Consider the following 60,948-nt stretch of genomic DNA (forward strand, 5'->3'; position numbering starts at 1 on the left):
GTTCCTTCACTTTTGAGGAATTTTCTCTTATTTCTTGTTTTGGCTCTGAGACAAGACATAAAGGGAAATCTCCACAATGCTACACAGATGGCAAAAAAAAAAATGACGGGTTATAACCCTCCCTTACTTTTAGATAAGTAATTACTTATCTAAAATGAAAAACAAACAACTTTTGCCTTTGGTTCTACCTTTAAGCTAAATTCCAGGAATTCTGCCACTCTCTAAAATGTGCTGGCTTACAATATAAGCCCACAAGGTGTATGCCACCTCATGAACTTATCTCTTTCATTTACAGTTGACAGTTTTACTGAGCATTGGGAGTACAGATATCACTACATTCCCGGTGCTCTGACAGCAGCTATACGGCTTTCTCATTCAGCAACAGTTCTGCCCGCCCATCCCCTCCACTGTTCATTCATAGGTTTGTATTTTTTGAATGGGTTCACATAATGCAAAGCACTCTATGATTGGACAGGAGGAAGGAAAGGGAAGGGGCGGGCAGAACAGCTACTTACGACACTGCACCTGTGGGAGCTGAGACCAGAATGTCCAATGTTGGAGGTGCAGAACTACAAAGATGAATGTAAATTGTTAAACAGATGGGTCCAGGAGGTGGCATGTTCCTCATTAGACTTAACACACAATGAGCCAGCACATTCTGGAAATTCTTGGAGTTTAACTACATATTGCATACCACCCGATTCCCATACTTTTATTGTATAAACATTTTTTTTAATTGCTGGGACATGGAAAGTTTTAGAAGATATTAGACTATATTATATATATATATTAGATATATCCTTTAAAGAAGTCCTGATTGGATGTAACATATAATGAGGAAAGACTGTGACATCACCACAGTGGGCAGTACTCCCAGGAGAGCTTGTGAGAGACAGGAGAGGGAGATGTGACATCACCACAGTGGGCGGTACTCCCGGGAGAGCTTGTGAGATACAGGAGAGGGAACTGTGACATCACCACAGTGGGCGGTACTCCCAAGAGAGATTGTGAGAGACAGGAGATGGAGATGCGAGAAGCTGCTATCATATCATTTGCCAATAAGGTGATATATACTTTCTGTAAAGTGAGTGTAAAGCTGGCCATAGACGGTTCAAATCTTGGCCCATTCAGCAGGAACTGGCCCAGATTCGAACCATGTATGAGCAGGTGGAATGTACCCAAGTTGGTTGATAAATCAACTTGGGTGCAACCAGCTTGCCAGATTTCACATGCGATTATTGCTAATGGCTGTTATAACCGCTAGCAATAATTACTGTCTTCTCCCGGCAGGAGCAGCTTCCCCGTCCACCCCACCGGGAGAACACAATAGATCAGCGGAAGGGATTCCCCTGTCAACACTGTCTGTGGCTACAGGAAAGAAATTTGCACCGTCTACGGCCAGCCTAACCCTTTATGTGCTGCCAATAAATGCTTATATATTACACTATTGGGCATTTGCATTTATTTCTTTCATGAGCAAATATTACTTAGGAGAAGTGGAAGGGAAGATCGAGTGTTTGAGGAAGAATCCAGGAGCTACAAAGATCATTTAAAGGGTCATAAACCACACACACACGTAGAAGGTGAGGGCACACTTAAATAACACTTGATGCATAGAGAGTGAGGAGGACACTGTGGTTTAAAGTTTTAAGTGGTTGCAGACCCTTACATATACCCAGTGAAGTGACTGGTCTCAGGTGTTACAGAGATTAAACAAATTCTCCTACATAAGTTGTATCTGTTTATCTGCACTATTCTCTTCTCTGCATCCATTCAAAGTGCTGAATTTATAAAGCTGGTAGATCTGTAAAGCTCAGTGAATTCAAGTGTGGTACCATGATAGTCCATTCATGAAATTTTCTTGCTACTAAATATTCCACAGTCAACTGTTAGTGGTATTATAACAAAGTGGAAGCAACTGGGAACAACAGCAACTCAGCCACCAAGTGGTAGGCCATATAAAATCGCAGAGCGGGGTCAGCGCATGCTGAAGCGCACAGTGCACAGATGTCACCAACTGTCTGCAGAGTCAATAGCTAAAGAACTCCAAACATCCTGTGGCCTTCAGATTAGCACAACAGTGTGTGTAAAGGCAGATGTCCCAATACTTTTAGCAATATGGTGTTTTTTTATGAACTTTTACACTGGGAAATTTTCCTTTGGACATGGGACTTTATGTAAACATTTTTGCATGATTTTTATATGAAATTCACTTAGAACATACTTTTTTAGGTATTTGGAGTTATGTACAATATTATCGTGTTTGCATAAAGTATGTTCATTTTGTGGTAGCATTAGAATAAGTAACTTTATTTGAAAAAGCGTTTTGCTATATTGATTCATTGAAGACCCTGGTGTTACCAAGGTTAGTACCACTGCTTTAGTATATCAGCCACAATGATGGCATACATAGATTTGTTACAGACTATTTACAAACAGATGTCACAATTTTGTTACAAACTATTTGGTTTTCCATTGCTCCTCTAATACATTTCTGGAACACTAGACAATTGTATTTCATCTTTGCTACAATTTAGTAAAAGTAAACTGGCTTGTGATGTTTGTTTCATTTCTTGATGGGCTCAGATCTTTGAAATAAGATAAAGAAGTAATAAGTTGTTAGAGGATGGCTGTATGCTCACAAGATCTTTAATTTCTTTCTGCTGATCAATCAGCTGAAGTCAGGATGCCAGGACTTTCTTATTGCTGGGATGACTTCCACAGCTAGATGGAAAGAATGACATGGACATAGTTACATAGTCTGGCTGAAAAAAGACAAAAGTCCATTCAGTTCAACCATTAAAAAAAAAGTTATAATCCTATACCCACAGTTGATCCAGAGGAAGGCAAAAAGCCCAACAAAGCGTGATCCAATTTGCTCCTGCAGGGGAAAAAATTCCTTCTTGATCCCCTGACAATTGGATTTTCCCTAGTACATGAAGGTATTATATGTGCATCCATGTAAAGTGACATGCAGAGAGCCCTGATATCTTTCAAATCAGCGCAAGACAGCATGCATGATGCAAGATTCAGTGCATGCACAGACTTACCCCAGTTGCGGATTGTACACATGTGCACGGATGTACCTCTGGGCTCTGCCAGCTCTCAAATACTTGGTACAGACTGGCAGTGCATTTGTGCACCCATGAGAGATCTCTGAAGATGGCTGTGTGTAAGAGGGGCAGAGGAAGGAGATCGATGTGGCTGTGAAATTCCACTTTAAAGGCTAAGTAGGTAAAATATTAAAAAATATACATTTATTATTTTTTCCTTTAGGAGCCTGTAAAGCATTGCACCCGTGATCAACAGATTGTGGGTGCAATGCCAGACTCCTGCAGACCGTCAGTGTAGTTGTCTGCCCGTACTTTGTACGGGCAAGCCGTTACACAGGGGTTTATTTACTAAAGCTGGTTCACTTAGTATTGTACATTTCTGCATAAAAACCAATCAGCTTCCAGGTTTTATTGCTAAAGCTTAATTGAACAAGCTGAGGTTAGAAGCTGATTGGCTACCACGCGCACAAAATTCTGGGTGAACTAGCTTTAGTAAATAAACCCCACTATGACAGGAAGCATCAATGAACTACTGTACTAGAGTGCTCACCTGCGTCCTGGTAGTTCATTGAGGACTACAAGCAGAGTAATGGATAAGGAGGTACCACCAGTCATCCTGTATGGGACCAAGGCCAGTTGGGGGGCCCAAGCAGCTGGGTGAATCAGATGTGGACAGGGAAGTTGATCGGCATGGTGGGGGGAAATTACTGGAACCAATCTCTAGTATGGCATTCTCAGCAGCTGGAAAGCTAGCTTCTTCTCCTCTGGCTCCCGTTGGCTTTCAGCTGCTGCAGAGAAAGCCTTTCAGGGGATCAATTCCAGTACTTGCCCTCCACTGCACCCTCTCTATGTCAATACATCTCCCCCTGCTGCCCAGGACCCCCAGTGTGCCCCCACTTACAAAGTGCTGCCGGCTTCCCTCCTCTTCTTTCCACCGGCAGCTGCATGCACACAATAGGATCCTTCAGGATGGAGAGTGGGAGAAGGGTCCAGTAAATGTCACATTTACAAGCCCTTTCCTTTCTTCAATGAACACTTACTGTGTTCATTCGTACCTGAAGCATAGCAAACTCTGTTTTTTTTTTGGGGGGGGGGTTGGAGGAGGAGGGTTGCAATATGGGGCCCCATAGTTTTTAACAGCAGCCCTGACTATAAGCCATCAGCCACAATTGCAGACAGTAGTCGTAGTTCTCTCATTCACAGAACAAATATTTAAATTGTTACAGTGGGTGCTGGGAGAAGATCCCCAGCGCCCTGTAACAACGGGGGCTCAGAGGGAGGGTTTGAGAGCTGCCTATTTATTAACACATTATATGTTATACCCTGAATTTCGGTGTAATATGTTATGAAAGGTAAACTTATCCTTTAAGGTTTTGTTCAAACCTCTGCATGTACAATGGCGCCCTTTTGGAACATTTTGTGCATCATGTTTAGAGCACACCGTTAATTCTTTATTTATAATTTTTTAAATCACACCACACCAAAATGCACAATACTTTGATACTACGGGTTTTGGTGCACAATAGCAAGCTGTGTTGGGGTGCCATTAAGCCACATGCCTGCAAAAAGGATGTGTGTTTTGTGTGCATCAAACAAATGTGAGCCTGGCTTAAAGTTTTACTAAACCCAGGACCCTGCATTCACTATATCTGGTCTCCTACAGTACACACAACATGGAAATGCAATTATTTTAGTAAATCTAAACTGCTAAATACCTTTTCTCATCAGCAGTTAGAGCAGTCTTGTGACTTCTATTAGTGTCCAGCAAAGCATTGGTTAAAGCTTGTAGGAGGAGTTTTCTTTCTGCTCTAGGAGGATGCAGGATCACCAAACTGAGCCTGTGCAGAGTGACTCCACACGATATGTCTTATCAGGAGAGAAGAATGGGACACTGGAAGAAGGGAAGTATCAGAGAAGATAGGATCAAACAGCGTTTTTATACAAGGCAGAGGATTAACCCCTTAGATTCCACAGTGAGTATAACAAGCATGCTTTACTGCATATTATTATTATACAGGATTTATATAGTGGCAACAGTTTGCGCAACGCTTTACAAAATGAAGGTAGACATTACAGTTACAATACAATTTGGTGCAAGAGGAAACGGAGGGCCCTGCTCGTTAGAGCTTACAATCTATGAGATCCAGACTGATTTTAGGGCTTGTTCACACTTGACTAATTTCTAACTCTTGCCAAACGCCGCTATAGCATTTGACAGGCGTTAGGTGTTTGGGAAGTGTTTTTAACGCTCCTCAAATGCTCCCCATATGCCCTATGCACTTTTTTTAGGCATTTGATAGGCATTTGCCAAGCATTAAAACCGCACCACAAACGCCCATAATGAAGTTTAATGGTATTAACGCTCCACAAACACCAGGCGTTTGAGGAGCAGCACCATAGACTTGAATAGGAGGCTTCAACTCCTCCTGACTCAACATGAGGCATCAATTTTACCACGATGCGATGCTAACGCTTCAGTGTGAACAGCACTGTGTGCTGCCATGTGTTAAAAATGCTTTCCAAACTCTTGTCTAATACCTGCTAACAAAGCTAGTGTGAACTTAGCCTTACTGTGGTGGGTTTAATAACACTTTAAGGGCTGGATCACACTTGTGTGGCGCACTTTAGATTCATTGCATTTTAGGTGCGTTACCATTGAAATCTAGTTGTATATAATGTGTTTTGATGAAAGTGAATCAAAGACGTTTCACCTAAAATACACAGTTGTGAAGAGGGCCTGATATTTATTTTGGGTTGGTAATTCTGTGCGCGGCGCTGACGCTCCTTGGATAAATACAGACCCAGCGCTGACAATATATGCTGGCACGATCTGATTGCTGAGCCTTCATATAGCGCCGTATAGGAATTAGAAAGCCCGTTTATGGAGAGGAGTGCTGTGAGCCCAGGGGTGGGATTGTGTACTGTTTATTATTACGGCTTTAATAAAAGTTCCAGCAAGAAGAGAGGAGACTGTGAACAGGCTGATTGATACCTAGGAGCCCCTGCAGAGAGAAGCACAATATTATTATCACCATGCATGGAGCGCCAGACATAACAGCCCAATGACTTACAGATGAGGGGCTCTCTACATGGGCCAGATCTGTGCTGCCCACTAACCGTGCGAAGAATGCGAAGTCCTGCTGGCCCCCAGTCCGAATAATGCAGCCCCTTGTGCACACAGAGCAAGGGAGGGGACCGGCACACATACCTTACATAGCTGCACACCAAATGTCTCCAGCATCAAGAATGACTAAGGACAGAGCTTACAGGAACACTATAGTCAGGCTTTACATATCCTTCTCCAAAACCAATACATTTTATATCTACTGTAGGTTCTGTGGGATGTCAGATTGCAAAGCTCACCACACACATTACAATCTGATTGTACAGTCAGCTATAGCGCTTTGATAAATGATCCTTTTTTTTTTTCCAATCACTCAGCCTTGACAGGAATAATGGATCTATAGAGGACAACTCATTTGTTCAATGGAGAAGCGGGTTTGAATCAATAGTTGCAAGATATGATCATAAGTTATCGATTGCATCTCTGTTTTCAAATGTAGTCACAAATTCCGATCCATCAGAATACAATCAAATCCATTAACAAAGCATCTCAGTGGTGGCAATTGATATTAATCGATCATTTCTACACTGGCTGATTGGCACAGTTTGATCAGATATGATCTACAATGAAATTTAAATGGATTGGAAAGGAAGCCATGGCTATTCAAGTGTTTGCCAATTTGATTGTTTTGGTTAAATCGTTCAGATAATAAAACCGAAGCATGTATGGCCACCATAAGGCCTCTTTCACATGGGCGTTCTGTATTTACGTTTTTCATCTGTCTGTTTATGGATGAAAAATGAACACCCATGTATTTCTGTGGACTAACGGATGTAAACAGATGATCATCCGTTTTACATCCGTTAATGTCTGTATCTGTTAACATCCGTTTTTTTTTACGGAAGAAACCCCTATTTTTCTACCATAAAAAAAAACAAAATGGATGTAAACGGATGTAAAACTAATGTAAACGGATGTAAAAGATGAAAAACGGATGAAAAAACGGATGTAAACTGATGAAAAACAGATGTAAACTGATCAGTTTTTTCTTGAAAAAAACGACTGAACTGATAAAAAAAAAAGAAACGCCTGTGTGAAAGGGCCCTAAGATCTACTAAAAAGTATGTTGTGCAGGGGCCTGCCTATGTGCATAAAGATTGGATTTAGGTAGATCCTTACATAACATATTTTGGGTAGATCTAAAGTTGAATGTATGCTCATTGAGCCCCATTACAGCCTATTTAAGCTCAGCACACATCTTACAATCTGATTGGACAATCTCTTTTAGGTTTATCAATAACGTTGTAGTATCAGGGCCCTATTGGATAGATTGGGTAGGTCCTCATTTACGTTTTTGTAAATCTAAATCTCCACAGATTGTATGTCAAATTGTAACGTGTATGGCGACCCTTAGGGCTCGTTTACACTTGCGATAGCCTAAGCTGCCCTTCTGAAAAGCGACCCACTAGGGTATTTGACAGGTGATATGTCACCACCTGTTTTAAACCTGTCAGCTCCCACATCACTGCACCACAACCGTATGCATTACAAATGTTTGCAGGGTCCTTCAAGCTTGGCCCCATTCACTTGAATGGGACATGTTCTATAGAGGTACTACCCAGTGAACATGACAGGGGGTATCATTTTTTCAGCAGCATCTGTACAACCTCCTCCAGCCTCTGTGTTGGGTTAGGTGGGGGCAGTAGAACCACAGCTCAACTGCCTATTATTACCACCCCTCCATTCACCCCTTCCCCCCAACCACATATGAAAACTAGGTTTTAGTGCTGTGTACAGTATATATAATCCTATTGGGGTACCAATGTCAGCCAAAGGCATAAAAGAAGCCCTAAGAACTCCTTATGGATGTGACTTCATTCCAGCAGAATAGGGCAGCATTTCCACCTAACATCTCCATCGTAAAGTACAACTAGCATTCATCACTTTCCATTTTTGATGAAGGTTTATTATTGTGTGTGTGTGTATATGTGTGTATGTGTATATATATATATATATATATATATATATATATATATATACACACCAATCAGCCATAACTTTATGACCACTGACAGGTTAAGTGAGTATCCTGTTACAATGGTATCTGAAAGTCAATGAGATATATTTGGCAGCAAATAAACATGTTGTCCCTGAAGTTGATTTGTTGAATTCAGAAAAAAAACGGGCATCACAGTTTGTTATGTATCGGGCTGTGTAGTCGCAGACCGGTCAGGGTGTCCACGCTGACCCAAGTCCACAGCAAAAGTGTCTACAATGGACATGTGAGCATCTGAACTGGACCATGGAGCAATGGAAGGTGGTGGCCTGGTCTGATGAATCACGTTTTATCATGTGGGTGGCCTGTGTGTGCGTCGCTTGGCACTAGGATGCAGTATGGGAAGAAGGCAAGGCGGTAGAGGCTATGTCATGCTTTGGGCAAAGTTCTGCTGGGAATCCTTAAATATAGATCATTATATGGCGGTTTCAGTGTGAGGGTTCGTGGGCTGGGTGCACACATCAGTTTGTGATCACTGTGGGCATCAGTAAGCGATGACAGACTTTTTAATGCTGATAAGGCTACAATTGATCCAAATGTATGTATAATGGAGGACTTTATCCCTCTTCATATTAACTATCATGTGTATATTAGTTATTGCCAATGTTCATTCTTTCCTTGATGTTATGTTATAGAATATACTATCCTCCTCTACAACTTACCCCTGAGGAAAGAAAGTAATCTGAAACGTGTTGGCTATTCCATTGACAACGGAAGACATCTTACTGTATAAGTCAACCACATTGGATCCTATATTATGTTGTAGCCATCAGGTTATACATATGTGCTATTGTTTTATATATTACACTTATATGTGGTTTTAATGCATTGTAATAAAAGTTTGTTACTTCTTTTTGAAGTCCCTTTTTTTTGGGGGGGGGGTTGTCTCTGACTTCTTGCTGAGGAACCTTGGTTCTGCCATTCATTGGATGTTACTTTGACAAGCACTGACTACCTAAAAAAAACTGTTGCTGATCAAGTACACCCCTTCATGGTATTCCCTGATGGTAATGGTCTCTTTCAAGATAATAATGCTTCCTGCCACACTGCAAAATGGTTCAAACATGGTTTGAAGTACACAACAAGCTGTAAGTGTTGACTTGGCCTTCAAATTCTCCAGCTCTGAATCCATCCAGCATCTGTGGGATGTGCTGGAGAAATAGGTCCGATCCTTGGAGGCTCCACCTCACAACTTACAGGACCTAAAGGATCTGCTACTGATGGCTTGGTGCCAGATATCACAGCATACCCATGCCCATGCTCGACGGATCAGGGCACTTTTGGTGGCAAAAGGGGGACCTACTTAGTATTAGGTGGGACCTACTCAATATTAGGTGGGACCTACTAAAGGAGGACCTACTCAATATTATATGGGACCTACTAAAGAAGGACCTACTCAATATTAGGTGGGACCTACTAAAGTGGGACCTACTCAATATTAGGTGGGACCTACTAAAGGGGTACCTACTCAATATTAGGTGGGACCTAATAAAGGAGGACCTACTCAATATTAGGTGGGACCTACTAAAGGAGGACCTACTCAATATTAGGTGGGACCTACTAAAGTGGGACCTACTCAATATTAGTTGAGACCTACTAAAGGGGCACCTACTCAATATTAGGTGGGACCTACTAAAGGGGAACCTACTCAATATTTGGTTAGACCTACTAAAGGAGGACCTACTCAATATTAGGTGGGACCTACTAAAGGGGAACCTACTCAATATTAGGTGGGACCTACTAAAGGGGCACCTACTCCATATTAGGTGGGACCTACTCACTATTAGGTGGGACCTACTAATGGGGAACCTACTCAGTATTAGGTGGGACCTACTAAAGGAGGACCTACCCAATATTAGGTGGGACCTACTAAAAGAGGGCCTACTCAATATTAGGTGGGACCTACTAAAGGAGGACCTACTTAATATTAGGTGGGACCTACTAAAGGGGAACCTACTCAATATTAGGTGGGACCTACTAAAGGGGGACCTACTCAATATTAGGTGGGACCTACTAAAGGGGAACCTACTCATTATTAGGTGGGACCTACTAAAGGGGGACCTACTCAGTATTAGGCAGGTGTAAACATAGGGTTGATTTATTAAAGGCAAATAGGCTGCTTACTATGCAGGGAAATTTTCCCTTATCTTAGTGATTGCAGTAAAAGTTCACTTTAGAATACCCAGTCACATGCATATGGAGAATTGGAAAATTCCCTTGAAAAGTGAACAGCTTATTTGCTTTTAGTAAATCAGCCCCATTGGTTGAAACACCAACTAACAAAATTGTAAAGTGCACTGGTGCACCACGGTTGTACATTTATCTTTTTGTGCGCCATTGTGCCATGTCAATCATGTTGGCACAGCTATGTACAAAGCTAGGCAGGGATAGGGATAGTTCCTGTGGCTGGTACCAATTCATGAATAGAGCTAGATGAGGACACATTTTTGTTTGTGCTTGTGGAAGCTTTTAAAGCCATGTCTATTTAGCTGATTTCCTCCTTTTAATTAGCCATTTCTTGGACTTACTTTGTTTTAAGAGAAACCATATTATAGCACTGCGTCACTATCAATTTATGTATATCAAAGGCTGGCTTCAGGGGAAATTCAACAAAGTAAACTGCATTTTGCCAATTTGATTTGTAGATCTCATCATTATTAGCTTATGTTTTGCTGTATAGTTCTCTAGTATATTTGGAATATTTCTGTACTGAAATAGTTTGTGAAACTTTCTTTATATGTTTTAATATATATATATGTGTTATATCATTATTTATATATATATTATGTAATTATTTATATTAATTATACCATTTTAAATATATATATTTAATTTTTATTATTTATATTTTTAATATATAGATTATTTATATTTTTATATTAATATATATATATATATATATATATATATACATATAATTTTTTTTACATTTCTTTTATTTTTCTCTTAATAGATTTTACAAAGCTGTATAGAGAAAACACAGAGGCCATCAAGTGTACCTGTATGTACAATGACCAGTCCAGTATGTGTGTATGTATGTGCCCCCCCCCCCCCCTTTTCCTTCCTGGTACCTCTGGGCATGAAAGATGAGCTTCAGACTATTATCCCTAATCAGCAGAAAGCATTTCTGGTGCCTTTGAAGATTCCATATTTATCTGTAAAACATGATCCCTTTCTTCCAGCTGGGTATTTCTGCCATGGAATCCTCCCTGTTGCCCTAAGACAACTTTCTCTCTACACCCCCAAAAATGCATATCTCTTCATTCTTACTAGTATAAGAATGGACTATTTATTTAATTGAATTTCCTTGAGTTTTGCTGAGCGCTTCTAATAAACTCAGCCTAGATCTGGTTTTTATTTCAAGATGTAATTAGGGGAAACAAGAACTCACAATCTAGATGGGAGAGCGGGACAGACGAGCCACCAGCTACAAACCGAGCTGCCAATTCCTGCAAGAAAAGAGGGCATCACTGATCACGGGCCTTGTAAAGACTAAACAAATATTAGAACATGCATGTACAATGTGCAAGGCATACATCAGAAATAAATACACATAGACGGTCTATTTATGAATATTTTCACCCAAGATTCACACAGTTCCTTACTTGGATTCAATAGAAATTGTGCGAATCATGTGTGGAAAAAGTTATAAATAGACCTCCTATTTACCAGGACCACAAATGTGATATATTGCAGCTTTCCAGTCCTTAAAGGGTAACTCCAGTTTCATAGGAAGAAAATAGAAAATAAAAAAGCAAATAGTAAAGTGTATACAATTGCGACACAAGTCCTATTGTAATTGCTGGTTGTCAAAAATGATCTTAACTTTTCAATCTGCAGCTCTGTACTACAATATGGCTACCTGGAGATGTACAGAACGCCCCCCAGAAATGTAATTTCCTGCTTGTGTGATTGTCTCACTGATTTTCCCAGAAGTCTGCATGTAGATACAAGTCAGACTATGAGCATCCCCTGCAACAAAAATATCCTTTTTAGTAAGATACTCCCAAACAGAAATCACATCTAAAGGGATGCAGACTCTGCAATTTTCCTCATTGGAGCCCAGCAGGTGCAGCAGCTGATAATTATAAAACCACTCCCATACAGATTCACTCTGCACATGGACACAGACAAACAGCCAGCTACTACCTCACAAAAACAAAAGGCTGGAATCTGTAATTAAGTTTGTTAAAATCCTTACAACGTTCATTGATCACCCAGAGGGAAAGGTTTTTTTTCTCAAAAAATGTTGTTTAAATAGTTACTCTTTAAATGTGGGGCTGCATCAGCATTCTTTTTTAGGCTTTTTTCTTTTATACTTACCTTGTGGTCCTGCTAACACACTTCATTTTCTAGTATGAGAACAATTACTTGCCATGTTGTATTTATGAAGGGGCAGCATTGTCACGCTAGGGCAGAACCCCTACCCCTCTCCTCATGTCAACACCACCAATGTAAGAGGTCACATCTTCACTGACCACCAATGTAAGAGATCACACCTACACTGTTCACCAATGTAAGAGGTCATATCTACACTGAACACCCATGTAAGAGGTCACATCTTCACTGACCACCAATGTAAGAGGTCACATCTTCACTGACCACCAATGTAAGAGATCACACTTACACTGTCCACAGATGTAACAGATCACACCTACAGTGTCCACATATGTAACAGATCACACCTGCACTGTCCACAGATGTAAGAGATCACACCTACACAGTCCACAGATGTAAGAGATCACACCTGCACTGTCCACAGATGTAAGAGGTCATATCTACACTGACCACCAATGTAAGGGGTCACATCTGCACTGATCACCAGTGTAAGGGGTCTCGTCTACACTGACCACCTATGTAAGGGGTCATGTCTACACTGACCACCAATGTAAGAAGTCACGTCTACACTGACCACCAATGTAAGGGGTCACGTCTACACTGACAACCAATGTAAGATGTCCCATCTACAATGAGCACCAATATAAGAGGTCACGTCTACACTGACCACCAATGTAGGGGGTCACATCTGTACTGACCACCACTGTAAGAGGTCTCATTTAAACTGATCACCAATGTAAAGGGTTACTTCTATACTGATAACCAATGTAAGAGATCACGTCTACACTGACCACCACTGTAAGAGGTCACATCTACACTGACCATCAATGTAAGGGATCACATCTGCACTGACCACCAATGTAAGGGGTCACGTCTACACTGACCACCAATGTAAGGGGTCACATCTACACTGACCACCAATGTAAGGGGTCCCATCTAGACTGATCACTGATGTAAGGAGTCATGTCTACACTAACCACCAATGTAGGGGGTCACGTCTACACTGATCACCAATGTCAGGGGTCATGTCTACACTGACTACCAATGTAAAAGGTCACATCATCTACACTGACAACCAATGTAAGAGGTCACGTGTACACTGACCACCAATGTAAGAAATCACGTCTACACTGACCAACAATGTAAGGGGCGACTTCTACACTGGCTACCAATGTAAGGTGCGACTTCTACACTGGCCACCAATGTAAGGGGTCACGTCTACACTGACCACCAATGCAAGAGTCACGTCTACACTGACCACCAATGTAAGAGATCACGTCTACACTGACCACCAATGTAAGAGGTCATATCTACACTGATCACCAATGTAAGGGGTGACTTCTACATTGATCACCAATGTAAGGGGTCACATCTACACTGGCCACAAATGTAAGGGGTCACATCTGCACTGACCACCAATGTAAGGGGTCACATCTACACTGGCCACAAATGTACGGGGTGACTTCTACACTGGCCACCAATGTAAGGAGTGGCTTCTACACTAACCACCAATGTTAACAGGCCACATCTACACTAACAACGAATGTAAGAAGTTACGTCTACACTGACCACCAATGTAAGGGGTCACGTCTACACTGACAAACGATGTAAGATGTGCCATCTACAATGACCACCAATGTAAGAGGTCACATCTACACTGACCACCAATGTAGGGGGTCACATCTATACTGACCACCAATGTAGAGGGTTACTTCTATATTGATAACCAATGTAAGAGGTCACATCTACACTGACCACCAATGTAAGGGGTCACATCTGCACTGACCACCAATGTAAGGGGTCACGTCTACACTAACCACCAATGTAAGGGGTCCTATCTAGACTGATCACTGATGTAAGGGGTCATGTCTACACTGATCACTGATGTAAGGGGTCATGTCTACACTGACCACCAATGTAGGGGGTCACATCTACACTGATTACCAATGTCAGGGGTCACGTCTACACTGACCACCAATGTAAGAGGTCACATCATCTACACTGACAACCAATGTAACGGGCGACGTCTACACTGACCACCAATGTAAGGGGCGACGTCTACACTGACCACCAATGTAAGGGGTGACTTCTACACTGATCACCAATGTAAGGGGTCACATCTACATTGGCCACAAATGTAAGGGGTGACTTCTACACTTGCCACCAATGTAAGGAGTGACTTCTACACTGGCCACCAATGTAAGGTGTGAGTTCTACACTGGCCACCAATGTAAGGAGTGACTTCTACACTGGCCACCAATGTAAGGGGTGACTTCTACACTGGCCACCAATGTAAGGTGTGACTTCTACACTGGCCACCAATGTAAGGAGTGGCTTCTACACTAACCACCAATGTTAACAGGCCACATCTAGACTAACAACTAATGTAAGAAGTCACATCTACAGTGACCACCAATGTAGGGGATCCCTTCTATGCTGATCACTAATGTTTGGAAACACTACAATTCACACTGTCTGCTTTTCGGTTAATATTATTCCTTCTTCATTACATGTTGAGACTATCACTGAAAATGATTTTGTCATATGCAGCAGATGGGTGTGCCCTGGGTGTCTAATGCTCGAAGTACACCCCAATTTTAATTAATCATGCTTTGAGCTGAAGGTATAAAGCTTGCATTTCTGGAGACCTGAAAATTAAATTCAAGGCTTCCTGTGGGGTAAAAAGTTTGAATAAGGCTTCTCTAGAGGTTATATACAGTTGTGACCAAAATTATTCAACCCCCAATGCTGTAAAGGGGTTTAGGGACTATAGTGTACATTTGGAATTGTATTCAGAATCAAATCCTACAAGGACGTTGTAACTACCCAAATGCAACTAAAATGACATCAATTGTTTATGTAATACAGTAGTAAATGGTTCTTATGTGGTTTCTTCATTGCCACAATTATTCAACCCCTTAAAGACTACCACTCTGAAGAACAGAGGTTCATACAGGTGCTTTCCATCAGGTATTGAAAACACCTGTGGATGTCACCGAGCAGCAATCAAGCATAATAAGCACCAATTAGGCAGCTTTAAAATGACTGTGATACTCAGCTCCTTCTAGACATTTACTGGTGTGGTTACAAACATGGTGAAGGCAAGAGAATGGTCCAGGAAGACAAGAGAAGAGGTGATTTCTCTTCACAGGAAGGGCAATGGCTATAAGAAGATTGCAAAGATGTTAAACATACCAAGAGACACCTTAGGAAGCATCATTCGCAAATTCAAGGCAAAGGGCACTGTTGAAACGCTACCTGGTCGTGGCAGAAAGAAGATGCTGACTTCGACTGCTGTGCGCTACCTGAAGCGTAGAGTGGAGAGAAGTCCCCGTGTGACTGCTGAGGAACTGAGAAAAGATTTGTCAGATGTGGGTACAGAAGTTTCAGCCCAGACAATAAGACGCACACTGCGTAATGAAGGCCTCCGTGCCAGAACTCCCAGGCGTACCCCCTTGCTGTCTCCAAAGAATAAGAAGAGTCGACTGCAGTATGCCAAAAGCCATGTGGACAAACCACAAAAGTTGTGGGATAGTGTTCTGTGGACTGATGAAACAAAATTAGAACTGTTTGGGCCCATGGATCAACGCTATGTTTGGAGGAGGAAGAACAAGGCCTATGATGAAAAGAACACCTTGCCTACTGTGAAGCATGGTGGAGGGTCAATCATGCTTTGGGGCTGTTTTGCTTCTGCAGGTACAGGGAAGCTTCAGCGTGTGCAAGGTACCATGAATTCTCTTCAGTACCAGGAGATATTGGATGGAAACGTGATGCAGTCCGTCACACACCTGAGGCTTGGGAGACGTTGGACCTTTCAACAGGACAATGATCCCAAGCATACCTCCAAGTCCACTAGAGCATGGTTGCAGAGGAAAGGCTGGAACATTTTGGAGTGGCCATCGCAGTCACCAGACTTAAATCCGATTGAGAACCTCTGGTGGGACTTAAAGAAAGCAGTTGCAGTGCGCAAGCCTAAGAATGTGACTGAACTGGAGGCCTTTGCCCATGAAGAATGGGCGAAGATACCCGTAGATCGCTGCAAGACACTTGTGTCAAGCTATGCTTCACGTTTAAAAGCTGTTATAACTGTAAAAGGATGCTGTACTAAGTACTAAGATTGAATGTCACTTGGGGGTTGAATAAAACTGATAATGCTGTGAGCACAGAAAAGACATTTGTGGTTATTTCATTATAACTGTTATGTTATATTTGTCTGACCTACAAGTGCCTCTTTAATGTAAATGTAAGCAAGATGACTGAATGATCAAAAGCAATGTCAAACTGGCCAAAACACTCAATTTCAGTGGGGGTTGAATAATTTTGGTCACAACTGTATGAATAAAAAAATGTAATACACAATTCCTGTCAAAAGTACAATAAAATTCCAAAATGAATGACATTTAGTTTCCTAAAGCACTGTATATCAGAAACAACTGATATTTTTTTAATAGAAAATACTTTTCAGCTTTTGTTAATTTTCAGTGCTGCTGATCTCCGGCAGCCTGTTTGCGGTCACTTTTTGTTTACATGCACGTTAGCAATTGAGTTTATATGGGGGACTCTACTGCATGCTGGACAGACTGCAAGGAAACATCTTTTACATACCTGAGTCCCACTTCATGTACCTTTTATATAATACACCCCTCTTCTCCTCTTCATATTACTATCCTCTGTTCCCAAATCTCATTTCTTTACCCCTCTGCTCCACCCCAAAACTTGTACATCTCCCCCTCATTGCTGTCATCTCCCTACTATTGCTTTCATCACCTCCCCAAAATGCCTCTTCCACTCCTTCTCATTTTCCTCTCCTCTGTTCCCAAAATCCATTCACTATATCCCTCTGCTCCTCCCAAACATTTGTATATTGTGTCCTCACTGCTTCCCTCACCCCTCTATGGCACCCACCACCTCCTCCTATTACTCCACTCTCCCACTGACCCCAACACCTCCACTAGTAGTTTCTCACGCTCCTGCACATCCCGCTCCCATGCCACCTTTCTCACCCTTCTCCTCCTCATAACCGCGGGGGACATCTCCACGAATCCTGGCCCTCCACCACCTCCCTCACCCGCACAAAACCCTCCCGCCTCCACGTCCTGCCGCAACCCCCGCAACTTAGTATCTGTCCCCCTGATCCCTAAAATCTCCCCCTCGTTTTCATGTGCACTCCTGAACGCCCGATCGGTGTGCAACAAGCTTACCGCCATCCACAACCTCTTTGTTTCCCGCTCCCTCAACCTCCTGGCGATTACGGAAACCTGGATCCAGCCCACTGACTCTACCTCCCCTGCTGCACTCTCCTACGGAGGTCTCACCTGGACCCACTCACCCAGGGCCAACGGTCGTAAAGGTGGTGGGGTTGGCCTGCTCCTGTCACCGCTGAGCACCTTCCGAGTCCTCCCAAACCCCCCCTCCCTATCCTTCTCCTCCTTCGAGGCCCACTGCATCCGACTATTCTCCCCAACCCCCCTGAAGATTGCTGTGATATACCGGCCCCCTGGATCCATACCCCGCTTCCTGGAAGACTTCTCCTCCTGGCTACCCTTCTTCCTCTCCTCTGAGCTACCCACTATCATCCTTGGGGATTTCAACATCCCTGTCAACCTCGACAACTAGGACACAGCCCGTCTCCTCCACTTAACCTCCTCCTTTGCACTTGCACAGTGCATACAATCCACCACCCACTCCGATGGTAATATCCTTGATCTTGTCTTCTCCAACCGCTGCGCTCCCCACAACCTCACTAACACCCCCTTCCCTCTCTCTGACCACAACCTGATTACCTTCTCTATCTCCTCATCCTCCAATGCCTACCCCTCCAAATGTCACACTTCTACCAGCCGTAACCTCCACAACCTTAACCCTGCCTCCCTCCACTCCGCAGCTGATCAACTCCATGACCGCATCCTCCCCCTGTCCTGCCCGACTTGGCTATGACCGCCTACAACAATGCGCTGTCAACAGCCCTTGACTCACTAGCGCCTTTAACCACACGCAACATCAGACCCCGACCGCTCCAGCCCTGGCAGACTGATCACACCAAAACCCTCAAACGACACAGTCGTGCCCTGGAGCGACTATGGCGCAAAACCAAATCCCAACAAGCCTTCACCCGCTACAAATCTGCCTTCCACACCTACACCTCCTCCCTCCATACTGCCAAACAAGCCTACTTCCTGACCCTCATCAAGGCCCTCTCCTCCAATCCTCGCTGACTCTTCTCCACCTTCAACTCTCTACTCTCGCCACCCCCACCTCCACCCAGCACCTCACTCACTGCCCTTGAGATTGCCAATCACTTCAAAAACAAAATTGACGCAATTCGCAAGGACATTGCCGCAACTCACACGCCTTCTCAACCCGTCCCCTCTCACACAGCTACCCCCTCATCCCCCCTCCCCCTCGACATAACCCACAGGGACTTCGTTGCTGCTCAAACTCCCTCCAACCCCCTTCCCCCTCACTCAGCTACCCCCTCTTCACCCCTCTCCCACGGCCCCACCACTGCTCTGACCTCCTCTCCCACCCCACCCTACATTCCTCATACTGAAGCTCCCCCAACACTCCACACCTTTGACCTTACTACCATCGAAGAAGTCTCCAAGATCCTCTCTGATTCCCGCCTCACCACCTGCCCCCTCGACCCTATCCCCTCACAACTCCTACAACCTCCCTCCCCCTCCATCCTACGCTCCCTCACCCACATCTTCAATCTCTCCCTCTCCTCCGGCACTTTCCCTTCCCCTCTGAAACATGCACACATCACCCCCATACTTAAAAAGCCCTCCCTGGACCCCAATGACCCGAACAACCTCAGACCCATCTCCCTGCTCCCATTTACATCTAAACTCCTCGAGCGCCTAGTCTATGCCCGCCTATGCTCTCACCTCAACGACAACAACCTCCTCGATCCCCTACAGTCCGGCTTCCGTCCCCTACACTCCACCGAAACTGCCTTACTCAAACTCTCCAATGACCTGCTAACCGCCAAAGCTAATGGCCACTATTCAGTGCTCCTACTCCTTGACCTCTCTGCGGCCTTTGACACAGTCGACCACCCCCTCCTCCTCAAAAAACTACACTCCCTCGGCCTCAGAGATTCTGCTCTCTCCTGGCTCTCATCCTACCTGTCACAACGCTCTTTCAGCGTTACCTATAATGCCACCACCTCCCTCTCACTCCCCCTCTCTGTTGGGGTCCCTCAAGGCTCTGTCCTCGGGCCCCTTCTCTTGTCCATCTACACCTCCTCCCTTGGCCAACTCATACACTCTCACGGCTCCAACTACCACCTCTATTATGCCGACGACACACAAATCTATCTCTCAACCCCCCACCTCACCCCCTCGGTCTCTGCCCGAATCACACACCTGTTGAACAACATATCAGACTGGATGTCGCTCCACTTCCTTAAACTGAACCTCTCCAAAACCGAGTTTCTTGTCTTCCCTCCAGCCCGGACACCACCCCCCATTGACTTCTCCATCATGTCCAACAGCGCCACCATCAAACCCGCCCCGCAGGCCAGAGTACTTGGTGTCATTTTGGACTCCAACCTATCCTTCCAGCCCCAAGTCCAAGTTTAACAAACTCGTGCAGACTCCACCTCCGCAACATCGCCAAAATCCGCACATTCCTAACTCCAGAAACCACTAAACAGCTCATCCACTCCCTCATCATATCACGACTCGACTACTGCAACTCCCTACTCACTGGCCTGCCTCGCCGCTGGCTATCCCCGCTTCAGTCCATCCTGAATACGGCTGCCAGACTCACTCACCTTTCCAACCCCCCTCTGCCAATCCCTCCACTGGCTTCCGATTGCGCAACGGATCAAATTCAAAATCCTAACGCTGACGTACAAAGCTGTCCACCATACTGCCCCGAACTACATCACTGACCTAATATCCAAGTACCACCCAGCACGCACACTCCGCTCCTCACAAGACCTCCTTCTCTCTAGTTCCCTGGTCTCCTCCTCCCATGCCCGCCTCCAGGACTTCTCCAGGGTGTCACCCATCCTCTGGAACTCCCTGCCCCAACCCATCAGATTATCACCTACTCTCCTCTCCTTTAGGCGCACCCTGAAAACCCATCTCTTCAGGGAAGCCTACCCCGCCCCCTGCTAACTTGCCGACCTCCTCCACTCTTCCTACCACCCCATCCCCCACAGCTATCTCCTTCTGTGCCACCATCCCCTCCCTCCTAGATTGTAAACTCGAAAGAGCAGGGCCCTCGATCCCCTCATGTCTTGCATTGTATTGGTATTGTTCTGTCACATGTTCTGTTCCCCTCTGTAATCTACAGCGCTGAGCGAACTATTGGCGCTTTATAAATACTGTATAATAATAATAATATGGATGAGTGTGCGCATAGTCCAAGGTTCCAAAAAATGCATTAATCCATTCAAAGGCATACGGTCAAATGCCTTTGTCTAATAATGTGTTTCAACTATGATCCCTGGCTGACACCAATGTGGTGCGGAAAACGCTGTAAATCCTGTGCATTTCTCGCACCACATTACAATTGCATCACGTTCATGCAAAGTGGTGCAGGTGTCAATGATAAATTAACGAAAAAAGGGTCCTGCACCTTTTTGTTACGGATACAATGCAATTTGAGCCATACAAAATATATGGCTCAAATCGCACCGCACAGACATTTGCATGTAATTCGCACAGGAATGCGATGCAATTCCTGTGCAAGTTACATGTGGTGTCCTGCACCGCATAGTGTGAACCCGGGCTCAGGGTCTTAATCATAGCAAGATAAACTTCTTGTATATCCACTCCAGCAGAGTCTGCATATCATTGCTCAGGACAGGATTCTTGATGCAGACAGTAGTGGACCATATCAGCATAATGAATGCTGAAATGGCCACTTGTAGTCTCCATTAGAGGCTGGTGTGACAGGGTGACAATGTAGGAGCACAGCTGGAAGACAGGTAGACAGAGTGGTCATCCTATAATAGGAAATACCTAAACAAGAACCTTAATGGCAGAACTACCGGGTATTTATTTATTGCAAGTTTTTATAAAGTGCTGGCAATTTAATCAGCTCTTTAAATTGTTTTGTATGCTCACACCAGTCCCTGACCCCAAGGAGCTTACAATCTAAGGTCCTTAACTCACATTCATATATACACATACTAGGGCCAATGTAGACAGGAGCCAATTAACCTACCAGCATGTCTTTGGACATATTATTCTAATCAAAGCTGTAGACTGAAAATGTTTGAAAATGACTTTTGAAATCAAAGCTTATACTTACAGTAAAGGACTGTGAAGTAGATCTAAAGCTGATATATTGCTTTCCATCAATTCAGACCTGACCCTGGAATTTAGAATAGCCATAAATGGCCAAAAAGAAAGAAGTGGTGCTTCCAATTTCAAGCCTCATTTGCAATGATCAGGTCATTTCTGATCTCATAGGGGAGTATAATGAGGAACTTTGACATTTAGGATTGCCTTTGTGGCACAGTAAGATTTTGCAGCTTGTTAAAGTTCTATGTCCCGATATTACTGCAGGTCCTGTTGGTAGGTTGCCTTATTATAGGAAGATCAGATCCTTCCCTATCAAGCCTTGTTGGAGACCTATCTGCACATCTAAGGGTAACCCTATTAAAGTGGGATTAAACCCAAATACTAAAATGTATTAAAATGCAGCTTACCAATTCTTAGACATAGTGGCTGCATTAGGTTTCATTTTTAGACTTTTTTCCTGTATTATCACTTGGTGATCCAGCCTAAACCCACAACAGTAAAATCAGTCTGTATATGCAGTAAAGCATGCTTGTTATACTCACTGTGGAACCTAAGGGGTTAATCCTCTGCATTGTGTAAAAAGGATGTTTTATCCTGACTTCTCTGATCCTCCCCTTCAAACAGTGTCCCCCTCTTATCTCCTGATAATACATATCATGTGGAGTCACTCTGCACATGCTCAGTTTGGTGTGCATTGCTAGAGAGCTTTTTTTTTTCTTGGGAGAGTGCATGTGATCAACACAGGGCCAAACAGCACTGTCAAGATGGAGGTCAGGGGTTCTGCATCATCCTACAGCAGAAAGAAAACTTCTCCTGAAAACTTTAACCAGTGCTCTGCTGGACACCGATAGAAGTCACAAGACTGCTCTAACTGCTGATGAGAAAAGGTATTTAGCAGTATATATTTACTAAAATAATTGCATTTCCATGTTGTGTGTACTGTGGAAGACCAGATATAGTGAATGCAGAGTCCTGGGTTTAGTAACACGTTAATACTGGATGGTCATAGTTTGCCTCATAAAGCTATTGGTTCTCTGTGATTCCCCCAGCAAAGTTTGATTGTCCAACACAGTTCTTTTTGGAATTAGTATTTTGTCTTCTGAATATTACAACTAACTTTTTTAATTAAGAGTAAACATGATTTGTGAGTTAGTGACCTTAGGATTGGATTGTAAGCTCTTTGGGCAGAAAATAATGTGAATGTACAATATATATGTAAAGTGCTGAGTAAATTGTCAGCGGTAAATAATTCAAATTAAGAAACTTTTAGCTAAATTTGTTTTCCTTGGGAAGTAATTTATTTAGCACCTCTATTAGAACTTTTTTTTTTTTAGTAACTTCTACAATAGAGTAAAAGGGTTAATTTCAGTCTCATTCCTAATTCGACATATTACATGGGATCCCATCCCTTCTTTGACAAGATTACACGGCATGAAAATGTCATTTGTACCTCAAAGTACAGGCAGAATGCAAACATTAGACGAAATGTTCCAGCTTAATCCGACCAGAAGAAATGATACTCCCAGAATAAGGGCTTTGTGATATCAATGTTATCCAGTAATGAGATGCAGACTGCCAATTGATGGCCCCTGCCAGACACCCCTTATCTCCCCTATCTATAATAGACGTCAGTGTGTCTCACATTAGACATGTCTACAGCTGGACCTCTCTGCGGCTTCTGGGCTAAAGCTGCCTATTCTTTCTGTACACACACTGTTCAATATTCAACGATCTGCCTTCTACTCATCACCAATGTCCTCATCGTACGATGCCTTCCTTTAAATAGGTTTGAGTTCTCTAAAATGCTACAAAACTCAGTTATTGTGGTCTACTGGCATACAGGTGTCTGAGCTGCACTGAACGCATCATAAACTTCATTTCACAGAAAAACTGCATCAGATCCAAATGTATAGAACATAATAACACTTCATCATGTGATAAAACATAAAAACACACTGAGCTTGATAATATATATATCATAAATACTTCATAAACAGAAGAACAATACAATATCCCATAACTTAAAAATACAATTTATCAGGTAATACCTCAGTTTAGAGGAAAAAAAAATAAAGCATCTGATAATACATACATACATATATACTATATAATACATATATTATATACTATATAATACTTCTTATTAAAAATAATGCACCATAGAAAACTTCCTACAAAAGACAAAATGCACCACAATGGAAAAAACAGTGCGTCATATAATACCTCTCCTACAACACAGAAGAACAGAGTACATCATATAGTACCTCATATAACAGAAAAAAAGCATGTACCACTAATAAAATAAATACGTATCACAGCAAAACGAAGTTTATCATATAATACCTGCATGGTGGAACACAAACATGAATGCATCATATAATACTCAATGTAACAGAAGACACGGTGTATCGAGTGATAAAGGATTTAAAAGGAAACAGAAAACGCAAAGCATCATATATTAACTAAATAAGACAAACCACAGTGTATCATAAAATAACGAATAATACAGAAAAACACAGGGCATCATACAACAACTAAAATGACACAAAACAACACATCGTATAATAAGTTATAGTACCAAAAAACACAGAGCATCATATAATAATTAAAATGGCACAAAACAGCACATTATATAACAAGTTATATTACAGAAAAACACACAGCATCATACAACAGCTAAAATGACACAAGACATCACATCATATAATAAGTTAGATTACAGAAAAACACAGAACATCATATAATAACTAAAAAAAACACAAACAGCACATCATATAATAAGTTATATTACAGAAAAACAGAGAGCATCATACAATTAAAATGACACAAAACAGTACATTATATAGTAACACATTACAGAAAAACACAGAGCAACATATATCAACTAATGACACAAAACAGTACATCATATAATAACTTATTTTACAGAAAAACAGAACATCATATAATAACTAAAATAACACAAAACATCACATCATATAATAACATATTACAGAAAAACACAGAGCAACATATAACATATAATAACTTATTTTACAGAAAAACACAGAACATCATATAACTAAAATAACAGAGAGCATCATACAATTAAAATGACACAAAACTGCAAATCATATAATAACATATTACAGAAAACACAGAACAACATACAACTAATGACACAAAACAGCACATCATATAATAACTTATTTTACAGAAAAACACAGATCATATAATAACTAAAATAACACAAACAGCACACCATATAATATATTACAGAAAAACACAGAACAACATACAACTGAAATGACACAAAACAGCACATCATATAATAACTTATTTTACAGAAAAACACAGAGCATCATATAAAAACTAAAAAAAAAAAACTAAAAAACAAAACAGCACATCATATAATAAGTTATATTACAGAAAAACAGAACATCATCATATAATAATTTATTACAGAAAAACACAGTGCATCATAGAAAACATTCACAGAAACCCACAGAACATCATGTGATACTTCAAGTAATACAAAATATGGTGTATCATATAATAATATATTGCAGAAAAACACAGTGTATCATGTAACTATTTTTTTTTTACATAAAAACACAGTGAATGATATCATATCTCATATAAAACTGAATTCCTGATATAAAAGCTAATAAAACAGAAAAACACAGTGCATAATATCATAACTAAACCAACACAAAACACAATGAATACGTGCTGCAGCAAAAAAACACCGAGCCGCCCCAATCATGATAAGAATTTAGAAGTTCTACAACGTTCACATGTATCGTTTGTGAACGGTTCAGCATGCCATGTACTAGGTAGGTACACCAGCCGGACCTGGATTCTGCTGGGCTGTCCTCCATCAACCTCTGTCACCTCCCTGATCAGAACAAATAGGCCCAATTCTTTTTATCCCAGCCGGGGTATTTACTGCAACCCCCAATCAGGATCAGAGGCAGTTCAGGAATCATAATCCAATCTTCCTTTCTGAATTGGCAGTAGAGTGACAGTTCTGATGCAGATCCGGTATTAGCTGGAGGTGATGGGTCCATCGTCCTAATTCCTATTCATTCAAAGAATGAACCCAATGATGGCTAGCCTGGTAGGTAGGGAAGTGTGTGATGATAGCAGAGAAACTGGGACAGGAGATCTATAGGATTCACATTTACTATAAAAATGTATATTCACACACAAAAACCTGAGATATGTAAAGTAGTGAACTGTAAAAATAATATACTGTATAATATCGAGAGTTTTCTCGGTGATTTACAATATACAGGGAGACAATACAGCAAGGACACAGTTCAAAACAATAGGGTTAGGAGGGCTCTGTTCCTTGGAGCTTACAATCGAAGAGCATAATGAGATTCCATTCTTCAGGACAGCCTATATTTTGATCAATCCTTGAGTGCCTTTAGATCTCAGCTGACATGAATGACATTCACAGCAGTGGATCAGACGCCCCCGACCAGTGCAGGATTCCACTCTCATAAGACCATAGGAACTGGCAGCAGGAGAGGAGAGAGGCGTTCAAGGGGTCCTGTCCTGTCAATAATCGGTATATTAATATCTCCGATGAGAAAATAAAGTGTGCCTCAACTCTTAACAATACAGTTCTCTGCCAGTTTCCTCTGGTTTGTTACATATATCATTAAAAACGTTTTATTCCACCTGGTATTAGTGCAAAGAAAAAGCTGTCCATCCGGCCAGAAATCTCCCGTGCTCTCTACCGCTGGATTGTTATCAGTTATCATTGTTATTTCTGTGAACTACAAAACACCTCCCCCCTGCTACAGAGTAGAAACTAGAGGTTTCCTCCCACACTCCAAAGACATTAGGGGGGAGATTTACTAAAACCAGAGCATCTGTGCATAGGAACCAATCAACTTCCAGGTTTTATTGTCAAAGCCGAACTGAGCAAGCTGAACCTAGAAGCTGATTGTTTCCTATGCACAGTGCTCCAGTTTTAGTACCACCCCCATCCAGGTAGGTTAGGTAGTAGATAATAGGTGAATTGGCTCCTGTCAGTTGGCCCTAGTATGTGAATGTGAGTTACACCCCGGTCACACCGATTCCGACTTTGAAATTGTGCAAATTATAGTGAAGCCGCAGAATTTCAAAGTCGGGTGACATGCCGATTTCAGGTGCTGACACAGATGTCTATGCAAATTGCACCAAAAGTAGTGCATGTACTACTTTTGAAATCAGTGAGGCTCCGACCAAGTTGGAACGTGTTGATATGACCACTGTAATTCCGGGCAATAGGGTGTGACTTGTCATGTGATTTGCAAGACCAAATGGCATGTAAATCGCATGCCAAGTTGCACCCAGTGTGATCGGGGACTTAAGGACCTTAGATTGTAAGCTCCTTGAGGGCAGGGACAGATGCGACTGTGCAATATATAGGTATTGTATTGTGCTATATATACCAAAAATGAATAAATAATAAGTAAATCAATCAAAATATGTAATATGAGGGCCTACCTTAATTATCCAATCAGTTTGTATCGAATTCGGCAGGCTCTGGCACTACATAGTTGATGGTAGATCTAAAGAAAATTGTATGATCAGATTATAACTGTGTGTTGAGCTCGCACAATGGAGTTGATTTACTAAAACTGGAGAGTGCAAAATCTGGTGCGGCTGTGCATACTAGCCAATCAGTTTCTAACTTCAGCTTGTTCAGTGTCACTCCGGTCATATTGGGTGCAACATTGAATGTGATTTGCATGCTCTGTGACTTGCAAATCATATGCCAAGTCGCACCCTACTGTCCGCGGTCATATCAGTGCGGTTCTGACTTGGTCGGAGCCGCACCGATTTCTAAAGTAGTGCATGTACTACTTTTATTGCGATTTGCATAGACGTCCGTATCAAATGTCTTGCAAATCGCAACTGAAATCAGCAGGTCACCCGATTTTGAAATCGTGCGACTTCAGTGTAAGTCGCACAATTTCAAAATTGGCTTTGATGTGACCAGGGGGTTAAGCTTTGACAATAAAACCTGGACGCTGATTGGTTACTATGCACAGCTGCACCAGTTTAGGCTAGGTTCACACCTATGCAGTTTGCGTTTGATCCGTTTCTGCAGTGCTTTTTGCGGTGCGTTTTGAGTTTTTGCACATGCGTTTTTGCCGCGTTTTGCATTTTGTTTGTAACTTGTTGCTGGGGAGATTAAAAAGTAAAATGAATAAAAAACACATCAAAAACACACTACATGCTTTTTTTCAGCATCTCAATTGAAGTCTATAGAACCAAAAACACAAAATTTTGCATTTAAGGGCCAGCTCACACTACAAAAATGCACTCCGGATGCATTCCAGATACGTTTTTGCTTACAGTTCACACCACACGCAGATCCGGTGCAGTTTTGATGTAGTTTGCCATGTTCCAGTACAGTCCTGTGTAGAAAAAAATGCAGCATGTTCTGCTTTTTTTTGCACTGGAAACTGACTGGAATTGACTACGCTAGTGTGAACTAAGGCCATTGGAATACATGGAAAACACTGTGCATGCATTTTTGAGGCAGAAAAAAAGTGCACTGAACTGCATCTATTGTGAACTAGCCCTAAGGGCCAGCTCACACTACACGCGTTTCAGTTGCTTTTTTTCTGCATCCAATATGCACAGAAAGAAGATTATATAGTTGTCAGTGTCATAGTTCACATCAGTGCTTGCAGTTCCAGTGCGTTCCGGTTGTAAAAAAAAAAGTATAACGTGCTGCATTTTTCTGCACAGAACTGTACTGGAACACTGGAATGCACAAAAAACGCACTGGAATGCACATGTCCTTATTTAAATTAAAGAAAAAGAAAGGGGGAAAAATGAAGTGGAATGCATAAAAACGTCACAAAAACGCACTGCAATGCACCAAAAACACGCATGCAAAAAAGCATCCAGAATGCATCTGCACTGTGTTTCTATAGTGTGAACAGGCCCAAAAAAAGTCCCAGACCCTTTCCAAAAATATGCACTGAGTGAAAACGCGGAGAGTGAACCTGTCCCATAGGATATCATGTCAAATGGAAAGTTGTGAGTTTCTGCAAAACGCAATGGAAAACGCATGTAGACTTTAGTAAATCCTCCCAAATGTTTTTGGTGTGTGGGAGGAAATCAGAGCAGAAAACCCAAATCAGCAAAGAGAAAACATCTCTGATTTCTTTGCAGAGCTGCACCAGAGTTTGCACTCTCCAGTTTTAATAAATCAACCTCAGTGGGGTTTTGTAGTCCTATCACACTCCTTGTTCTGGAGTGACAACGCTGCTCAGTGGGGTGACAACGCTGCTCAGTGGGGTTGTCACTCTATAACATGAAGAAAAAGCGGGAGGATAGGAAAGCTAATGCAGCCAACACTTCTAAGGGTTGGTAAGCTGCAATGCTGGTATTTTTTAGTTTTTGGGTTTGGATATGATTTAGCCTGACAGTGAAAAAATAAAAAATAAAATAAAAACAATATGTAAAATAAATCTAAAGACCAAATATAATGCTATTAATAATAAAGAAAAGAAGCGAGTGTGATGTCTGGATGTGTGTGTGTCCAGCATCCGAGGGGTTAATCTGTGGCATTCTCCCCGAGGTGGCTCCTGCGTTTGATGGGGCCGAGGCTGGCGCCTAAGAAAACATCAGTTGTCTGGCGTGTGGACGGCTCCGACCTGCGCTGGCCGATCTCCTGGTGCTTTTCCATTCAGTGCGCAGCAACAGCCCCTGCCAGCGCCATAAATTAACCATTACTCAGCTAAGTGGAGCAGCTCCCAGGGCTGAATGGAGCTGCTAATGAACTCCTCTCTATTCCGCCTTTGATGCCCAGAAAGTCGCGTCTCCGCTATGTAATAATAATTATGGTTATTAATTGCCCTGACAGGGGAAATGTGTGTTGTTTAATTAAGATGACAGCTTAATTAATGTGAGAAGGGGGAGGGGGGAGCCCTGACTCTGTGGCTGGTGTTATTGCACAGAAAAACAAAAACTGGTCCGGTGAGCTGACATTCTAAATGACTGATCACGTGGAAAGGCTCAGTGCGGTCCTGCGGGGATCCGTTTTGGCTAGTCAGATGAGATTTTACAGATCACACGTGTTGTATGTCCTGGAGAAGTGTCTGTGTGTTGGGATCGCTCTTCAGGGTAAACAGCACAAGAGGTGGTGTCATGAAGCAGGCTGATGCCCTTTATATGGAGCCGCCTGATGATTGCACTCATAGAACCCCTCACTGTGCAGCCATTAAAGGCACAGCCAGAGCTACTTCATGAACTGCTCATTTCTCTCTCATTCCGGTTTTATTATTTGGTTCTGGGAGGCTGGAAGCCAATGGAAACCTCCTGAAGTGACGTTTTAAAGGGTCTGTCCTTGTGATTGGAGGGCGGTGCCATGAAAGGAAATTGAGAGCACTTTATTAGCTGTGAAGAGGAGAGAGGGGGGTAGAAGAGTAGAAGCTTCCTTGCTGACCAAAGATCCGGAGACCTGTGAACTTCTCTGTGAAACTTCTAGAAGGATTTTCATTATCTGCTGCTAGGATGTGGAAGGTGTCATATTCCCTGGTGTCCTGGTCCCAGATCACTGATAACTGACACCTGTCATGTCTTCTGCCATTGAAGTTGTCTTGTGGCAGCACCTCTTGTCCGTGGACAGCTCCTCTCCTGCTGGTGACCACCTATCCTCCTGGGACCAGGGACAGCTCCTCAACTACAAGGGATCACCTAGTCCCTAAATTACCAGTAGGTAACTACTCCCCTTGGACCAGAGTCAGCTCCTTTCCTTCTACTGACCACATATTCTCCTAGGACAAGCGACAGCTCCTCAACTACAAGGGATCACCCAATCCCTAAATTACTAGTAGGTACCTACTCAACTTGGACCAGATAAGTACCTACTCCCCTTAGAGCAGATACAACTCCTTTCCTGCTGGTGACCACATATTCTCCTGGAACAAGCGACAGCTCCTCAACTACAAGGGATCATCCAATCCCTAAATTACTAGTAGGTACCTACTCCCACTGGACCAGATAAGTACCTACTCCCATTGGACCAGATACAGCTCCATTCCTGCTGGTGACCACATATTCTCCCTGGACCAGGGACAGCTCATCTACCAGCGATAACCTAAACTCTAAGGAACTAGGACACCTGATCCCTTTGAACCAGGTACAGCTCTTCTCCTCTTGGCGACCACCTATTCTAGTAACAGGGACAACCTCTCATCCACAAGCGATCACATAATATCTCAGGCATTAGCAATCATCTATTCCCTTGGACCAGATGCATAATATCTCCTGTTGCAGAGCACCTTTTCTCCTGGGACACAAGTGACCGCCTAGTCCCTAAATTACTAGAAAGTACCTAGTCCACTTGGACCAGATACAGCTCCCTTCCTGCTGGTGAACAGTAAATTCTGGAAATAGGGACAACCCATCTACAAGCGCTAACCTAAATTCTAAAGAACTAGGTTACCTGCTCCCCTTGGACCAGGTACAGCTCTTCTCCTCTTGGGACCATCTATTCTGGAAACAGGGACAACCTCTCATCCACAAGCGATCACCTAATCTCTATGGAATTAGCAATCGCCTACTCCCTTGGACCAGATACAGCTCCTGGTGACCACCTATGCTCCAGGTGCCAGGGACAGCTCATCATCTGCAAGTGATCATTTTGTCCAGGGAAGTATCGATCAATTACATATCTTGGACCAGATACAGCTTCTCTCCTGCTGGTGGCCACCTATTCTTCTGAGACTAGGGACAAATCCTCTTCTAAATGTGATCTTGTCCTTAAAGAACTATTGATCACCCACCCACCTTGAACCAGGAACAGCTCCTCTCCTGCGTGTGGTTACCACTTCTCCTAAGACCAGAGATAGCTTATCATCTACAAGTGATCACTTGGTCCCTAAAAATCTATCGATCACCCATTCCCTTGAACCAGGTACAGCTCCTTTCTGGTGGTGACTACTTCTAAAACCAGAGACAGCTTGTCATCTACAAGTGGTCACCTTAAGAATTTGTCGATCTCCTGCAGATGGTAACTACCGAATGTCTTGTAAGTAGGGACAGTCCCTTCTCTACAACTGCGTAGTCTCCTGGCAGAGTTCCTCAGGTACCTGTGATCCCCTACTCACCTTGGACCAAGTACAGCTCATCTTCTGCTCCATTACACTGTCCATCACCCTGGCAAACATTTTATGGCCCCTTATCTACTGAATATGAATTCTGACCAAGCAGGGTCCCCCGGGACAAGCCCCAAAGAGCCCGAGGACAGCAAGACAGAGATGCCAGTGGCCAGCAGCACTCCAGAGGTGGCCTGTGGGTGGAAGAGCCAAGCCTTGCCGTTCAGTGTGGAGGCTCTCATCTCTGATAGGAAGCCCAGCAAAGCTCCATCTGCAGACTCCATCAGCTCTGGAACCGCACAGGCTTCATTCCCAGCTAGGATGCTGAAGACAGAAAATGGGACATCTCCTGGCAGTGTCTTCCCCCACTTGGAGGAAAGATGTAAACCAGACCCCGAGAGCCTGGAAGAGAAAGGCAGCAACCCCTGGTATCAGAGCTCATCATATTCTTCTCCAGCAAGTAAGTGAAATCAGCCTGTGAAGTCTATAGGGATGTAAGGTATAGTGCAACTCTACATTACATTTCTTTATGCTTGCTATATTATTGCCCATTAGAAGTAATTTTTATGCTTGCTATAATATTGACAATTAGTAGTATTTTAAGTATGTATTTATACCAGCATCACAGGAGAGTCTCTTCTGCAAATCCAGTACCACAAATTCCTATAAAGAAAGTCACTGTCATAGAAGAAAGTTCCCCACGACCCATATTCTGCCAATGGTAGGACTGTGGTTGGATTCTAAATTACTGCCAAGCCTTTGTAGCTCCCATGGCAGATAAGTGATTCTCCCTTGGCCCAAACTTCCATGCCTCCTGACAATCCCATGTGACATGACTGTTTATTTCTTCATTTCGTGTATGCCCTCTGTTTTATTTTTCTGCACATGAAATCATGTACAATAATGGAATATTTTTACCATTAAATTAAACATTTCTGCAGCAAAGAATACTTAGAGTAAAATCTGATGGCATTAAGGCTGATAAATGAAAACATATACATATACTGTATAGAAGAACATGTGTCTATCCGTCTATCTATCTATCTATCTATCTATCTATCTATCTGTCTATCGTGTGTACATATGGGCTATGTTTGCTAATGGTTACTAATGGAATAGTAATTGTTCACTTTGCAAAGTCATGGCCACAGAATTTATTAAATAAAATTATCCTGTGCCCACTTGAATCATGAGATCACTTACAATAATGAGGTATTTTTTAACCTTTAACTTCAAATTAAATATTTCTGCAGCAAAGAATTCTTAGAGAAAAATTAAGGTTGACACACACACACACACACACACACACACACACACACACACACACACACACACACACACACACACACACACACACACACACACACACACACACACACACACACACACACACACGTATATCTGTAGCTAAGTATCTCCCTATCTATCTATCTATCTATCTATCTATCTATCTGTCTGTCCACATGGGGTAGGTTTGCTAATGGTTACTAATGGAAAAGTAATTGTTCACTTTGCAAAGTCATGGCCACATAGTTTATTAAATAAAGTGAAGCTGTGCTCACTTGAATCACCCAAATGTGCTTGTTTCATGTTAACTGTACTCACAAATTATTGTATATGCAAAAAGGGAGCATAGACTCACCATATTTATTAACATTCACCTTGCAAAGTAAACATTTTTTTTAAAGTTAACAACATCAACTCTCCTTTAATGATGTTCTATCTCTCTCTCTCTATAGTGTGTGTATGTGTATGTATATATATATATATATATATATATATATATATATATATATATATATATAGTGTGTGTGTGTATGTGTACATATGTGGTACATTTACTAATGGAGTAGTAACTGTTGCTTTGCAAAGTCATGGCCATAGAGTTTATTCAATAAAGTGAAGCACAACTTGAATCACCCAGTTGTGCTTGATTTGTGTTAACTTTACTCACCTTTTATAGTATATTTAAAGGGAGCACAGACTCACCTTATTTATTAACATTCACCTTGCAAAGTGAACATTATTTTTTTTTCAGGTTATTAACATCAAACTTATTTTAGTTTGACTTAATTTCAGTGCATTTTCCTTTTTAATGTGTGTATCAGCAAATGGCAATATTCTTTCAAGGAACCATGGCATTCTAAATTCAACCTTTGAGATTGAGAAATACAAAGTGATAAAAACAAACATAAAAGCAATAATTATTTCAAAGAAAAAGGTTGCTTGCATAGTACTGATAGTGCCCTAGCTGCCAATATTCACATTGACTGTTCCATTAAAATGTAATAGAACTTACAAAAAAAATCATGTAAAAGCTCTCACATGTGCCAGAATTGGGTGTTCCTAACAAAACAAGAACAATCTAATAGTTGTAAGACAATATTAGAAGGATACAATGTTTTCCTTTAGATTCCTTCACTAATGACAACAGAATTCAGTCTAGAAGATGGCACAGAAAAATGACTGTCCGGAGGTTAACATGATCCACAAATATCAATTTTCCATAGTTTCCAACAGTTGTGAAGAAAGCAAAAATGCTGACATTGAATAAGGGGCCTTTGTTAGAAGAACTGCATCTTCTGACTGTTTTATCAAAGAAAATGTTCTGCAGTTGAGATAAGTCAGCTTGAGATCAAAAGGCTTCTGCTTTCAGAATAATTACTCCCCCTCCTAGCCATCACACAAACAGTTATTCAGAGGCCCTCTTTTAGTAAACTTTTAATGTCTGCAAATTTTCCTGTTCATACAGACCATGGAAAATAATAAAACTTAAGACCCATACCCCCAAATGTTTATAAAATAAATAATTGCTGTACAATTAAAAAAAGAAGAGGAGAATAAGTCAGAATAATAGCCAAGCTTTTTTTCTGTTGATTCAGAACTGATAATTAGTGAAGTTCAGTCAGTTAAAACTGCAGCGAGAATAAATATTGATTAACACACAGATATAATATATAATAGCCATTTCTGTTGCATATATAACCTTCTATATGTACCAGTAGCTTTACCCCATTATGTCACTGCATAGTCTTCTAAGTATTCATAACAATATTTCTTTAAGTTATTAAAGTTTTCATTTGGAAGTTTATTAGTAACTAACACTTTGGTTCAGCTGTAATAATCTTACTGGCTTTCAAGTTAGTAAAGCCAATGAAATTAAATAAATGACAGCAGATAAAAAAAAAAAAATATATATATATATATATATTTTTTTACAACATCAGCTATGGTGTAAAAGGAAATAAAAATATTTTTTTTTTCATTAGGGCTTCCTTAATGAACATTAATCAAACCTGTTTTTTTATTTCCTTAGCCATAATAATTATTAGATGGAAATTGCTCAATTGCTCTGAGATTTTAAATAATTGGCAAATATAAGAGTTGTTGTTTATAGTCAAAGGTTCATAGGATAAACGCATTCTATCTATCTATCTATCTATCTATCTATCTATCTATCTATCTATCTATCTATCCTGCACTGGTCTAGAAGATTTTTTTTTATTTAAAGTGAATCCTGGGGAAGTAAAGGAGGGGGCAGTGGATGCCCTGAGGCCTGCTTGGACACCACATGAATCTCTTAGAATCAATTCTCTTTGCTTCATGCTGTTTTGGTTGTGCCTGTTCAATAAAAGTTGTTTTGAAAAGGAACCGTTCTTCACAGCCCCTCTTCCCTAGATCACACTGCCCTGCATTCAGTTCATAACCCAGGAGCTGCAGCCACATTTTCACTTTGATCTGGGAATCCAGAGCCGTAGAATGAGACCTGTTTTAGTTTTGTTTATAATGGGAGTTATCAGAGCCATGACGCAGACCACATAATTCTTAGGTCCAGACAGCAAATTAAAATATTAAATTGAATCAAGTTTGTGGTGTATACTGTAAAAATGTTGTATTAAACCACCATACCAGCAGTCCTATATAAGAGGTGTGTTTATGTTTATATACCAAAGCAAAAAACATTAAGAGGCATGGCCTGCAATGCCATTTCAGTGTAATTGAAGTTATAAAATATATTCTAAATAATTTACTACAATAAAGCCTCTTTTACCTAATTTGCCAACAATTGAGTTATAGAGGACTTTTTTTTTACTATTTCCCCTTATGGGCAATTTGAAGTGGATGAGATTGTCAACTGGGTAAACTTAAACCCAAAATGGTCCCATAAATGAACTAAAATTTGGGAGAAGTCTTACAAAAAAACATTTTATGCCCGCTTAGGAAACCTACATTTTCTTTAATACTGAATCAGAGAAAAAATGGAAATGTATACATTTTTAAATAACAGGATTGGGAGTTAGAAGATAATGCAGTCTTGGTAAGTTGGAAAAAACTATAGCAGCCCATACACAGGCAAACCAGGTGGTCCATTGTGTTGTCCTCACAGCTGCATATGTCCTTATAGACAACAGAACTGTCCATCCATACAATGTTCCCTGTAAATAAATATAATATATACTGTAGATAGCTTAACACTATACGGTAAATTATTTAACCTGTGGGCTAGTGAGGAGATACATGTTTCAAGGCACACATATGCTAAAAAGTGCATAAATAACAATTTCTTTTATGCACCACAACTATTTTCTTTCTTCAAAAATGTGTGTGCCAAACTTTGGCCTTGGGTCCTTTTTAATACAATATAACATTTCTGAGAGTATAGTCCATTTTAAGTGATAACTTAGTTGACATTTTTATTTTTAAAGATTGTGCTTTAACAGGCTTTTTAATAGAAAAGTATCAAATTAAAAGTAAAAAGAAAATTAACCCCATTGTTTTACTCTGTAAAAATTAGTTAATTTACTAAAGGAGTAGTGGCTGTTTACTTAGCAAAGTGAATATTTACTTTCTAAAGTGACTGTGAGTAAGGTAAAGCTATGAATACACAATCACGTGCTAGCAAAAATCTTGCTTTTTCTATTTCCCTTGCTCTAAATTTGGTTTTCATAGTGAACACACATTCTCTTAGTTTACTTTCATTCAAATTTAAAAATGAACATTTATTTTGCTAGGTGAACATCCTCTAGTACTTTAAGTAAATCATCCCTATTAAATTTTGATCAGTTGCTATGAATTGCTGCGCTCAACACATAGTTAAGGCACTTTGAACCGCCTTAATAATATCTGTCATAAATTGCAAAACTGCATTTCATAAATAAAATTTCTCAAAATGAAGACTGTATGAACATGCACACATGTACATTTCCAATCTGCTCCAAACTAGACATTTATGAAATAAACCTAGAGCTTGCCATGTTTGTGCTGATCCAGCAAACCTCTGATTTTTCAAGCATCCAATCAATTTTGTGGCAATGAATCTCTTTTATTTTGTTAGTTGTGTTTTTGAATGGTTTCACTAGGCCAGCATAGAAATTACTACTTCCCAGGGGTTTTATTTAAAAAAAAAATAGATATAGGAATAGCATTTGAACAGTATTCATTACATTTACTCAAACTAACGATAATGTACAGCTAAATTAATAGCTTAAATAATTCATTATAAGGGTACCAATTTTCAAAAAAAGTCAACTTACTATTCTTATTTTAAAAATGTTTAAACCACACAAGCATTCAAGCATATTTGTAACATATTTGTCGAAGGCCAACAATGAACTTTTTTACATAGATTTATCATAGATCAAATTGTGCTGGTCCTGGCAGAGCGCACGCGGAAACTCCATGTTAGGTGGAACAGTTTGAGTAAGCTTGTGGTATGCTTCTCTGGCTGCTAATTCATGAATATGGGCAAAATGGGACATAATGAATATTATTTGGGTTTATTTCAGTAATATTTTACACTATAATTAAAAAATATAGATTAGGTTTGTATGTAATATGTATGGGCAAATTGGCATTCTGTTCTGTTCCAATCTAGACATTTATGAAACATAACTACCATGTTTATGCTGATCCAGCAAACCCCTGGTTTTTCAAGCATCCAATCAACTTTGTTGCAATGGATCCCTCTTATTTTGTTAATCATGTTTTATTTTTTAAAAGTTATTGGCACTTATATAGCGCATGTCTTTGGAGTGTGGGAAGAAATTGGAGTACTTGGAGGAATCCCATGCAGGCACAGGGAGAACATACAAACTCCAGGCAGGTAGTGCCATGGTTGAGATTTGAACCAATGACTCTAGTGCTGCTAGACAGAAGTGCTAACCACTTAGCCACTGTGCTGCCTGTTAATAATGTATATGAATTATTTCACTGGGCCAACATAAAAGTTACTCCTTCAGTGAATAAGCCCTTTAAAATTTTGCACTGGTCTGTATTTATTTCAAAAACCTAACCATGAGATTTAAAAAAAATATAACTTTCCATGAGCCAATTTTGTGTCTGAGGCAATCAGTTTGAAAATGTATCTTTTAGTGTTTGCCAGTTTTCCAGCATTCAGGGACATTGGTGAGCCTATGGGAATCTTCTTACGGCATTTAGCCATGGCTGGGGAGTTCAGGAAAATTAAGGCCTAATTTACTAAGGCAGCCTTAACTGCCTACAGAGTGGAGTGGTATTCACTTTCTTTGCAGGCAAAATGATACAAGCTCTCCTATGCATTCTTGTGCATGAGTATGTACATTTAAACAGATGAACACGCCGTACTCCATAGTCAGTCCCTGGATGCCTCTCACATAACATAATAATTAGTTTTAAATTATTTTTGAGCACATGGGTTTTATTAAAAAAAAAAGATATAGGAATACCATTCCTATTTTAAAACTTTTTAAACTACACCATTATTCAAGGATATTTGTACCATATTTGGCGAAGGCCAATAGGTAACTTTTTTACAAATTTATCAAAGATCAAAATGTGCAGATCCTGGTAGAGCACACATGTTAACAAGTGCAAGGCCATGTAGACAAAGATGCTCCCAATGTTAGGTGGGACATATTGGGTGAGCTTGTGGTATACTCCTTTAGCTGTATATTCAAGAATATAGGAACAATTGGGACATAATATTATTTGGGTTTGTTTCAGTAATATTTTACACTATAAATACAAAATAAAATTATAGATTAGTTTTGTATGTAATATGTATTCTCTGATCATATTCCTAGTGACAATATAGAGTTGGCAGCCTTCGGGTGAATCCCTAGTTTTAGGCGTTTTAGTGAGGTGGGATTGTTATGTTTGCATGCAGCTAATCTTCATGTACAAGGCAAGTAGTAATTCAATAGGATAGGTGTTGGTCCATTAATTCAGGTTAGAGTTTAGCTTTTAGAATTAGTGAGCCATTTTTAAAACTGATTTTAATAGCACATGTATAAACCTGCATATCACATATAACTTTATTCATTGCTAAATCCTTGATTGCTTGTCCCTGTGAGAAGAATTGTAGAATGCTTGTGCCGCAGCTTGTGAAATATTCATGTATGTGCACTTCATACTAATTGTTAGTAAATCAGAGAAAGACATCCGTGTTTTCAATAAATCAAGACTGAGTAGTCAGTTTTATGGATCATATGGTCCTAGCATACTTGCTAAAAGTTTATTATGAAATATCAGTTTTGATGGGGTGGGGGTACATTTATTTGTGAAAAGTTTGTAGTATAAATGGGTCCACTTCCATACTGTTGCTATTGCTGCATTTCACTGTATAACATGCTAAACATACTATTACACCACCATTCCAGAATAAACCCACCTAAGGAGATTCATATTGCAGATTGGTCATAGACAGGCAGATAAAGGATGGTGATTGTTAAATGAAATTAGGAATGAAGGTTTCCCAGGCAGAATGCCAGATGGTATGTTTCTAATTTAAATAAAACATATTTTCAAACTTTTTATCAGAAGATACTGCTCTATGTAGATGAAGCACAGCACAAAATGGTTACTGGTTTGAGAAAAAAAAGAATGAACATTTGTTACAAAAAAACAAAAATGCCTTCTCAAATGCAAAGACTAACAGGTTCTCATTGTAGGTGACCCATAGCTTCCAAGTCAATCTAAAGCTTCCTGGTAAAGCTGATAATTGCAGTATGCTAATGTATACAAGGCATTCATGGTAGAAAGGCAGGTTGCAAAGGTCTCCAATTTTTTCATTTTTGAAAGTCAAAATAAAATGTTTTGATAATTTTGTTAGCTTTGGATAGGGTGGGGAAGCATTAAAATCCTCGTTACATTTTACTGCTATCTGGGACCTCCTTGGTTAGTTTTTGATATGGTGGAGGATTGGAATCCTTGTCAGGTTTGACTACTACCTGAGACCTCCTTAGATAGATTTATAGATTTACTTTCATGGTGACAACAGGGCACAGACAGTAGTAAAAAGCTGATTGGGGGAGGTGTGTGTGTTTTTTTTTTTGGGGGGGGGGGGATTTAGGTCTTCTGCTACTCTACCAAAAATATATTATTTTGGTCTTGGATATCAAGAACTTTCATAATTTTTTCCATGGTTGTTGTAAAAAAGTTAATGAAGAACATCTCTCGATATTAAAGCCCCCGATAGCTGTAAAATTGTACAAGGGGTTCCAGTTCTTTTCCACTCAATGTAGAACTCAAAGAAAGTTTTGGCTGAAAACAAACTTTAAAGCAACACTGCCAGCAACTACAAAAATTTCTACATAAATGTGGGCACCAAAAGTAGAGAACCTTTGGTCCAACTAGGGAACAATTTTATGGGGGAGATTTACTAAAACTGGAGCAGCTCTGCATAGAAACCAAATTAATTATGTAACTATGTAGCTTCTTGGTTTTATTGTCAAAGCTGATGTTAGAAACAGATTGGCTACCATGCACAGCTGCACCAGATTTTGTGTGCACCAGTTTTAGTAAATCTCCCTATGTCTATAGGCTTTCTTCACAGCAAAAGACATCCCTCTGCACAAATCTTCTCAAAGGAAAGGTTGATTGGCTGGCATATATTTTTTTTCATGCTGGTCTCCATTCTTTTCCATGAGAGGGGGCCTGTGTTGGGGTGTCTCTAGAGCTTTTCTTGCAAAGATTGTAAGGCAAGTGGTTCGTGCATATGTGGCTGGCCACCAATGAATGTCTGTAGCCACTGCAAAAGCAGATACCACAAGATGCCTGCTATCAACTTTTCTTAACCATGGAAATGAAGCCCTAGAACAAAGTGAAACTATTTAAAGAGAGGCACCGAGAAGAGAGTTTTCCAGCAAACAAAGGTGACAACAAGCATGGTATAGAGTCAGCTTTTAGCCAGGACTTTTGTTATTAAAAGTTTAAAATGGTTGAAAGGTCATGTTATACATTATTACACTGAACCCACAGCATGAATTGGCTGTGTATTTTCCTATGAACGAATTAGCTATTATCACTATCACCTCTCCTCTTTATTAACAGTTTTCAACACTGGTTAGGTGTGCCTTTATAGTTTTTTGAATATTTTGTGGGACTTGATTTGCTACACTATGTTCTATTCATTTCTTCTATTTATTTTATGGGCGTAATTAATTGCCTATTATCAATAATTTCAATGATCTCCATTTCTTCAGCCTGAACATAGAAATGAGCAAATTGGACACATTTGGTGTCTCTGATCTCCTTTAGAGATCAATAGATCAGAGGATGCAATAGATTTATTTTGATTGCATGATTCTATGCAGAACGCAAAAATCTGCAAACATGTTTGGACATGTTTCACTTTGGACAAAGTGAAAATGAGCATAGACATTCATTAGGTTCACCAAATTTACCCAATTTATGAATCAATATTTTAGGGCGGCAAGGTTGCGTAAAATCAAGTATATATACGCGATTTGCATTTCCAGGTAGAGGGCGTGCACGCACCGCTATTGGTGGCTAGAGATGTCAATCACTGGGTCCTGGGTAGAAATTCCGAGCCGGCACTTTGCAATCGTCTGGGAAAGCTGACGGGAGAGACCAGTGTGTAAACAACACAGGTATCTATCCTGTCAGCAAGGACATGTTGATTTTTATCTCAAATAAAAAGCAAAGATACAAAACAGCATGTCTTTCTAGTAAAACACACACAGCACACAGTTAACCCTTGGATTGCCCCAGATGTTAACCCCAGTGCTTTTTATTAGCACTGATCACTGTATTAGTGTCACTGGAGATGTCAGTGGCAGTTAGTCAGTCCCCCCCCCCAGTGACAGAATGCCTGCCGCAGTCCCGCTATAAGTCGCTGATTGTTGCCATTACTAGTATATAAAAAAATAAATAAATTCCAGTATATATACCGCCATTTGTAAACACTATAACTTTCAGATAAACCAATTAATTTACACGTATTGGGATTTTGTTTTAGCAAACACATGTAGCAGAATACATTTTGGCATAAATTTATTAAGAAATTTGATCTTTTAATTTTGTATTGGATATGTTTTATAGCAGCAAGTCAAAAATATTGGGTTTTTTTTTCAAACTTGACGGTCTTTTTTTGTTTATAGCGCAAAAAAAACCCACAGAGGTGATCAAATACCACTGAAAGAAAGCTCTATTTGTGGAAAAAAGGAAACACATTTAATTTATGTACAGCGTTGCATAACCATGCAATTGTCGATTAAAGTAATGCAGCACTGTATCGCAAAAAAATGGCCTGATCAGGAAGGGGAGTAAATCTGTAGGGCAAGTGGTTAAATTGGCCTTTTCTCAAGAATGGAGGAGGAACTTATGGCATGGTCAATAGCAGAATATTATCTTGCTTATAAAAAGTGCTTCATTACCTAGGTTTCAACCAACTGTGAGTGGTGATGGGTGGGATATGTACCAATTTAAAAAAAGATGCAACAGAGAGAGGGTCTTTTCTTTCAGTTTTAAGAGCAACACTAAAAATACATAAATCCTTAATAACATGCTTGAGGGACACCTTAAAGCTGTACATGATGTTAAAGAACAGTATGGCTTTCACGGACAGTATCAGCGGCATCTTACACTTGTATTGCATGTATGGCTATGGAATGTATTTTTTTTTTTTCACATATAGCTTGGTTTACAGCAGTGGCACCTAATCAGATTCATTTTCATGTGGATGGTAGTTTTAGCAGTAACACATGTTTTTTCATCAAACCGTAATAGGCTCACTTCAACTAGCAGATAGAAATTGTCTCGTAATTTACTTCTGGTGTCTTTGCTTTCAGGTGGATCACTAGTTATAGGCACTGAAATCGGGTGGGATTGTTATGTTTGACATAGATAACTTTCATGTATAAGGGAAGCAGCAGTCTGATTGGATAAGAATCAGGCCATGTTCACATTAGGCGATTTGGAGTTGTAAGCAGAATTGCTGTGATTCTGCCCGCGATTTCAAATCTAGGTGCCAAATACAATGCGATTCTGTCGCATCTGCCACATGACAGAATAGCGGCAAAATGCAAGTTTAAAAATAGCACTAAACACTAAGCTTGTCGCCCAAAAAGGGTGACACCCAGAAAGGTTTGTAAATCGCACTTTGAAAACCACAAGTGGGAGCGCTTGTTCCCACAAAATGATGTCTGAATGGGGTCTTAGGGTTAGATGGTCATTTTTAAACTGATTGTAAGAGCACATATTTAAATCTGTATAATTCACATACATAATGAAAAGTTCATTGGAAATAAAACTTCATAAACCGTAACTTTAGTCCATTCCATAATTATCGATTGCTTATTCCTGTGAAAAGAAGGGAAGTATGGACTGCAGCTTGTGAGATATGCCTGTATGCGCATATCATACTGAGGCAGTTATTTATTAAAACTGCATGGTGAAAAATCTGGTGCAGATGTACATAGAAATCAATCAGCTTCCAGGTTTTATTGTTCCATTTTGTATTGTATTGCATTTGTATTGTATTGCATTGTATTTGGCACCTAGGTTTTATTGTCAAACTTACTTCAACAAGCTGAAGCTAGAAGCTGATTAGCTACCATGCATAGCTGCACCAGATTCTGACTGCTCCACTCTTAGTAAATCAGAGAAAGGCATCAATGCTTTTAGTAAATCAAGACTAAACAGACAACCTCATGGATCATATGGTAAAAGAGTCCTGTGAATTACACAGGTCTGCAAAAAATTTTTTTTCAAGAGCTGTTTTGGTTATTCCACGTAATCTTTATGTTTTTTGGTGTGCTGAATCCAAAAAAACCTCCATTTTGTCATAGGACATCACGTTTTCTGACAATTTAGGTATCTATGGTAAATAAGGCAATACCTCAAAATAAATGGAAATAGACTTATAAAATTAAAGTTTTATTACAATTTTTCCCTGAAAATCCTTTTTTGAACTGAAATGAGCTCACCTACACACACTAAACTCGATTCTTCTTCCCTGTGAGTCTCCTCTTGGTGCATTTACGCTTGTGAGTAGCATCTGGAATGTCTCTCTGAAGCATCCAACAGTAGTCTGCCATCATTGTAATGCTCCATTTTCCCTGGTATCTCCTTTCCATCTCTTTAATGTCTTGGTGGAATCGTTGACCTTGTTCCTCACTCACAGCTCCCAAATTTTCAGGAAAGTAGTGGGACTGGAGGAAATGTACTTTCAAACTCATCAGGCAACCTAAAGCTTGAAATGCTTTCAGCATTCGTCCGACGATCTTTTTGTAGTGAGGATCTTTGTTATTGCCTAAAAATTTCTGTACGACTTCTTTAAATGCAATCCACCCTTCTTTTTGAGGATCCGTCATGGTATTGATCAACTATAAGCTTTCTAATGTCTGGTCCGACAAACACACCTTAATTCAATTTTGCCTCCGACAGGCCTGGAAACTTGGTGACCAAGTATTTGAAGCATTCTCCATCTCTTGGAAGTGATTTTACAAATTGCTTCATCAATCCCAATTTTATGTGGAGAGGTGGTAGAAGAGCTTTATGGGAAGGTACCAAAGTTTCTCGGAGGACATTTTTTTCACCGACTGTTTGCACCCTCGGCTGCCAACTCTTCTTGGTCCAGTGATTTTGTCGGTCTCGACTGTCCCATAGACACATAAAACAAGGGTATTTGGTATCCCACCCACTGGATTCTTCAGGAAAGATTAACCCCTTCTACCATTAGAAGCAGAGACTCAGGGCTGAGGCTTACACATACAGCACACTGCTGAGTATCCCAGTAGTCAGACATGTCACTCAGAGCAGCACTTGTATTCACCCCATTTGCAGGGGGGGAGGGGCAGAGATTGTTTACCTGAAAATAACAACAAAGGGCCAGAAGAGAACTAGGGAAATGAGGAAATAGAATTTTTTTTCCCTACAACTTGCTTAGCTTATGTATATATTGCTGACCATCAGATTTACAGTGCTATATTTTTTTTTACATAACTCGGACAACCCCTTTAAGGTTTTTTTGGCATTTTATATCTTAAATACACTTATGTGTATATAATATTAAAAAAATACCAAAAATTAAAACAATTTGATAAATTTGAAGACAATTTTGCATTTTGTAGCAAATCATGACGTCTAGGAGTTTTTTCAATATGTTATTTGTTTTCAGCACACCAAAATACATGGAAATTAGATGAAAATAATCAAACAGCTTTTTAGTCACAGACCTGTGTTATCAGTTATGATGGGAGTAGAGCAGATTTATTTTCATAATTTCAGAATTAAGGCTACATTCAGAGTCATACAAAAAAACTATTTTTTTTTTACGGATCTGAACGCAGCTGCATTGTTTTCTGTGTAGACATTCATACAGGTGCTGGGGTAGATCCGTAACACAAACTTCACAAATCTGCATCTGAGGACATCAGTGTACACATTAGCCAGATGCAGCTATTGAAAAACAAAGGTTCAGTTCTCCACAAGTATCTACTAATCATTTTGCAGGAACTTTTGTGCTAGACAAAAACATATGTAATAAGATCTATAAAATTTGAATGCCATGTGAGTGTAGCTTAAATCGGGACCTTCTATTACTATTTCTATCTGCTACATTTCATCCTATAACATGCTGGAAGTACTACTCTGTTACTAGACCACCATTTTAATGTAAACCAACCTAAGTATATTCATATTGCAGATTTGTCATAAATATACAGATAGAGGATGGTAAATGATATATGAGATTAGGAATGAGGGATTCCCAGGCATAGTGCTACTTGGTATGGTCTTCTAATTTATATAAAACATATTTTCATCTTGCTTCAAAGACAAAATTGAAGATACACAAATCCTTTAAATAACATGCTTGGGGGATGCCATAAAGCTGTACATGGTGTTCATCGCTTTCCCACTGCCCTATAGTAGAAATACTGCTACAGGGTGGCAAGGGTACGTGATTTTGCATTTCCGGGTAGGGGGCGCATGCGCCCTACCCGTGCCACCATTTGCGGCCTCAGCCAGGTCCCAGCCAGTGATTACTCACCAACACCCGGTGATCGCCCAGTCATACCGACGGGGAGAGTACGGTGTGTAAACAATACAGTTCTTTCCTATGTCAGCTCCAGCATACTGCTTTGTATGGCTCTGCATAGCAGAGCCATAAAAAGCAGTGTGCTTACAGTGGAAAGCACAGACACAGCCCCCATAGTAAAACACACACAGCACACAGTTTGATTGCCCTTCATGTTAACCCCTTCCTGCCCAGTGCCATTAATACAGTGTCAGTGCTTTTTATTAGCACTGATCACTGTATTGGTGTCACTGGGGATGTCAGTAACACCAAGTCAGTTCCCCCCCAGTGTCAGAATGCCTGCCGCAGTCACGCTATAAGTCACTGATCACCGCCATTACTAGTAAAAAAAAAAAGAAAACAAATTACAGTATATATACCACCATTTGTAGATACTATAACTTATTGGGACACTATAACCAACATATTGGGATTTTTTTTAGCCAAGACATGTAGTAGAATACATTTTGCCCTAAATATATGATGAAATTTAATTTAACATTTTTTTACTGGACATGTTAAATAGCAAAAAGTCAAAAATATTGTTTTTTTCTCAAAATTGTCAGGTTTTTTTTATAGCGTAAAAAATAAAAAACGCACAGGCAATAAAATACCACCAAAAGAAAGCTCTATTTGTGGGGAAAAAAAAGATAGAAATTTCATTTGGGTGCATCGTTGCATGACCGCGCAATTTTCAGTTAGAGTAACATAGCGCTGTAACACAAAAAATGGCTTGGTCAGGAAGGCGGGTAAATCCTCAGGAGGGCAGACTTAAAAAATTTCCTTTCAATAAAATAAAAAAGACAAAATTAGATGAAAACTCCAAAATACTACTCCTGAAACAAAAATCTAATTTTTGTAAGTGAAGTTTTGTTGCCAAAAACAAAACAAAATAATTTTATCTTAAAATAAAAACCCAATAGAATTAAATAATAAACAATATACCCCAATAAATTCTTTTTAAAGTGAAGCCTTACAGCCAAAAAAAAAAAAGATGTTATGGATGGAACAGTAGCCACAAGAAACCACTGGCCTTAAAACAACCAAGTAAAATTAGAGGCAAATAATTAGAACAAAAAAAAAACAGCAAAGGTGTTGATTGCCCAAAAAGCTAGCAATTAGAATTAAAGTAAAGTTCCTAACTTTCGTTATGCAGTTTGTCAGCTTTCTGTACCGTTACTGCAGCTTTCAATACAATGACACTCTGTGTCCCCTTTTTATAGAGAGGGGGCTGGCTTATCCAAAAGCCCCCTTATTAGCTGTTCTAAGCCTGTTGGCTATAGTTCAAAGGCCATGAAGTACATTAAGGTATGAAAAAAAGTTCTCCTGAGTTCTCTTCTCAAACCCATGGTTGTAGCAGACCCAAACCCCATCCCTAACTGTCAGTAAATAATGTATCACTGATGCAGAGCCAATGAGAAAAATCTGAACTATATGTACTATATTTTATGTAAGGAAAACATACAGGAAACATGAATTTACGTTGAGAGAAATACCATAAAAATTTCCATGTTTCGGTCTAAAATGTACAGTAGTTATAATGGACTTTGAGGTTGACAAATAATAAATACAGACAAAGCATTAACAACAGACTACATATTATCAAACCTCAAAGGTCTGAAAATTCTAAATGTTAAATAGCAATTACTAATCCAGGGTACTGGGTCATCAATTTATATTTTTTTCATTTCTGTTGTAATAAAGGGAACGAAAAGTCATTACAATTACACATTTGTAATAATGTTGACTTTTTGGTTCATTTTTATTGTTACAAGACAAATACAATTTGCATAGTTTGTCAGATTGAAAAAAGTCACATGCCCATTGAGTTTCCCCAAAAGATACACAAAAAAAATTAAAAACCTATTGTGACAGTCAGGTAAAAAGGCATATTTTCCACATCCCAACTAGTGTTATTTTAGAGAGGTGAGACAAACTGATGAAGTCTGGCTCCCTATACTTATAAACACTTATGGTGTCTATACACATACAGATTTAATAGGCAGATTTCTGCAACTAGCAGTGGCATTGTGAGCCTGGCATACAAGCTCCTTTGCTTGTCCATTGGGTTATCTATCTGATAGACCTTATAGGCATTCCAAAGGCTAACAGTGCAAACAGTGCAGGCATGGCAGTTGCTATTAATTGCAAGGAAGTGGCTTAGCGTTGTCAGCCTGTCACATAAAGTGCTGTTACTGCCAGTATAGTTAGGTAGGAATCGTTGCAATAAAGTCACAAAAAATAATTTGCTCTAGAAAGTTGAATACGATGAGCAATGATGCCAAACATACTGAAAAAAAGAGATTTTGGCTTTATATTCACGAAGTAGGAAATTTAACTGATTTTTCAAACAACAGATTGAAAAGTTTGTTTTTAACAATGATTTTTTATGATGTAATTTTTTTATAAAAAAATTTAATTTTCAAAAAATGTGATATATATATATTCATTTGGTCAGCATAGGTTCTGATAGGAACATTGATTCTTCCATCACTGAAGTGTACATTTAAGCCACACATTTTTTTTTTTTCAGAAAAAGCCATGATGGCACCACATATAGCTAAACTAAACCACATACTACTTTGCAAGTGTACACAATAAATTACAAATTATTTCCTAAAGTGGAAGTAAAGTCCACTTTGGAAGTTGTACGTACAGGTAAGCCTATAATAAGTCTTACTTGTAGGTATAGTGATGTCACTGGTGCATGCGCTCTAAAGGGACGGCACAGCGTGCTAGACCTTCAGAGCTCCGCACCACAGTCAAGGGCTATGTGCAGGAGTGACGTCATCACAGCCCCGGCCATTCATACCGCTGGAGCCCGAAAACCCAAAAGGAAGACTGGGTGACGGGGCGAACTGACTATTTGGAAACTCGGGCACTGCCCGAGGGCCCGGGGTCAGTAGGGGGCCCCATGAGATGCCCCTGGTACCTTTTTTCATAGGCTTTTTTGAATTTGGGCAAGGACACAGGGGTCACATGATCCCCTATTGCACGGGGGCCCCATGAGTTGTCAGTCCGCCCCTGTTGGGTGAAGATGGCGGTGCTGGAGAGCCAAGAGCACAGCTCTGGAAGGCTCATGCACAGGTAAGTCTGTCATAATGTACTAGTATGCAGTGCAAACTAGTCCATTAGGACCCAAACCTGCAGGGGGTCAATTATTTAGTTTTTTTTTGGGGGGGTGGTTTACTACCGCATTAACCATTTTTTAATCATATTTTTTATTCCTATTTCTAGGAATGTCTTCTCAAATGTGGTTGCATACTGAAAATCAGACTTTAATCATTCGGTCTAAATCTATAGAAACTGACTGCCAGTTCATTCTGTGATTGATCTGCTTTCATGCATGATCTGCATAGAATATATTTATTCTTAAGCGATTTAAGAATGCATTTTTAAAGAATGTTTAAAAAAAATCAACCACCTGAATAATATCTATGTCCAATCTTAACTAATACAAAATTATCATTATTGTTTTTCTAATCGATTTATATAGCGCCAACAGTTTGCACAGCACTTTATAAAATGAGGGCAGACAGCACAGGTACAATACAAGAGGGCCCTGCTTGTTAAAGCTTACAATAACAGATGTAATGGTCTTCTGGAGTAATATTAGAATTGGGAAGGAACCTTAATAATAAGGGACAATTGTCCCTTTCATAGTTTTATTATGGTGGCCCAGCAAACTTGTTCACTAAAAACATTCAGTTTAACTAATAAATGCTATCTTGTTCCCAGATAGGCAAGTTAGCAATACAGACACAATACAAATTCCAGCACTGCTACTGACAAGTCATTGCAGAGGGAGTTAAGAGTGGCAGAGGCAGACAGCGCTGGTGGTATTTATCATAGAAAGGGGGCAGTAGTGAGTGGGCCAGGGTATCTAGACTGTCCTATCTGTGCTTCCCTAACTGTAGTCAGATGGCACCTGCCAGCTCCCATAGATAGGAGGTAGCCAGATAGGATGACAGTCAACTCCAGATTCACTTATTTATTAGATAACCCCCTAAGAGCTGATTTACTAAACACACAAATTTTACCCCAGTTACAGTGAACATGTGCATGCTTAAACACCCAATCAAATGCAAGGGAACTGAAAAAAAAATAGGAGAATCCCCTACATATGTTTGGGTATAACAAATGAATGTAGGCAGCCTAGGCCAGTTTAAAAAATATTCCTTTTATTAATTATTTCATGTCCTTAGGATGTACCTGTACTTCCTAAGGGTGAAGTGGTATTACCAGGATGATAGCTGAAGCTGCAGCCATCATCCTGGTATCATAATTTTCAGCTGACGATGGGCCCTACTGCCACCTGATCACTTCTACGGGGTATGGAACACCCCCCCCCCCCCCCCTTCTGCCACCATTCCCAGTCTGTCTGGTGTGACTGGGGAGCCTGGGACCGCTGCCACCAGACAGGTGCAGTAAACACAGAGGGGAGGAAGGTACATCCATACCCACCCCAGGCGTGACATTACATCCTGTCCTGCGATCCACAGTGGCTCTCCTCACTTCCTGGCACATTGGACTTGGTTTCCTCACCGACAACATGCTGTTTGCTGTCACAAGCGGCTCTTCCTGTGGATGGATTTCCATCCAATGTGGCATGGCTGCAGATAAGCTCTTTGATTTTTTATTCCTGTGAGTTTGCATTTGGCTGTTTAATCGTAATAAACTCCTTGATGCAGCACTTAGCCAGCACCCCCTTGTGTTCCTTTTTGTAATTGACAAGGATTTTGTCACTTACGGTTTTTGTTTGTTGTTTATAAGCCCATGCTGGCTTGTAAGGCATCTGATCAATCTGACCTTGGTTTGATCAAATACTTTTGAAGGCAGAGGAGAGATCTGGGGTCTATCCCAGATCTTTAAAAAAAACAGACAGCGTAAACAATGTAAATAAAATAAATTATATATATCCTAAAAAATGTAAAGTCTGTTCTCACATGCTAATGTTGACTGAATTTACTGGCAATATAAGGACTTCAACTCGGACACTTTGAGGCTAGATTACTAAAGGAAAGGAAAATAAAATAAAATGAACAAGTATACAGTGATCGGTATATAGGTTAAGTGTAGCATTCAACTCAATCACTAAACACTTACATTCACCGACAATGAATGAATATTTAGAGTGCATGTCCAGCCAAAACTTTACTTAGTCTTCGATACAGTGGGGAAAGGTTAGAACCCCTGTAATGTTTTTTCTCCACTATAGATATTTACTCTCACTTTCTGTTCTGCTGACAATGTTTTACTGAACAGAAAGTGAGAGGAACTTTCCAATAGTACTGTAGAGAAAAAGGCAAGAACCCCAATCAGATTTTCATTTTTGTCTGTTTTCCAAGTTGCAGATTTGTCTTCATTTCCTGTCTGGTCACACCGCTGTCAGCAGGACAAGAAGTGATGGTAAATCTTTTTAACAGAGCCCTAGATAATAGGAAAAACCTGACGGGGCTCCAGTTCTGCCCTAATCTATCCAAAAACTAAGAAATTTTTTTTTGCTGGACACAGTTCATAGAGGCCTCAACTAGAAATGATGCTCTGCTGGACCTGGTAATCTCAAACCATGCAGAGCTTATTACAAATGTCCATATAAAAGAACATCTGGGTAGCAGTGACCATAACATGATTTCATTTATTGTTAGCTGTAAACAGCAAGCACATACAGAAAAATAAAAACGCTCAATTTTAAGAGAGCTAATTTTCCAAGGCTGAGAGCTGTTCTCCAAGACTTAGACTGGGAAGGAATATTGGCATCAATGAACACAACACAGAAATGGGAGTTCTTCAAAAAGACTGTATGTGAACACACTGCAAAATATATTCCCATGGGCAACAAGTTTAAAAGGCTAAAAATCAAACCTATGTGGCTAGTGGCCAAAGTTAAAAAAGCTATAGATAATAAGAAAAGAGCTTTTATTAAATATAAAAATGAATGTATGCTATCATTGTTTAAACATTACAAAGAATATAACAGAATATGCAAAAAGGAAATCAAGGCCGCAAAAACTGAAAACGAACCACAGATTGCAAAAGACAGCAGGACCAACCCCCAAAAATTCTTCAAATATATTAATAGTAAAAAGGTCTGGTCCGAACATGTAGGCCCTTTACAAAATAAGCTAGAGTGGGTGACTGGGGACAAAGAGAAGGCAAATTTATTAAATACCTTCTTCAGCTCTGTGTATACAAAGGAGCATGGAGGAGCTCTTGTCCATAATAGGCATGGTATTGACACAGCTCCAGATGATCCACATTGGCTCACAATTGATATGATCCAAAAATATTAGACAGTATAAAGGGGAATAAAGCACCTGGACCGGATGGCATACACCCATGGGTCCTTAAAGAATTGAGCTCTGTCATTTCAAACCCATTGTTTCTTATTTTTAGAGACTCTTTAATGACTGGCATAGTACCATTGGATTGGCGTAAGGACAATGTGGTGCCTACATTTTAAAAAGGGGTCAAAATCTATACCAAGTAATTATAGACCTGTTAGTTTAACTTCTATAGTTGGGAAGATACTGAAGAGTTTAATAAAAGATCACATAGATGAGTTCTTGCTGGGAAAAAATATTTTAAGCAACAGACAGCATGGATTCATGAAAGACAGAAGTTGTCAAACAAATCTGACTTCTTTTTATGAGGAGGTGAGCAAAACCTTGGACAAAGCGGTGGCGGTGGATGTGGTATACTTGGATTTTGCAAAAGTGTTTGACACAGTTCCCCACACACGGCTAATGTGTAAGGTAAAGTCTACGGGCTTGGAACAATCTGTATGTAAATGTAGAGAAAACTGGCTAAAAGATCATGTTGAGAGAGTAGTGGTTAATGATTCATACTCTGAATGGTCTAGGGTTGTTAGTGTTGGGACCCTTACATTTTAATATAATTATAAACGATATAGGGTCTGGGATTAAAAATACCATTTCAGTCTTTGCAGATGACACCAAGCTGTGCAGTGGAATAACGTCCTTACAGGATGTCTCCAACTTACAAGCCAACCTCAATGCACTGTTTAATTGGGCAACTATGTGGAAAATGAGGTTTAATGTTGATAAATGTAAGGTTATGCACTTGGGGGCTAAGAATATGCATGCATCATACATACTAGGGGGAGTACAACTGGGGGAATCAATGGTGGAGAAGGATCTGGGAGTTCTGGTAGATCATAAGCTTAATAATGGCATGCAATGCCAAGTTGCGGTTTCTAAAGCAAGCAAAATCCTCTCTTGTATTAAAAGGGGCATATACTCCAGAGAGAGAGATATCATATTACCCCTGTACAAATCATTAGTAAGACTTCATCTGGAATATGCAGTTCAGTTTTGGACACCAATTCACAAAAAGAACATTGGGGAACTGGAAAAAGTACAGAGAAGGGCAACCAAACTGATACGTGGCATGGAGGAGATCAGCTATGAGGAAAGATTAGAGGAACTGAATTTATTCTCTCTTGAGAAGAGGAGATTAAGGGGGGATATGATCAACATGTATAAATACATCAGTTGTTCATATAGTGAACTCGGTGTAGAGTTATTCACCCTGAGGTCATCACAGAGGACAAGGGGGCACTCTTTACATCTGAAGGAAAAGAAATATAATCTCCAAACATGGAAAGGTTTCTTCACAGTAAGAGCTGTGAAAATGTGGAATAGAGTCCCTCAAGAGTTGGCCTGGATTATTCCTTGGATATACAGAATATAACTGGATACTAACATTTATAGGTAAGGTTGATCCAGGGAATATCCGATTGCCTCTTGGGGGATCAGGAAGGAATTTTTTCCCCTGCTAGAGCAAATTGGGAAATTGGACATGCTTTGCTGGGGGTGAGTTGCCTTCCTCTGGATCAACTGTAGGTGTAAGATTACAACTTTTTTTTTTGTAACTATACACTTTAGCTATTTAGGCTTCTTGACTTTTTTCAGTGCACTCAGAACAGAGCTAGGAAAGTGTACCTATTGTTGAAGAGAAAGTATAATGTATTTAGAGTGAGTACATATTTTGATTTGTTAATATGGTGGCATTCTTTCTCTCTTTCTCTCTTCCTCTCTTCCTCTCTTCCTCTCTTCCTCTCTTCCTTTCTTCCTTTCTTCCTTTCTTTCTTTCTTCCTTTCTTTCTTTCTTCCTTTCTTTCTTTCTTTCTTTCTTTCTTTCTTTCTTTCTTTCTTTCTTTCTTTCTTTCTTTCTTTCTTTCTCTCTCTCTTTCTTTCTCTCTTTCTTTCTCTCTTTCTTTCTTTCTTTCTTTCTTTCTTTCTTTCTTCCTTTCTTTCTTTCTTTCTTTCTTTCTTTCTTTCTTTCTTTCTTTCTTTCTTTCTCTCTTTCTTTCTCTCTTTCTTTCTCTCTTTCTTTCTTTCTCTCTTTCTTTCTTTCTTTCTTTCTTTCTTTCTTTCTCTCTCTCTATCTCTCTAAAAAGGTTAACTAAAAGATGCATATTTAAAAAAAAAAATGTAAGGGACCTTTCAAATTATAGTTTACCATTATCATGAAAAATGAAGTCCGTGCTATGACTCTAGCTGCATAGCTGCAAAGTTTCAAAGGGGTTGCTTAAAGTGATACTAAACTCATGCTACTGAATTAACAATATGAGGTCCCTCACAGTACATAAAACATGGTAATGCATTTATTTTAGTAAAGTGGAACCACTAAATACCTTTTCTCAGCAGTGGTATACAGTGGTCATGTGACTGGTTTCTGTGTCCAGCCGAGTGCTGGTTCAGCTTCTAGGAGGAGTTTTCATTCTTCTCTGAGTCTCCTCCATGCAGAGGCTGCATGACCCATGACCCTCTGTTTGGACAGCGCTGATTGGCTCTTTGCCAATCACATGCACTCTCTACTAAAGCCTGTGTCCACAGGATATTATGGGAGGCAGTGCCTCCATCAATCTAGATGTGACATCCCACCCACTGTGTACTTTTTAAGTTACTGGGCATGGAGGAGGGACTGGGCTGTCATTTAGGATCTCTATACATGCTCTAATGTGTGATGTCAAAGTCATGTGACCTGAATAGCTCCAATCATAGAGGGAATGTTCTTTCTAGTAATATACACAAAACAGAGCATGCACAGACTTGCGACTGCTGCTCTGTACAATCGGCAGATGGATTTGGACTGTATAAGACAGAAAGAATCAGAGAAGACAGGATCAACCAGCCTTTTTACACAATGCAGAGGATTAACCCCTTAGGTTCCACACTGAGCATAACAAGGATACTTTTACTGCATATTCAGATTGATTTTAGTATTGTGGGTTTAGTAACACTCTAACATCCAATACAGAGAAAAATGTCACAGATTCCTTGGTAGATATATCCGAGAAAGAATTTGTGCCATCGTTTTAGTAAATCTAAAAGAATGAGTTACAAACTTTTCTGTGTTTATAATTTTTAAACCAATATAATTGTGAAGCATGTTATTTCTTGATCACTGTTACCAGTTTTATTAGTGGAATTAAAATATAGATGCACAGTTGTGTAACTTTTTAATCATTTTTATGATTCTCCGCTTCTCCATAGGACATCCAAGCCCTCCACCATGCACTTTGAGGAAACACAAGAATAACAGAAAGCCAAGAACTCCATTCACTACTTCTCAATTGTTGGCCTTGGAAAGGAAATTTAGACAGAAGCAATATCTTTCTATTGCTGAAAGGGCTGAATTTTCAAGCTCTTTGAACCTCACAGAGACACAAGTAAAGATCTGGTTTCAAAACAGAAGAGCCAAAGCAAAGAGGCTTCAAGAGGCTGAACTAGAGAAGCTAAAAATGGCTGCCAAGCCATTACTACCATCCTTTGCTCTTCCGTTTCCTTTAACTGCCCAGCTAGGGTCTGCTTCACCTTATGGACCTCCTAACTCTTTTCAGAGACCTCCCATGCCTGTTCCAGGATTGTTCACAACTCCGGTCACATATGGAATGTATTACTTATCATAAAGACATTAAAAATGAGCAAAGTATTAGATAAACAGGGTATCTCTTGGGTGTTGTAAGGCCTGAAATGCTGAAAACTAAGAGAACCACATACTGTCCTACCCCTATCACCAGAGTGACCTACCATACAGATTAAAAAAAATATTCATTTTGACTTTTTGAATGTGCATTAGTCACAATACACTACATCAGGATGGAATATTATTGGATATAAACTAATCTGATAATGACGCTATAGGAAGCACTTTACTCGTAGGTGCCTTTTCTTCAACAATCCAGCAATGCTGCAGTAACAAAAAGAGTAAAGTGGGTTCATATTTTTTAGTATTGTTTTGTACATTTATTATTTACCAGAAGAAGCACAGAGATTTGGTTGTACAATTTTCCCAAAAAATGCTTTGCTGTGAATTGATTTGCTGTTTTAGGTAGCCTGGGTAAAAGTACTGTAGACACGGTTGTTTGTTAACTCTGATAACATTCCTTCTCTCTCATCAGGTCATTTTGTTCTCCAGTTGTTGACAACTATAACTATTTGCAGGCATGTTTTACAAATATACTTTACTACATCATGGTACAATGACACCACTAGGGCAGATAGTATTAGTAAAGAAAACTAGTTTACAGAGATAATCCAGCCAATGTATTATTTAATTATTTTAGAGAGGAGAGAAAATCACGTACCTAAATTCTTGTAGTCTTGCTTTTACATGGCATTACTTGTCAGCGGAGGATAGCTTTGTTAATAGTAGTGATACCTTCAGATGGTGGGCTAGTTGTTATTGTGTCTTCCGTCTATGGAGTAGCCCAGAAGATGCCTGGAGCTGTTGGTGACATGGCAAACTCTCGTATGTGTATCAGTGCAGCCAATTTACTGCTAATAAGAAATGGTGTAGTACATACATGCAGAGTTAGGTAATGAGATGCCTCTTACATCATTATTATCAGTGTAGGCTGTCTCATTGGTTATCTGTCATTAAACTTCCTACAGCCAAGGTAATTATATTAAATATAATGTTTGACTAGGGGACCCTCTTTAATATTGGAGGTAAACTATGACCATGACTTTCATTTTAGTTCTTGAAGGACACAGTAAAACAGTAGGGGTAATGAATCTGAAATTCAGCCAACATTCACAGCAGATGAATCTTCCTAATGCATGTGTTTTTAAATGCGAGTGATTGATTCGTCACCAGAGAATGTTCGATGAAAGCCACATTCACTGCTTTATAAATGGATCCCTTAGCGTCTTAATAGAGCAGGACTAAAGGCCAATATCTGCAGATTGTTAGGGTTTGATGTAATATTCTCTGCACAGAATATTTGTCACTAAATTATGGTGTTGTGCATTTTGTTTCAATTAAACTTTGGTTCCATTATCAGTGTGATTAACCTCTTTTGTTGTGAAAAGGAGTAAAATGAGGGAGTGATTTTTTTTCTCATTTGTGGATAGAGTGAGTAAGGTTTAGAACTTCCATTCCTGCTAATGACATTTTATCAAGCAAGAAGTGAGGTTAATTCTCCAACCAAAATACAGACGGGAATGAAAATGCTTTTCTTTAGTAGAGTAGGGGAAGGCTAGATCCCCCATCAGATATTTATTTTTGTCTGTGTCCCTGTTTCAGATTTTCTCTCATTTAACCTGTCTGGTGAACCACTGACAGCAGGATAGGAAGTGGGGGTAAATATGTCTAATGGATCCACAGCTAGCAGTACAAATTGAACAGGCATTTCAATTCATCCCTGCACTAAAAAAAAACAAAAAAACGTTTTGGCATAACAAATTCTTCAAGGGATAAGGTTAAATTAAAATAAAACTATAAGCAAACTTTTTTTTTTTCATTTTGGATAGTGTAAGGAAGGATTTTTTTTTTTTTTTAAAGTAGTTTTTTTTTTGCCTTCTTTGTTGTACCATTGGGGAGATTAACCTTCATTTCCTATCCCATAGCCAAAACAGAAATTGAGAGGCAATCCCTGCAAATTAAAGGATTCCATTGGGACCCCCAGGTCACCAGACCTAGTGTGCCTTTTGGAAGATTTACCCTCTATTACTTTTCTGGGGACAACCCGAAATTTGGGATTTTCATTTACTTTCAATGAAAATGGTATACAGGAAAAATGGAGAAGGTTAATTTCCATAACAGGGACACGTATAGAATTCTAGTATTCTAATCCCTATTTATTCTATGCAAAGTTAAAAAAAAAACAAGTTTTGGCATTAATTATATTTTAATAATTAGATGTAAGGGTTATAAAATTATTTAATAGAATTAGTGGTAGGTATAAAGATGGGGAAGTGTCAGAACCTCTGTTTTATTGCTGTCTGCATTGTCAGCTGAAACAATTCTCCTTACTTCTTGGATATTTTATGACTGTGAAACAAAACAGGAAGGGAAAATCCACCCAATGGGGCCTAAAAAAACAAACATCAAAAATACATTTTCTAATAGGGTTGGGTAGGTGTCAGGACTTTATTGCTTTGAATTTACATAAGGGACATTTCCCCTTGTGATGATTACACATTATCAGCCTCACCCTAGATCGAAATTCTGTAGCTTGAGAGACAACAATTAAGCATCAGCAGACTGAGAGTGGGTGTCATTGGGCAGATGAACTGGGCAGGTTTACACACATACTGTAGAAGGTACCCTTCATCATGTGTTTTAATGGAAACATGCACTTTTTACAGCATCCTCTTAAAATAATCTCTTATTCATTTACTGTCGGGTCCGGACGGGAACATAATAGAGTTTACACTACAGTAGCTTATTGAAAGAGCCAAAATTCATAATTTCTAGTTAGAGCATTTAGAAATTCAGCTTAATGATTTTTTAATATTACTTTAATGAAAAATAAAAGAATATTAACAGAAAAATCTTACAAAACAGACATAAGCAACAGTAAAATAAAAGTGTTTAAATGTGAAAGAATACCTAAGTGGAGTCTGCTTGGTCTTGGCACAGTGCAGAATTTATAGTAAGTCCTTCAGTGAGTTCAATCCAATGTTGCAGGAGTCAGTGACCCTAATAACATGAGTCTCAGTAGTCCTTAATAGTTCTGATAGTAAACTGAGAGCTCACAGCTATTTGGGCAGCTATCTGTTTTTGTCCCTGGAGAGGATGTTGGACAGCTAACTCCATCCAATCGAAAGGTCTGAGCGGTGTGCTGTAGATGTGTTGAAGAATTCTATTATGCCCCCTTAATTCCATGACAATGTTTCACTATCCAAAAAAACTGAATTATTTAGCAGAATAAAATTAAGATTTGTTAGACACCAAATATGACAGGTCTATAATGTGTCTTTCTAATCGGAGATCTTATGTGTCTCTTTAGCCAGGTGGATCTTGGGTATAATAGGCATGTTTGGTGTCTAACTGACTGATATGTTCTACAATAATTAGAACAATTTTCAGAAGGATAATAGTAGGAGTTATTGAATTTGAAAGGTAAGATGAAGGTTTGAAAATAATAGGAGGTCAGTTATAGGTAATATCCAAGGCTCGCTGATCTGTACTTCTTTAACTGCACTCCAGATCATTACTGACCAGACCATTTATGACAGGGCTTCATCAGAAGTCTTTTGAAAGGCCCCGAGTAGTTGAGCTTTATGAGATCTCTACATTCTTTCTAGCTTGGACAAATGAGTCACCTCAAATGACTGTCCAGCATAGCCATGAGATATTTTTTTGTTTTTGTTACAGACTTCTGAATTTTGGGGAAAATTAATGTGGCACTGTATTCATTAGACCTCACTGTCTTCACACTCCTTGCTTTCTGTCCATGTGATAGAAGTAAGGCAGAACAGGAAAAGAACAGGAATGGGACAAAAAGACAGCATGCATAGGCTAAGGGAAAAATCACCTCAACAGAGTAAAAGACAGGATTTAAAATCCAACAGAAATTATAACTCTTCCTTGCGATACCTAAAAGTATTTAAAAAAATGTCCCCGAGTAGCGCTTTAAAGAGGAGCATCAGTAAAAACAAAAATTAAAAGTTAGCAGCTATTAAAACTGTAGCTGCTGACTTTTAATAAACAAACACTGACGGATCCAGTGCCATCCTCATCGGGGTCGGTTCTTCACCAGTCTTTGGGCCCCTGGTGTTGGCATGTTAATTGTGGGCAGCCAGCTGTGAATCCTCATGGCTTCACAGCAGGCTTCCCACTGTACATGCGCAAGTCGCACTGCGCTTTGTGAATGGCCCCGCAGCCTTCTGGGATCTGTTTTGTGGATCTGCTACCTGTGTCAGCTTGGTCTAAAAACTATTTATTGTCATAGTATTCCTGGAGTTAGGCTTTTAACTCTTTCACATTCTATCCAAAATACCATACGCATGCATTTAACTACATTTTCCAACATGAAAGATTATTATTTTCAAAAGCCACTGCTTTTTGTCGTGCTGAGGAAAAAAGTATGAAAGTAACATAACGTCAGTTCATGCATGCATTTCCTTAAGCATCTGGTGAGTACAAACCATTACAAGCCGAGCTAAACCTGATAATAATAGTAGAGTTTTGGTAGAAGAAACTTTCAAGCCTAAGAAGTCTCTTCTGCTATAAAATTGCGCCTGGCATTTTGTTTCTTTATGTACACTTCCTTTGGCACACTACCCACTTCAAGCATAGAGCCAGGACAATGTAACTCCAAAGTGCATGTGCAAGAGTTACATTATCAGTGGCCACCCAAAGATCAAAGAGGGAAGACACTGGAGCTGGAAGAATCAGTGGTGGTGGCAAACAAAGTTGCAAGAGCAATCGTAGATCTGTAGGAAAGCAGACTAGGGGGTAGGTCTTCCATATTATGCAAGCATGTTGAGCATACTTGCACATTATGGCAAGGTCCCTTGTGCAACT

General features: G+C 40.0%; 1 protein-coding gene across 1 annotated transcript; it reads left to right on the top strand.

The window, feature by feature from the left end:
* Window positions 1-30,201: 30,201 nt before the first annotated feature.
* Window positions 30,202-57,474, top strand: LOC149460163 (homeobox protein MSX-2-like). The gene is made up of 2 exons (XM_089680031.1): window positions 30,202-32,325; window positions 55,686-57,474. The coding sequence occupies exons 1-2, from the start codon at window positions 31,941-31,943 to the stop codon at window positions 56,099-56,101; spliced, it is 801 nt and encodes a 266-aa protein (XP_089536157.1). The 5' UTR covers window positions 30,202-31,940; the 3' UTR covers window positions 56,102-57,474.
* The last annotated feature ends 3,474 nt before the right edge of the window (window positions 57,475-60,948 follow it).

This window comes from Staurois parvus, unplaced genomic scaffold, assembly GCF_062004578.1.
Source record: "Staurois parvus isolate SC_StPar_1 unplaced genomic scaffold, SC_StPar_1.0 ptg000234l, whole genome shotgun sequence".
Classification (NCBI taxonomy): domain Eukaryota; kingdom Metazoa; phylum Chordata; class Amphibia; order Anura; family Ranidae; genus Staurois; species Staurois parvus.

Bases quoted from the DNA above. Each gene is read 5' to 3' on its own strand.
- LOC149460163 (XM_089680031.1), top strand. From the start codon at position 31,941: ATGGCCCCTTATCTACTGAATATGAATTCTGACCAAGCAGGGTCCCCC. The intron at 32,326-55,685 runs GTAAGTGAAATC...GCTTCTCCATAG, and splicing joins ATCATATTCTTCTCCAGCAA to GACATCCAAGCCCTCCACCA.